Here is a 72089-nt window from a genome sequence, read left to right as displayed (position 1 = left end):
TCCGGAGGCTGACACGGAATTCCAAGACCTCAAGAGGTACCTCACCCGCCCGCCGGTGATGGTAGCGTCGTGTCCTCTTGAGCCCCTGGTGCTTTACCTGGCCGCCATGCCTCACTCTACCAGCGCAGCGCTAGTGGCTATCCGGGAGGAGCGCTAGGTCAGAGGCCTGTCAAGCGACGCTGCACCCCGCCAAGATGACGCAGCTTCACGATGGCGCCCCTGAGGCCTCGGTGGTGCTGACAGATGGTCAGGCTCCTTAGGACGGCGTTCCTGAGGCCCTACCTGCCCCGACAAACGGCCAAACTCCTGAGGTCCCCAGCCTTAGGAGGTACAAGACCTCATCAACACTTCCGCCCTCGTTGAGCACCCGGTGTACTTCGTCAGCACGATACTACGCAACGCGCGGTCACGCTACTCCATGCCACAAAAGCTCTTTCTCGCACTCCTTGTCGCCTCCCGCAAGCTGTGTCACTACTTCCAAGGCCACCCCATCAAGGTCGTCTCGGCTTACCCACTTGAGAGGGTGCTCCGGAGCCCCAATGCTGCAGGGAGAGTCACCGAATGGAACATCAAATTACAGGCATTCCAGCTGGAGTTCAGCACCACCAGGGTCATCAAGGGTGCTGCATTCGCCGACTTCATGGCGGAATGGACCGATGTTCCAAGCACCGAGGTACGCGTGGACCGAGCCCTCTCGCCAGGAAGCGATGCACCAGACGGCTGGGTCATGTATTTGGACGGCGCCTTCACACGTCAGGGCGTGGGGGCTAGAGCCGTGCTCATCTCGCCCACCCAGGACAAGCTCTACTACGCCGTGCAGCTCTGCTTCCAGCAGGGCGAGAAGGTCTCCAACAACATCGCAGAGTACGAAGGCTTGGCAGCCGGTCTCAAGGCTGTGGCAGCCTTAGGAGTGAAGCGCCTCACCATCAAGGGCGATTCCCAGCTCCTCGTCAACTTCTCCAACAAAGTATACGAGCCGAAGGATGAACACATGGAGGCATACCTGGTAGAGGTACAAAAAATCAAGAAACAATTCTTGGGTCGTGAACTGCAGCATGTGTCACGCGGCACGAACAAGGAAGCATACGACATCGCCAAGAGGGCGTCCCGGCGCCTGCCTCAGGAGCCTGGCGTCTTTGAGGAGCGGCTCTTCAAGCCATTAGCAGCCCCTCCTGCTGCGGAACCAACACCACCCCAGGAGGAGCTCCCCCCAGTGCCCCTCTCGGGAGCCCCCACTTGCGGCCCAACCTCGGGAGCGCGTCAACTCCTCTCGCTCGAGCTTCAGGAGGGGTGCTGGACCGAAGAGTTCAAGACGTACCTGCTTTAGGAGACCCTGCCGGAGAAGGAGGAAGACGCGGAACGCGTGGCCCGACAGGCCACTATCTATGCATTCAGGACGGTGAGCTCTATCGGCAACGGCCAAACGATGTTTCTCTGCGATGCATCTCCAGGGAGCAGGGATGTGAGCTGTTAACCGACATACATGACGGGGACTGCGGGCATCACTCGTCATCGTGCACCCTCATGGGCAAGGCGTTCCGCAACGGATTCTACTGGCCCACAACGCTCAATGATGCCACCGAGCTGGTGAGATCTTGTGAAGCATCCCAGTTCCATGCCAAGCAAATCCACCAGCCTGCTCAAGGTCTCCAAACCATCCCACTCTCATGGCCATTTGTGGTCTGGGTGCTGGACATCTTGGGCCCGTTCCCTCGAGCGCCCAGGGGCTACCGCTGCCTCTACGTCACCATCGACAAGTTTACCAAGTGAGCAGAGGTGGAGGCTGTCTGCACCATCCCGACCGGCTCGGCAGTCAAGTTCATCAAGGGCCTCATGAGCCGGTTCGGGGTCCCTAATCGCATCATCACCGACAATGTCTCGCAGTTCACTAGCAATCTCTTCAAAACATACTGTGCTAACCTTGGAACGCAGATATGCTATGCCTCAGTGCACACCCCAGGAGCAACGGCCAAGCCGAGCGCGCCAACACGGAGGTCCTGAGGGGCCTCAAGGCAAGAACTTTCAAGAAGAAGCTCGAGTCCTACGGCAGCGGCTTGCTGGACGAGCTCCAGTCCGTGCTGTGGTCCATCTGCACCACCGCAACCAAGCCAATCGGCGAGACTCCATTCTTCCTCATCTACGGAGCAGAAGCGGTTCTCCCACACGAGGTCAAGCATCGCTCCGCGCAGGTCTTGGTGTTTGACGAGGCACGCCATGTCGCCTCGCAGGCTATGAACATCGTGCTTGGGGAGGAACGCCGCCGCCAAGCCTCGCTCCGGGCGGCAAGGTACCAGCTGGCGCTGCGGCGGTACCACTGCTGCAGTGTCCGCTCTAGGACGCTCGAGGTGGGTGATCTCGTCCTGAGGCAGGTGCTCTCCAGGGAAGGGCTGCATAAGCTCTCACCCATGTGGGAGGGCCTGTTTAGGGTCGCCTGCGTCTCCAGGCCTGGCGCCGCGTGCCTGGAGACGCAGGACCGGATCCCCAACCAGAATGCTTGGAACATCCAGCACCTCCGGAAGTTCTACCCATGAAGCAAGGCCGAGTGCCTGTGAAGGTCTCCGCTCGTGACACTCTCACATAATAATGAGTGGGGATGTACACGCCCCGGAGTCTCCGGAGTGCCGCCCACAGGCCTTGGGGGCTCCCTCCCACGTCCTAGTGGCAGCACTTAGCTCCACGCTGGAGAGAAGACTAGTCTAGGTGCTGGACGCGGTTGTTCTTTTGCTTACTTTCTGTAGTTGGTTTGCAAACCTTTTTAATGAAATTTGGAGTTCTTGCGTTTTTCGATTGCCAAGTTGGATTCCCCCTCTTTTACTTCTCTTGCCTTTTGATCTTGGCCTAAGGAGAGCGGCAGTTGCCCATCGCTCTGCCTCGCGCGTCTCACGCGCAGGGGTGGGGCAGGTGTGTGCCTGCGTCGGGTTCGCCCGCGCCGCGAACACACTTCGCCAAAGCCCCGTTGCCCCAGAGCTTCGACATCTTTGATCCTCGCGAAACATTCTTAGATGAGCTCGTGGACATGCGCACACTCTTAACTCTGTGCCCCCCGGGCAGCGCGATGCGTTGTACCAAGCCACAGCTAACTCATGCCTGGGGGCTCACGCAAGGAAGAGGAAGGCACCCCGTCAAACTTTCTAACAACTCTGCAGATTTATGATGTCCCGTGAGGCCAATGGCTCCTGAGTCGGCAGCAAACGGGGCTTCACCAGATGCCGAGGGGCGTGCCCTCGTGAGATGGGAAACTACCACAAGCGTATCAAGCTAAGTTATCCTACCTCACTTACTCGGATGGGTATCACGGCATAACATCAGAACAATAAGCATAGAATAGTGGCATAAGTACCAAGGTTCATTACACGCCCCAGCAGGGCCCTCTACTTTTTTCAAACTGTAGGAGAAAGGAAAGGTTAAACAAAAGCGGTCTGCACGACCGCATCAGCTCCCGAGGCCTGGCTCCGGTGGCCCCTGGACTCAGTCTGAGCTTTCATCCCGCTTCACTGGAGCGCGGCGACGAGACGACCCGCCGCCTTCCTCGATGCAAGCCCGACGACATTGCGGCTGGTCGTAGCTGCCGCAGCTCGTGCTCTTGTAAGAGGAGGAGCTGCCGCTGCTGAAGAAAGCGCGGTCGTCGCCAAGGGCAAGCTCACCCTCGGTGTCATCGCGGCTGTCGTCAAGGCCAAGCTCATCGTCGCCGCTGCCGTCTTCAGGACAACACCCCGCACGACAGTCGTATTCCCTAAACACCCTCACATAGAGGGTCGCGAGGCCATCATACTTGAAGTGGAGGGTGCACCTCTTGCTCAGGCCGCGCGCACGGGCAAATGCCTACCAGCCGCGAGCCAGGGACATGTTACCGGCGGCGATAACTTCGACCCCAACCCACGAAGCCTTGCTGCAGTAGCCATCAGCCTGCAGCCAGAGGCCTTTAAGCCCTGCGACCGGCAGCTCGCCCGCGAAGACGCGAGCAAGCGGGAGCCAGTGCCGGTCGGCCTCTCCGACCACATGACGAACTCCGGGAGCACCTCCGCCGAGTGAAAGCGCGGCCGGGAAGGTCGGGCAACCATGGCACGCCTCCCCTCGTCGCAGGGGCTGCCTCGCCCTTGGCGGCTCCCGCCTCAAGAAGAAGCGCTGCCGCGGCCGCCCAAGGTGCGCCCGCGCCCTCGAGGAGCCACTGCAGGAGTTGCGGTGTGCTTGCGGGGGCGGCCTCGCCCTCTCTTGGGCAACGGCGAGCCGGGTCCCTACTTGGGGGCCTTCCCCTTCTCGGCGGCGGAGAACTTCCTCGTCGGTGCCATGATAACTACAGCAAGACGGCGAGGCAAGGGGGAAGAAGAAGGAGCGGGCGGCGAGAAGACAGAGATGAGCAAAAGGGGGTCTGCCCGTCCACTCATTTATAGCCAGAGGGAGGCCAACCGCCAGCCTCCACGATTGCACGCAATGATGATTTTCCCCGCATGCAGCAGGGTCTTGTCAAGTCGAAAGGTTGCAGAGGCAGCGTGGGGAAGCGGAGATGCCCACGTCCCATCAATCGCCATGCGTCGACCAAGGCCGCAGGCGATTGGGCTCGCCGTGCTCCGCACTGGCCCTTTGGCTTCGCCTCGAAGCCAAGTTCGATCACGCTTTGTGCCCGGGGGCTACTGTCAGCATTCTGGGAACGGGGGTACCCAGACTTGCCTACCTACGGCCCACGGCGTGGCTCCACCAACGGCCTGGTATGGTCCAGCTTCAACATCGAAGCTCAAGACCCTCGCGAGGCGGACGACACCAAGACCTCCACGGGGGGTGGCCTCCCCAGGCTGCCTCCCGAGGAGCGGAGATTTTTATGCAAGGATCACCTCGCGAGGTTCAGATGACGTGAGCCATGACGACCGTGGTCAGGCGGGCGCCAGCGGGTGTAGTGTACCAGTTTCCTCTTTGGTGCTAAGGAGGCAAGCGCAGGCGCGGGGTCCCAAAGAATCAACCAAAGCTTTCCATTCCTGTGCAACAAGACCAAGACCGCCAGGACGGCAAGACAGAGGTCATCGCCGAGCCCACCACGGCATCACCACCAAAGGCTTTTGCAGGCGAATGCCACTTTTGTCAGGATAGCATGTACTAGTTGTCGCCCTTCGAATTTGGCCGTTGTGGGATCCCTTCCCGCCTTCATTTGGGAAGAGGACCAAGGCCTCTATAAATAGAGCTGCACCACCACCGTAGTAGGGGACGGATCATTCAGGCCATCCTCACACCCACCAGCTCATCGAGCACAAGAACACTCCTCCTCCTGAGGTTGTTCTCCCACTATACTACTTCATCCTCAACCCCTCGAGGCCAATCGACCACGAAGCGCAAGGTGGCTCGAACCTAGGTAAACTGTTGCGTCTCTTTTCCATTCGGTTCGTCGAGCTAGGCCGTGAGATTAGCGAGCAGGCAGACTGGGGGGGACGAGTTATTCGCACGCACCCCAAAGTTCGAACCTCTTAAGGGTCTGCGGAACCCGAAGTCCGACAGTCGTCTTGAAGCTGGTAGATTGACTCCATTTCTCCAGTTGAGGAGTCTTCACCTGAGTAGATAAGAGTCTCTCCCCCGGATGCGGAATCTTCCGCAAGTTCCACCCCTTGCGTGAAGCCCACGGAAGCATGCCTCCGCCCAGCTTGGACCCAAGCGTGTTGCATGCGCCGAGCCAGCTCGACGATGTCGGTGCGGATGTCTGGCTCAGGTTCTGATCCGCCGATCTTGCCGATGAAGACGTGGATTCTACCGAAGGGCACCCGGTACCCATACTCGATTAAGTCGGCCTCAGGACCCTAGCCATCATCGTCGATGTAGAGTTTGCCACGACGAATCTTGGTCATCCTGCCAACGGCGTATCCCTCGATCCCTGGGAAAGAGCCCTTCAAGAACTTGAAACCACCGTGCGCTGGCCCCATGGTGGGCGCCAACTGTCGTGGTTTTGTCATGGTAGATGCCCTAGTCAAAGGACTTAGGTGCGAGGCCATCGCTACGGTGATTAGCTTGTCGGGGTTGATCGGGACGAGAGGCACGAGTTTACCCATGTTCGGCCCCTCTCGGTGGAGGTAAAAGCCTACTCCTGCTCTTGTTGCTTATTGCTTGGGTATCGATTACAAGGGAGCGGATTCGCTTGACCTAGCTAACGATTTGTTGTAACTTGCCCTATTTAGTGCTAGGGACTCGCCTTTATATACAGGTCGAGAACTCCAGCTTACAAGAGTCCGGGTCGGGTTACGATCCGTGTCCGAGCCCTACTCTAAGTTGCCTTGGCTTACAAGACAAGTCATCACATGGCGGCTTACACCTCCAGGCCGCCTTCTGAGTTTGGGTTCTAAGATGACCCATCTTGTGAGACGCCCTTCTTAATCCTGCATCTTTATCATCTTGTCCCATCTGAGGCCCAGCTCCCTAAGTCACCAATGATCTGACCCGACCCTATTAGGGCGGGTTATACCATGGGGTTATATCCCCAACAGCCAACGTGTCTACTCACTAAGATTGACTTCAACTGTAAGATTCCATGTAGAGCTTTCCAACACAAAAAAATTAATTTTGCCCTAGCACCTTTGTTTCCACAATATAGACCAAACTTGGTTAGAAGCCGACGGTCCCGCTGACAGGAGATTCTTGTTCATTAACTAATGTCGCCATTCACAGTGATTACTAGACTTCCCTGCGAAGTATCTAGAGTTTGTGCCATGCCACGCTACAAAGTCCTCAAAAGCACCATAGCTCAATAGGATTCCGAGATGTCTATTTACGTCAACTGGGTTGAAAATATCTTGGATTAATACTCCATGCCAAGTTTCCGTGACTGGATCAATAAGTTCATTAACTTTTGTGCTCACCACTCCAGCTCTTGGTGTAAGAATTTCCTATTGGGGCTAGATGGATCCAATGGTCTACCAAAATATTGACTTTATCTCCACTGCCAATTCTCCATATGTGGCCTCTTCTAAAAGATTGTATACCCACAACAAAACCCACGCTTGGTAAGGCAAGGTAATCTTAACGAGCAAAAATACTTTGTTTGTTTTGGTTTGTTTGAAGTTTTGTTAAGGCTTGGTTTGTTTGAAGTTTTGTTAAGTTCGAGAAAGAACATGCTTGGCTTAGTTTCTTTTAAGTTTGTTAAGCTCATGAGGGCTCGCTAACAAGTATTCAACTTTCATATTGATAATTAAGCAATGTCAGACAAGTACTTGGGGTTACTGCCTCTTGTTGGGGCAGATAGAAGTGATTACTTCTTGTTTGGGGCAGATATAGAAGTGATTGTTTTACACACTTTCTAGAGAGAATCATTGAAAGAATTAGTGGTTGGCTGAAGAAGTTACTTCCATTAGGAAAAAAAATCTTTTGAGAACCGGTGAAATTAGTGGCTGGATGGAGAAGTTACTTTCATGTCACATCCCAGATTTTTCCCAAATGGGAATTATTATTTTTCTAGGAATTGACCATGACTACCTAGGATTGTTTGTGATTGACTTTGATTTGCTTGTTAGTATGCCTAGGAGTATGTAAATCCAAATGCAACTAGATGAAACCCTAGAAAGCCTTGGTAGGAACCCAAGCCATTTTGAAAATATTATTTAGCAAAAGTATTTTCAGTAAGTACCAAGTAATATTCAAGTGATGATGATTCTCCCAAAAGAATTGAGTTGGATTCATTTGAGTCAATTTAGAACCAAAGGGAATTATTCAAAAATGGCTTCGCAAATTAGTTGGCAGGAAATTGAATTTCATAAGTCCAAATAATATTATTGATCCTCAACCATTTTTCTCAAATGAATTTGAAACACATTTGGTTTTGAAATCGAATTAAAATTCAAATGGAAAATGCAAGTGCAGAAAACATATGTCCATTTTGTCCAACCCTAAATGTTCCGTTTGGAATTTAGAATATGTTCTCTATTGTAGGAAACTTCAAATTCAAACTAGTTTTGAATACAAAGAAAACAAAAAAGAAAAAGGACTAAAACAGAAAACAGAAAAAATAGAAGAAAACCCGTGGCCGAGCTATGCCAGGCCGGCCGAGCAGCAGCAGCCAGCCCGTGAGCCCCCTCTCTCTTTATCGCTGATGCCCCAGCCCCACACGTCAACCCATCATTCCCAACCTCCCGCACGACCCCCACTCCCTCCCGCAACCGTCGGCCACGACCTCCACTCCCCGCGTACTCTCCAGCCACGCCTGAGCCCTACTTCATGTCCTATTTCAACCCCATGACCCCCTCATCCATTCGCACCAACCAATTCGACCCGAGGTCGTAAGGCTGCTCCGCCGCGACCCAATTGCCGTCGCTCTGCCCTAGCTCACTCCGGTGAGCACACCCATCCCCGAGACCACCCACTGCCACTACTTCATGACGAACCCTCTAGACATCGCCGATGAGTCTAAGATACCCTAGAAGCCCTTGATCACCGGTGACCCGACCCGTCCTTTGTCGCGAGCTCAACTCCGGCGAGGTGAGCTTGAGTCCAAGCCCCTTTCTTTGTCCATCGTAATCGCCACGAACTTGTACACCTCCCGATCCATTTAGTTCATCCTAAGGTGCTCCAAAACATTGTGTGCATAATCACTAGAAGCTTTGCCAGTGCGTCCAAACTTCGGCGAGCTCGCATCCGTCACCTCCGTCATCCCCAGCCCCGTCCAGCACCACCAGAGGACCCGCGACGCTGAGCCGCACCCGTCCTTGCACTCCGCGCAGGCCAAGACCCCCCCCCCCCCCCGAAACACCGTCTCTGGCGAGACTCGAAGCCAGTGCCGCCATCCGCTGCCGTGTACGGGTTCTTTAGCAAAGAACTCCAGTGAGGCCCAAACCCTAGCCCCCCTCTATTTAATATCCACCGTTGGATCACGATCGCATGCACCACGACCACTCACTTAACCAAAGTGGTACCGTCCAAACAGAAACTGCCACATGTCCCAACATTATCCAGAACATTATCCACCCATTTTTTGTTAAACTGAATTATCTAGCAATTTTGCAGAAAAGCCCCTAAAGTTAAAACCTTCATAACTTATTATCTACAAGTCCAAATAAGATGATTCTTTTTGAAAAATGACCCTCACGAGATATTTTCACCTTGTCCAGAAACATTTCATGTTTTAATAGTTTAAGATTCAAATTCAAACCGAATGAGTTCAAACTTATAATGGGCAGAAATTGCATTTTATTAATCCAAATTAATTGATTTTGTTTTTGCAAATTGAACCTAGTGAAATGTAGTTCAACTTAGAACACTTTGGTTTTAATATGAATAATTTAAAAATACATTTTAAAAAATACAATAGAGGCCAGAATTCAAATAGAGATTAAACCTAATTGGGTTTAATTTTGAAATAAAAATGTTTAATAAAGTAATTATGAAACCAATGAGTTCAGAAACTACAATATGAACTTTAGTAATTACTAGCAAAAGGCCCGTGCGTTGCAACGGAAGAAAACAAAAACTCATAATCTCCAATGGCAGACTAAGGCATAGCCTAGTGGTGGGAAGGGGCTGATGCCTTCCTACCCACCCAGGTTCAAGACATGGTACTTGCAATTTGGGTTTGTTGCACCAATTATACTGTAGGGGGTTCCCTTACAGTCTTTCTGTCAAAAAAAAACATTTTGTTGCATCACCGCACCGATAACATTTTGCCGAACATTGTCTTCAATTTCATTAACATTTCTTAATACATGAGTTTTAAAAAAATCATGAATATTTCTTTAGTTCCTCACACATTTATGTTCAAAATTGTGAACATTTTTTCAATATGCTAAATTTTAAAAAATACAAATAGTTTTTGAATCCACAAACATTTTATGGTTTATTGAACATTTATATTTTTTCAATATTGAAATGTAACTTTTTGGCATTATTTTGACTTGTCCAAACACAAGCATTTTGCATCTAAGGTATTCTCTAAAAAAGACACACATCTCGTACCCCACTCCATGCTCCGTGCAACACCTTCACATATTTATGCTTGTTGTAACAGCCCAAGACCAATTATCTAGTTTCTTTACATAATTCATCATATTATTATATTTTTTATTTTATTTTGCATTGCATCATGTCATGATGCTTTAATTTGTAATCTGGTTGTTTAAACCCTCAAGTTGAACTAAAAATTTCTAACCCAAATTAAATGCGAATTAACAAATTGCATTGATCTTTGATCTACTTTAATCAAGGGAATTGGTGGTTCTCTTTATAACTTATGAACATAGCCTCCCAATATTATTTGGAAATTACCCATCAACACACTTGCAATTTAAATCCCTTTCATTTCGAAATATTTTTAAATACATGCTCTATTTTCCATTCTCTATTACTCCAATTCAAGTTGTGGAGCTTTGATATATGTCAGAGTGGCCACATGCTCTTTTATCTTCCTTTTCCTTTTTTGAAAATTGTGAATTTGTTCAGCAACGCGCAGTGAGCCGGCCCAGTGAGGCCTAACTGGCCGAACCGGCCCAACTGCAACCCACCTCTCCTGGCTAACCCTAGCGCGAGTGGGTGAGCACCTGCTCGATCCCCACTCGATCCCACGCGCGTGCACCCCGCCGCCGCCAACCGCTGGCCCTTCCCTTCCTTCCATCTCTCCCCTCTTGCGCCCCTTCTCCTCTGTACCCTCCTTTCCTTCGGCCACCGGCGCCATGGCCACCACCGCATCATCCTCTGACCTCCACGGGGACCAGCGCCTCACCAGTGAGGGCTGCTGCTTCGATCCCACGCGCACGCACCCGCCACCGCCAGGGCAGCCCTTCCCTTCATTCCATCTCTCCCTCTTGCGCCACTTCTTCGCTGTACCTCCTCCGGCCACCAGCGCCCACGGCGATCACCGCCTGCTGGGGGCGACCAGCGCTGCTGGGCTCCTATTCCTCTCCGCCATATCAACATCCGCAGCGCCATGGGCTCCTATTCCTCTCCGCCATATCAACAACCGCGGCTCCGGCCACCGGCTCCCATGGCCATCACCGCCTGCTGGCGGCGACCCAGCGCTGCTGTGCTCCTATTCCTCTCCGCCATATCAATATCCGCGGCGCCCGTGTGCTCCCGTTCCTTGTTACTCTCCGCCATATCAACAACCACGGCGCCCGTGTCACGCAGTCACAGGCTCGTTCGCCTCCCCTGCGGTCAACGCCAGATTCAGGTCCAATCAGGTCGGATTTTGTTGTTCCTGTGGAGGCCCAGCCGGGCGACCAGAAGGCACAATCAGATCGTTTTTCTCACTTATTTTTGGACTCGGGTTTATTTTCATAAAAGTAGAGGGTTTTTGTGCAAAAAGGACGCGAAAGTGAGTCAATCCCTGCTTTATTATTAGGGAAAGATTTCCGGATTATTACTTAACTTTAGGGAACTTAAAATAACATTTGAATCAGTGAAACCCTAGGTTTAATCTGAATAAAACCAATGCAATGTGATTTAATGGAATGAAATAAACCTAGTAAATGTTTTGGAACTAATAATTAATTTTAGGGAAAGATGAGCTCAAATTAAACCAAATGTAGTTTGAGAACTATTTGCACATAACAAATCATTTGGTTCACATTTGACTTTAGTTAAACAAAAACCAAATGAATCAACTAAGGTAATTATATTGGATTTATAAATGACTTTAGTGTAAACTAAAATCAAATTAGTACCTTAGTAACCACATTGGACGGCTTGAAGGTGTGGCTGTGACGGTGGATCTTGAGCAGGTGCCATGGGACGACGTGTGTGTGGCCATGGCAACGGTCACGCAGCGATGTGACCTTCTCTACCTTTGGCTGCCTTCATCGTCAGTCCAAAGGGATCTGGTTGATGGGTGTTGCCTCGCAGTGGCTTCTCGGTGGCGGATCAACTGGAGGAGATGGTGGCCTAGCTGCTAAAGTGGGTGAAGATGCCACCGTCGTCGGCGGCGCCCATGGGTGTCATTTCCCTCGTTGGAGGCGATGGTGGGGCGTCGCTCGCTCCATTGTTTCCAGGGGAAACCTTAGATCTGCAGGAGGCTACCATTAACGGCGACGCCCGTGGATGTCGTAGCCCTCGTTGGAGGTGTTGAGGGGCCTCCTGGATCGGTGATAGCGATGTCTTTGTCATCACCCCCTGCGAGGGCATCATCTATGGACACATTCATCGGCTAGACAGACATGTGGACGGCTTGGTGGTTGGGCGTCGGTAGGTGGTGGAGCGGTGCTTCATTCTACACATCGATGGCGGCGGATCTCGGTGGCGTGGTGCAGTGGAGACTCGGTGTCCGATGGGTGGCGATGGACTTGCGTAGGAGGACGACGTTGTCTAACATCATGGTGGCATCGATGGCAGAGAGGCCAGACAAGGTCGATGCGTGTAGCGACCCGACCTCAAACGTTCAAAGCCTCTATGTATCTGGGCCATCTCTGGATCAGTATGGTGGCACACACAGTACACCAATGTATATATCAAAGTGCAATCACATGTATAAATAACGTAAAACTGATATATACGTCATAAGACTCAGCGGAAACAATCAATCGGGTGTTGAGTCCCATCAACGCCATCGGCAGGTCGAGTGTAGACCATAACCCTGTACCATACTCTTACTCGTCGGAAAAAATATCTGCAACATGAGATGTTGCAACCATGTAGGTCAGTACATTCAATGTACCGGCAAGATCACTGTAAGAAAAATAGATGATAAAACTATACTATATGCAATATGGATTTGTCGCTTTGTGTCTGAGTTTTGTTTGCGTAAAAGCTGAATTTCATTTCCCCTACAACAAAGGAATATCAAAAGTCTTCACCATAGAGTTCTCTACCATGACATGGTTCCGCCAACCGATGTCACAGAGACTAAATCATCATAAGTTGCCCACAATTAAGTTATCAGTCCGGTGTTGAGAGTTCCGAGATAGATCCTAGTCCAGAGGCTCAAATTGTCCGTAACCGGGGACACGGCTAACCGATTAGGTTAGAAACTACCACACTTAAAATGAATCACGTCCTCCAGATTTGAAGAGGCTAGAAAAAAAAAGGTTAGGTTTTGGGGGGTCTCCTGGCAAATTCCATTGATCGGAAAAGTCTAGTGTGCTACCACACTTAAAAGCAAGGTTATGGTTCCAACAAAACTCATGTACTCCATCTTTTGGGTAAGCAATGTCGGTCTTCTCACATTTCGGTATTGAGGGAGTCCTGGATTATGGGGTCCTCGGGTATCCGGGCTAGTGACGTGGGCCGGACAGATGGGCCGTGAAGATACAAGATAAAAGGCCTTCCCCCGTGTTTGGATGGGACTCTCCTTTGCGTGGATGGCAAGCTTGGCGTTCGGATATGAAGATTCCTTTCTCTGTAAACCGACTCTGTACAACCCTAGCCCCCTCCGGTGTCTATATAAACCGGAGGGTTTAGTCCGTAGAATAATCATAATCATACAGGCCAGACATCTAGGGTTTAGCCATTACGATCTCGAGGTAGATCAACTCTTGTAACCCTTATACTCATCAAAGTCAATCAAGCAGGAAGTAGGGTATTACCTCTATTAAGAGGGCCCGAACCTGGGTAAACATTGTGTCCCCTGCCTCCTGTTACCCTCGATCCTTAGACGCACAGTTCGGGACCCCCTACCCGAGATCTGCCGGTTTTGACACCGACATTGGTGCTTTCATTGAGAGTTCCACTGTGCCGTCATCGAAAGGCTCGATGGCTTCGTCAGTCATCTACAACAATGCTGCCGCGAAGGAGATCTTCCTCCCCGGCCAGATCTTTGTATTCGGCGACTTCGCAGTGCGTGCCAACTCGGTTGGCCACCTAGAGCAGATCGACAGCTACGCCCCTAGTCACCAGATCAGTTTTGGAAATCTGAACTATGTCGCCGATATCCGAGAAGACTTGATCTTCCAAGGGTTCGTGGCCCCAACCACCGCTCTGGCCTTAGATCCGGAGCGCGCCACCAGGTCCGAAGATGGGAGTCTAGAGCCCGCCGGACTCTCTGCGGCTATAGAGCTCAACACTGGAGAGCTGGAGAGAATAGTGTCTCCGGCAGTCATCACAAAGCCGGACTCTTCTCCGGATACTAGCTCTGAACCCTCAAAGTCCGCGTCATGCAAGCTCGGCCCGCAATCTGTCCCTATCCATACCTCGCTCTTAAACAAGGCATTGGACTTAATGCGATCCCTCGCCATCACAGACGAACCGCTCTCGAATCACGCCCAGCCCGTACTAGGGGCTGAAAATAGGGAATCTTACTTCCCACCCACCACCCAGCAGGACAACGAGAAGACCGAAAGGCGGCCGTCTCTGGCCAGTCGGCTCAAGTAGGAGCCGGCAGATGACCAGGCGGCCCTCCCCCTCCTCGGGACCGGTGCGCCATTAACCAGACGAGACGGGGAATGGCTATAGTAAACGCCCGCCAGGCGGCGGCACTATAGCCATGCATCCCCCAACAAAGCACGCATCATTAGCCGCATCGCTACAGTATCGAGCAGCCAGCAGGACCCGCAGGCGGCGGGTACGGCCTGTCGGCCAAGTACCGGACAGACGGCGGGACCCACTAGGCGGCGGACCCCACCAGCCAGCGGAGAAGCCGGCGACCAGAGACACTGACGGCTCGGGCCTACACCCGGCCGGATTACCATTGTACCCTTGGGGGTAAGCCTATATAAACCCCCCAAGGCACCCATGCAAAGGGTTCAGCCTCTTGTTCACCCACACATCCATATAGAGAGGGGAAGTTTGGGCTAGACTTGCTCTCCTCCCTCCTCTAGAGAAACAGCTCAAGGAGCAAGCTTGTAGCCACCATTGTTGCTTGAGTGATCATGCGGAGACCGCGCAGAGCAGGACTAGGGGTGTTATCTCCACGGAGAGCCCCAAACCTGGGTAAGATTCACCGGCGTGCATGTCTTTGCCTCGTCCCGCTTCCTCGCACCGGCGACGTCTTACTAGCCCCCATCATGATTAGCCATCCTTTGGCATATGTCGCACCAAACCCCCGACACCTCTCCTGAGGAGGCTGTTCATCCCTTGTACCTGTTCATCCTCAGCCAGCAAGGCAATCCACCACACCACACTGGAGTAGGGTATTACACCGCAACGGTGGCTCGAACCAGTATAAACTCTTGTGTCCCTTGTTCCTCGGGTTCGGCGAGCTAGGCTTTTAGATCGTGGCGAGAGTGTGAGCTAGGGGGAGAGAGATCTTCATGCGCACCCCAGAGTTCGAACCTCAAGGGTTTTTCCGGAACCCAGAATCCGATAGACAACACATGTCTATGGTCAAGAAATATAACCATCTTTGATTAACGAGCTAGTCAAGTAGAGGCATACTAGGGACACTCTATTTTGTCTATGTATTCACACATGTACTAAGTTTCCAGTTAATACAATTCTAGCATGAATAATAAACATTTATCATGATATAAGGAAATATAAATAACAACTTTATTATTGCCTCTATGGCATATTTCCTTCAGAAACTACACTCTTTATAAGAGTAGTGCGTCTCATAGTAACCCACGGGCATGACTGGCTCATCATAAGTGATAGATGCAGGATACACAAGAATAATAGTATGATGTAAGAACATGGTGTGATAGGCAGATGTAGTATGTACCAAAAACAGGAAGGCGTGTCATATTCACATGTATAATGTGTAAGCTAAGGAGATGCAATTTAGCAAATTAGGAGCAATACAAGCTAGGCACCATATGCAACAGGCAACCAGATATCACACTGCCATGTTAGAACAAACACCTGGGGTTGTGGAGTAGGGGAGATGAGATTTGGAACTTGCACTGCAGTAGGAGTAGCAGGAGAGTCTACAGAGATCATCTGTTTCGGTTGCTCCAGAGGACCACCATCATTCCGTGCGTTCATCCTTTTAGATTTTGCCTTGTCAAGTAAACACACAAGAAAAAGGAATGAAATTCGCTCTTCCAAATTCGTTGCTGCATGATACTGACGAACAGAACTTTTATGTAAGGCAACCACATTGTAGAAGGATGGAATATGTACGAAAAACGCTAAGCAGAAGGCATTTCAACAAATTGGAAGCAATGCAAGCTAGACACCATATGAAAGATCCAACCAAAATCACTCTACCAAGTTAGAAGTGTCTCATTATAAGTTGCATTTCAACAAATTAGAGGCAATACATGTTTGAAATGATATGCAAGATGCAACCAATATTACACAGTCAATTTGAAGGTGTCTCGTCAGAAGTGATTGATGAGGGATACACAAGAAAAATAGTTTGATGTAAGAACATGGTTAATAGAAAGACGTAGTATGTACCAAAAACAGGAAGGCATGTCATATTCACAGGTATAACATGTTAACTAAGCAGATGGAATTTACCCTAATTAGAAGCATTACAAGGTAGACACCATATGCAACATGCAACCACATATCACATTGCCAAGTAAGAGCAAGCACCTGCGATGGTGGTGTAGGGGAATTGCGGTCATCAACTGAGCTACGTTGACTATCTTCATTTAGCCTTGCTGTTTCTTGAGAATCATGTGGGGAGGATGACACTCCACTCTTTAAAAGAGTAGCTCGTCTCACAGTAACCCACTGGGGCGACTGTCTCATAATAAGTGATTGATGAGGGATACACAGGAGCATTAGTTTGATGTAAGAACATGGTTAATGGACATATGTAGTATGTATCAAAAACAGGAAGGGATGTCATTATCAAATGTATAATGTGTGAAGTAAGCAGATGCAATTTAACCAAATTGGAAGCAATAGAAGCTAGACACCATATGGAACATGCAAGCACATTTCACAGCGCGAAGTTAAAGCAATCACCTAGGCTGGTTGTGTGTGGCAATTGAGATCATCAACTGCAGAGCTACGTTTACTGTCTCCATCTGCTGACATTACACCCTTTAGAGCGCTGAAACGCTTAGTGCTTATCTTCGAATTACACTGGAGCAACTTCTATCTTTTCATTTGTGTTTTCATCAATAGTGCGTCAGAGTCTGAAATACCCATGCATAATTTTTTTTGTGTGAGTATGGGTGAAGTGTAGGCACAAGTAGGATAGTGTAAAAGTAGTACTCCCTCTGTCCCAAAATTATTATCTTAGATTTGTATAAATGCGGAAGTACCTAGTTAAGTTTTAGTGTTAGATACATCCGTATCTAGACAAATCTAAGACAATAATTTTGGGACGGAGGGAGTAGATAGCGGGTGGGTGAGAAATAAATGATGGGAGACATATGATAGCTCTACAACATGCATGGCACATGAAATTAGATTCTAGGATTTTGAAATATGAGCACATGGATGGCTGGGAAATGCAGATACTCCTCCGACACACCACAAAGTGTGGTCCTATGAAAATAACAGTTGACTGAAAACAAATAGGTCGGTCCATTTTTTCTGCACCGTCCGATGTACAAAGAACGGGCAGATCACCTTCATCTACCTCTAGCCAGTCAGTGTTGACGATCTTCCTCGAAACGCCAGCACTCACCGGCCCAGTCCCCTGCCTCTGCCCTCCCCTCGACCTCACCACACCGCTGTGCTTGGCACCGCCCCCCGGCCATCCCTTCAAGCCCCGCCGACCTCCAGATCGGGCGCAAGCAGCTCCTGCGCCCCACACCCCTATGATAGACACCGATGCACCGCTTTCCCGGTGAGCAGGCAGACTAGGTGCTCCGTGCGCCTAAGCGGGTGCTGCTTCTTTTAATTGCGGATCAACTGACCCTGAATTCAAATCCAGGAGGGCGACTGACCTCTAGCTGAGGTGAAATAGTAAATGGGAGGAAACCTTGTGCATTTAGTATCACGAAGAAGGTGCAGTAAGAAGCGCTCAACTAGTTTCTTTCGTGGGATGAATACGGTGTGAGCAGAGATGTAAGATTTGCACGAATAAGGGAAAAGGAGTACCTCTTTCTGTTGCAGTGTTGTGTCCTCCTTTTGTTTTTCCAACGATCTTCTTGTGGTTTGCTGGAAACGAGAAATTGTGGAGGACGGTGGAGCCTTGGACGAACCCATGGCCAAGTTGTTGAGTGTGGTGCGGTGGCCGTCTGTCGGCGGCGGGGAACAGATCCGAGGTGGCGAACGATGACGTAGCGGGAACAACTCCGGTGTGGTGGATGGTTGCGACAGTGGAGTAGCAGCAGTGAGGTGCAGGACGGCATGGTCAAAGTGGTTCTAATACGGCGCACGTCGGCGTCGGTGTCGTGGAGTCAGCTCTGCCTCGGCTTCAGCTGCTAAGTCCTTGAGGGCATTGCGGTTGCAGTTGCGTTGGATGACGACATCGGGGAACCGGCTCCGGCGTGATGGAGGAGGGCGGCGGTGGATTGGGCGTGATGGAGGAGGGCGGCGGTGGATTGGGCGTGATGGGTTGGAGGACGGAGGAGGCTGCGGTTTCACGGCTAGTGGAGAGGGCGTTTTGGTGCCCATGGAGTATGAATATGGAAATGGAGGGAGGGGGAACTAAGGGAGAACAATTTTTCGGTTTGGGACGCGCTTGTTTGAAATTTGGGGAAGTTACAAACTTTGCCCCCATCTAAAATTTCGAACATATTGCTGGCCGGGGGTAGGACAGTAATCTCAGGTGTCCCAAATACTGGGCAGGATATATTCGCCTGAATGCATGGGTGTTTAGGCGCCCACGGTGTATGAATGCTTCTCGGAGGCGGTTGAGACTGGCGTCTTGGTGAAGTTACAAACCTACCCCGGTTTAGACCTTTGGACATCGGGCCGATAGGCTACATGGGTCAGAGTCAGGATAGTAAATTCCTACCACCAAACATTAGTCTCGCGTGGTTTCGGGCTACTAGAGGCTTATTTGGCGCTTCGTTCAATATTTGGGAGCAGAAGCATTAACGTTTAGAGTTCTCTTGAATTGTACATTCAGGATTTGTCATACTTCACAAATCTTGACTCTTGAAAATCCTAAAATTATGATTATTTTGGAATGGAGGGGGTACATTTGAATATACATTGTACACGAGTCTATATTAAAAAATATGCAACTTACCTCAATTCATTCATTGTTCCAGATATAATCTCCTTGGTTGCCAAAAAATAGTTAGACATGCGTATGAATATATAGCATGTTCAAACGCACAACAAAGATTGATGCCCCCTTTTAGATCTGATTTACAAATGCCATTATCTCGAATTCAAATAGTTGAATGCACTTCCTATGAATTTTGAATCTTCGAAACCACCTTTATGTTGAATTCAACATGTATTCTATTTTGTAGCTAGCAATTTGGAATGTATCCATGTATGTGACAAATGTATAAAGTGCTTGACACTAACAACATGGAGTGCACTAATTAATGTTTATATATGAATTGCAAAAGCCATGCATTATCTGGATTTCAAACCACTCTCACTCTACGGACCGATAATATGAAATAAACCCATACACATACTCGAATTCAATAGAGTATGGGTGTCTGATAGACCAATGTTCGTTCATACGCAAATTGCAAAATTCATGATCTCATCCAAAAAATAATGCCATTTATATTTTAATTTAATGCGTAGAACGGCCTTTTACATGTAGATGCACTATGCCTCGGCCCGTTCTCACACATGCGCTATATTCTCTCTATCTGACGCATAAGTGCACACACTTTATATACATCGGCATTTCTCTCTCACACATGCTCACACTATCTCCCGGGGTGTCTCACGCACACAATCTCTATATATCTCCCTCTCTCTTTCTTACTACTATGTACCTCTCTTTTCACTAATCTCAATTGGAAAACACTATTTCTCTCACATGCATATATACACACGCACGGTCTCTACTGGCCCTCTATAGGCACATATATGTGCCTACGCACATTATCTTTAGGCCTCTCTCGCACACATTGCCCCCCACACCTCTCTCTTACTAGTTGGTAGATATGATTCCATCAGATCATTCGGTAGGATATCCTTGACTGTTAGGATGGACGGTAATACGAGGCAAAGGTTTACCCAAGTCTGGGCCCTTGCAGTTGAGGAAGAAGCATACTCCTGTTACTGTATATTTGTGATAGGGGTGTGTACAAAGTACACATGAATACCATGCATTGTGCGTGTGTGTATACTATTAGCAAACTAGCCCCCAGGCTTATATAACATACTCGGGGCCTAGGGTTACAAATCATATATAGTCGGTTTATTATCAGTGGGGATAGAGTCCTCCACGACTCTGGTAGCTTCTATGCCAAGTCCTCCACGTGGGTCTTTGTATAATGCGTCCCAGTCCAACCTATGTGGCGCAGGATGGAACCGACCCATGAGTCCTCATGTCGACCCACCACAACTAGAAATGATGTGCCCACCACACCCCACACACAATCGGCCACTATGAAAATAAGCATATACAAAAGTACAAAGTTATACATGAAAGTTAATTGCATGGTGCATCCAATAATATTTGTTTCGCATTGTGAATGTTAATATTTTCTCCTAAAATATTAGTCATGGGAAATATAAACGAAGGGCGTATCTCTCTTTATCTCCACCGCACACCCGCTCTCTCTACACCACTTTCACGTACGCACACAAACTATCTCTCGGCCCTCTAAAAGTATGCCCCTGACACATTCACGCGTGACGGTCACTGTATTTCAAGAGAAAGCACTAGACGGTCACTACGGTCACCGTATACATTCTCGTGGTGATCATACGGTATCTAGCTCACCATACGTCTCCGTATTTTGTTGATGGCACTGACGGACAATTTATTTGATGCATGCTCCGTATTTTGTTGACGACACTTACGGTCATTGTATTTGAACTAAAGCACGATATGGTCACTGGAATTTAGAATAATCTCATTACGGTCACCATATACATTTTGTGGTGCTAACCAACCTATGGTTGGATGGTTAGGAGGACAGTGGTTTCCCCAGCCCACCAGGGTTAAAGTCTTGGTGCTCGCATTTATCTTGTATTAATTTCAATATTTTTCGGCGATGTGCGTTCAGTGGGAGGAGACGTTCCCTCGACTACGAGGCGCCTATGGTGACTTCGTCAAATCTCAAGATCATATGCTGGCTCACTCTCTCGAAGGTGCTCATAGGGGTAGGGTGTGTGTGTGTGGGCTTACAGCGGTGAGTGTTTGCACTTATATATGAGCACTTGCATCTGTATTGTGTTAAAAATATACATGTCATGATTATACGGCTACTGGCTCACCGTACAACTCCATAATTTGTTGATGAGACGATCAATTGACCAGTCAAACATTCCACGTGGCGCAACTAGTGTTGCACCATCAGTGCACGTAACCATGGGGCCCACCTGTCAACGCGTATATGAAAGAAAGAAATGGTAGCTTGCGTCTGTACTGTGTTAATAAAATACATTTTATGGTGATCATACGGTCACTGGCTCACCATACAGCTCCATAATTTGTTGATGACACAATCAATGGACCAGTCAAACGGTCCACGTTCACCAACGCACAATACCGTAGGGCCCACTTGTTAGCGCGTATATGAAAGATAGAAATGGTAATGAATTAGTGGTCGATGGGGACTCGAAGTCGTGAGACCTCTGGTTGGCAACCCACGCGCCCTAACCAGAGCGGACAAGGTCACCTCGTGATGATATGCTGAGCTGGCCGTTTTAATTGCACGCACGCACGAGCCACTGTGGTGAATATAAACACATCACACATGCGCACAAACACGCCTGCAACACCCGCATGCATGCATGCACTACTCACACGTACACATGCACACATGCAACACTTGCACGAACACACGCACGCATGCAGGAGTGCGACACTGACAGGTACACATGCATGCACGAACACACGCACGCACGCACACATGCATGCAACACTGAAATGTACACATGCACGCACGTAACACTCGCACGCCTGCATGCACACAGCACACAACCCAAGACACACGCTCAACCTATATGTGCATGCACCCTTTGTTAAGGACATGTATTGTTACGTGTATTAATCAATCTTATCCGTGATAAGCAGATCATTGATGTTCGCAGCGGTCTTTATGAATCACAACGTATCAAACGGGCTATCAACGTATATATGAAAATTTTAAAATTCTCTTACATTATATAGTAGGCTTGTCAACCTACATGAATTAGATGACGTCACACTCAATGAACAATCATCGGTTTATGAAATGCCCGCTTCTCACCGCCCTAGCCCACCAAAAGCTCCTCTAGCATGCATTGCCTGCATTGGGTCACTGGCATGCAGGCCAGGTACCCAACGAGCCCACACGTTAGTGGAAGAATGGCGCGGTGTCGTACGTCAAAGTCGAGGGAGCCGCTCGCTGCACGCGCGGCTGAACATGCCTCCTTTTTCGCATTCAAACGCCTCCATGAAACCCGTGTGGAAGCCGAGAAACCCACTCCGGCCACACGTCCGTTCATGACCGGTCCGGCATTAAACGCAACACCGGCTGAGCTCCTCCCGTCCGCCTTCTATTTAATCTCCCATTTAAACGAGGCGAGACACCGGCCAAGAATCGCACACCTCCGCCGCTCCCCTATCTCTTCTCTCACCATTTTCTCCACTCTTAAAATGGCTTACGAAGAGTAGTTATCCGACATCCAAGCCGGCTGGGTGGTTCGCCGAGCCCGCCGAATACAAGCTATGCAGCTCGCTGATCCACCTCCCTCCCCTCGCCCGACGGAGCCAGTTGCCACCCCAAGCCTACGCGTGGTTCAGCATCTCGCCGCTCCAGGCCAGCTCGACGAGGAGTGGCGAGCTGCTCCACGCCGGCATGGCGGGAACACGAGCGTCGTCGCTGTCGTCCATGCCGTCGCCTCGTACCGTGCCTCCCATGTCTGCGACCGCGTCTCCCGTGTATGTGGCCGAGACTCCTATGCCTGCGGCCATGCCATGCAAGCAGAGACAAAAGCCGGGTGCGCGGAGAGTGACAAGTCGGTGGCCAGCGCCTCGGCGTCTGCCGCCATCATCGAGGAGAAGTAGAACACGGGAGGTCACCGCCGCTTGGGTCCCATGAAGGCCACCGCCGATGCGACGCTGATACACATCGGGTGTCTTGCCGGATCCTTCTGTTGCCGACAAATGGATCCGTAGGCGACCATTTAGGCTAGGTATCATTATACCTATGATGTTTAGGAATAGCACCGCTTTGTTGATTTAAATGTAATGAAATCCGTCATGTTTATATGAAAATCCGGTATTTTATATGAATTCCATCATTATTTATATGAAATATCGCCATGTTTGCATGAATTTCATCCGGTTGGTTGAGTTGCTAATGTGTGCGGCTACGGTTTGATGGCGTAATTTGCGGGTCGCCGGTCGGTTTGCAGCCGGCTCGGGCGGCGAGGTGGGATAAAAAACGCACAGCTCGTGCGAGCTTGTCTTCAATGTGCGCGCTGGAGGATGCATGAGCACCCGAGCTCTATCTCGTTCATCAGTGGCAAAGGCACGGGTGGGCAAAAGGGTCGCCAATATTTTGGCTACCCTGGGCAAGATCCAAACAGCCCCTTCTAGCCCCACCCTCCCAGCACATTCAAATCCCTCGTTCGTCATGAAATTTTGCCATGTGTTGTTTTCATAGATAATTTGCTGTGTGAAAACCTTTTAAATATGAACGAATAATCGGTGTCCGCGGTCTTCTGTCGGGACACAGTTGGATGGCCTCATAGTACTAGTATATAGAGTACTAGTACTACTAGATAGTGAGTGTTTACTACTGTATCACGTACGTACTAATTGCAACACATGCATGTGTTAGCAGTATAATGACCACGTATGAATTTGATGGTAAGATTTGTGTAAGTTGGATGTCATATTATTGCTCTAACATGTGGTTAAAGTTGGCCTCCAAAATGCATTTTAGACCCTATATGGATTGAGGGAGTACATGCATTGCTGAGGTTTCTCTTAATCCTTGCATGCAACTTTTTTTATTGAAGCTTAAAATGTGAAAATGTGAATGGGAGGGACTACTACAACCCTTCCAAAAGAACTGTAGTACTAATGGTATCATACTCCCTCCGTTCACCATCTCACATGCTTAGTACTTTTGCGAACTATGGAAGTAACAAATTTATTCCACCACTCAACATCTATTATGGATACATTGTGGATTTCAAATTGAGTCATATAGACCGGAAAGTAGGCACTTAGGGCATCCACAATGTATGCTTTTTTTGCCTCTAAGCCCTCTCTCTCCTCTTAGAGGTAGGCCTCTATACATTGCATGAACTGCCTCTAACAAAAAATTGGCTAGCATCGTGTCTAACCTTAGAGGTTGCCTCTAGCAATGTAACAATCCATCTGGTCCCACTTGTCAGCCTTAGAAAGCATAAGAAAGTACAAGAGAAATACTACTAATTGGACAAATGTGGTGCTAATTACTTTTTAAATTTCTGCAAGGGCCCACTGAGGGAGTCCTGCATAAGGGGGTCCCCGGGCGTCCAGGCTATGTGACATGGGCCGGACTGATGGGCCGTGAAGATACAAGATAGAAGGCCTTCCCCCGTGTCTATTTAGGCAACAGGACTGGGTAAGAAAGTTATAAGCAATCGGTGGATTCATAAGCACCGGGATTTTGTCACTTCTCATGACATTCGATTGAAGACAATAACGCTGGAACGATGTGTAGCCAACCATGCAAACACTAGATTTGTCACATTCTTTTTGCTGAATGCGAGGTTACTATTATCCATAAGGCTTAAGTCTATCAACAACATGGTTTTGACGGATGGGTATGTCGAAGAGCAAAAAAAAGTAGTTTTAGGTGGACAAAAGGGCTTCTAAACGTGCCGGGCTTCTGTTTACAACATCTTGTGGTCATAATCCAGTAAATTTTACGACCCAGGATGTTCATTCTATGGACCTGATTGATCTATTTGACTGTGACTGCTGAAAATAGTGTTCGAATTAGATGTTGTTACCCTTTTCAATCTGGGTTTTATCTAAACTTGATGAACAATTAACCCTTGTGCTTTTGTACAGTTTGTAATCTGGGTTTCAACTCGGCTGTGACTGTCATTTTTTTGAAACAAGGCAAATGGCTTTCCATTTGTTTAATTAAGAGAGAAATATTGTAACAAATCCCAACCAAGGGAAATAACATCACTCTCGCCAGCTGCTTGAGCTCACTGTGCATTATAGAACCCAAGTGATTAGCCCCCACCAGCACCCACAAAATTATTTTGAACTAGCAAACCAAATGGGCTGTAAATTTTCATAAGAAAGGCTGCATGGCCGTGACAGATTTGGATTCTGACATTTGGGACACACAAGGAAAAAGCCTATCCAAGGTGGTGTCGAGTTACTAGTCAACAAACGATTATGCCTACCAGCCGTTGGATTGACATCCAACATTTGTCGTGCATCTTCTATCTCTTGTCTTCTTCCTACAGCCGCCCAAACCAAACCACCATGTTGGTTCCGCCTGCTCCCGCCTTCCACGGCTGGTTGTGTCTCCGCCGACCTACAGTACCCTCAAACATTGGCGACGTTAGCCCCAACACGCACCCTCGTACTCCCTTCCACCTGCGACTAGACTGGCGCATCTTCCACGGCTCCTGTTCGTTCCGTCCGAGTCCTCGCCATCGTCCACCGCCTTGGTTCGCGCGCCTGGCGCGGTGCCCCGCCGTCTGGTGTTGTCAACATGGTCAATAACCGAGGAGAATAAGGAGATGACTGTACATGGAAAGGATGACAGTAGGGACCCACCAGGGCATTGCAGTACGCAAGCAAGTATCTCGTTATTACAAGCCCAAAAAAATGGTTCCTCCTAATGGTTGGACATCTGGGGCCCATGCCATTGTCAACATAGTCAATATACGAGAGAATTACACAACGAGCGGCTGACACCAGGGACCCAGCAGGTCGCGCTGTTGTTCTTTATTTTTTTGAGGAACAAGCAGTTGTTATTTACTAGTTTTAGAGATGGATCAGGGTAACAATGGGGCTGTGCGGGGGCTGTGGCCTGTCTAGCCAGGGTTTGATTTTATGTTTACCACATCATGAGCCAAGTTGTGTTTTTTCTTTCTGAAAATGGCTAGCCCAGTTTTACCTTTTCTAAAGAAACACCCAACGGAGGCCTACTTGCTTTCTCAGCCCTGCTAGGCTGCAAACTTTCAAGGCGAGAGTGATGTATTCGCTTGCCTAGAAAATGAGGTAGTAAAATGGGATGTAAATTTTAAAAATACAGCAAACTGACAATTAGTTTCAAATATCTTTTCTTAAGATTTCAAGATTTCGAATTTAATTTCTTTTCAGGGAAAATTATGTTGGATTTTAAATTGATATAAATTTCTTATTTTTAAATTAATTTGAACATGATTCGAAATTTCGGAATTAAAAATAGTTCGGACCGCACCAAAATATGTAAATTTCGTTGAATTTTTAACCATGGCTAGAATATGGGCTGTAATGGTAACAAAAAGAATATGGGCTTCAAAAAAATCCTTAAGAATTAGCCAATGGGCTGTACATTTATTAGCAATAATGGCAGATGTGTTGTATGCTGTTTTCCACAAATTTGAATCTGACTTGTGGGCGTACTAGGTTGACGCGTACGCTTTCCTAAAAAAAGGTTGACGCACACGCAAGGCCGTGTCAACTTAGTTAACACATAAGAACACCTCAAAAAAACTTAACACATAAGAGCAGTGACTGTTGGATGTCCATCCATTGGCCGTGGTGCTTCTTCAATCTATGCTCTTCCTGCTCCAGCCGCTCAAATCAGCGCCGGCGGGACTCCCTGCTCCCTCCTCCCGTGGTCGGCTGTGCTGCTGCGCAAGCCCCACTGCCCCACCCTACTCCCATCGCTGGCCTGGCCATCCCTCTACAAACCCAGACCTCCGGCTATTCTCCGGCGAAGGCAGCTTCACGCTGCAGCCAAACCAGTAAACCCTCCTACTCCCCTCAGCGCGGGAAACAACTGCCGAGTCTTCCCCGGCTCCGGGTCATTCCCTTCCTAGGCCTCGTCATCGTCCACCGCCTTGGTGCTCTCGGCATGGCATGGTCAACGTGGTCAAGGAACGACTTCCATCGGAAGAGGACTGTACGTGGAGAGGCTGACAGCTGGGTCCACGACCGCAGCAAGGAAGTGCCTCCTTATTAAACGTAAAATACTGATTCCTCCACCTGACAGCGCGGACCCACTTGAAGGGCCTCTGTATTTTGTGAAAAATAGGTTTCCCCCCTGATAGCTGGGACCCACCAGCTATATCTTCGGATGCAAGGAAGTGCCTCAACATTAGGCGCGAAAAAAATGATTCTTCCCCCTGACAGCTGGGACCCACCAGCTATATCTTCGCACGCAAGGGAGTGCGTCCTTATCCTCCCTGACAGTTGGGACCCACCAGATCGAAGCATACATAGCCTTGTCTACCGGGTCGCAAACGTGTACGTACATACTGGTCGATCGGTCTCTCTGCAATGATGAATCGTGGCCGAACAAGTAGCGTGACGTGTAGTAGTAGAGCCCCCGACATAGCAGTTCATGTCCAATCTAAACCGTGTACACGTACGAACAACCAGATGCCAAACAATACGACCACGTACGTACATACGGGCGCGGTCTCGAACGCCTACTCGCGCATACGTACGGCCAGGGCTCGGGTACATTGAGAGGAAACGGACGGCAACAACAGCCTCCTGTTGATCGCAAACCAACCGGCTAGGTCGGAACAGAGAAACTGCGTCGTGTTCATCGGGAGGCAATGGAATGCATCGTGTTCATCGGGAGCCAACCGGCTTGGACGGAACAGCCGAAACGAGGTCTGGCATACCGCAAAACGAAGGAAACAGACTTGTGTTCGAGCTCCTACGGTCAAAACGGGGTCTGGGGTACCGCAAAACAGAGGAAACGGCCTTGAGTTCGAGTGCCTACGATCGAAACGGCTGTTGATCGGGAGGGGTGTGGCATACCAAAAACGGAGGAAACAGACTTGTGTTGGGGCGCCTACGGTCGAAACAAGGTCCTGTTCATCGGGAGCGGTGTGGCGTACCGCAAAATGGGACTCCACGAGCTACTGTTCATCCACCGTCTACTGCCTCGCTCCAGCCTCCACGGGCTACTATTTATCCACCATCGACTTCCTCCAGTCTCCACCAGCTACTGTTCATCCACGGGCTACTGTTCATCCAGCATCCACCGGCTACTGTTCATGGAGCTTCCACGGGGTCCTGTTCATCCACCCCCAACTGGCTCGGGTGTGGCGACCTCCTCTCGATCGGGGTCTTGTTCTTCCAACGGCAATGACCTACTATTACCATGGGGTCCTATTCATCCAATCCCCACCAGGAACTATTCATCCAACCCCCAACAATGGTCACTATTCATCAAGAGGCAGTAGGTTCGATCGGCTTCAGTAGTAGCAGTAGCGAAGGAATCACTCGGGTTCAGTTAATAGCAAGATCGGTCGCTCCAATGGAACTTCGCGTGAGTAGGATAAGGAGGGGGTTCAGTAGTGCATAGCTAGTGTAATCGCTTGGGTTCAGTAAGCAAATGACTCGCTCGGGTTCAGTTAGAGCCCAACGCCCCGCACACACGCGCGTACATCTACGAGAGAAACACGCAAACCTCTGTGCATCGCTCGGTCCCGACCACCCACCGTAATCGGGAACTCCCCGATATTTTCCTCACCCTTGGTTCTACCATGATTGTTTTCGCCATGGACGGCCCAAAGAATGTCATGCAGGTGCGTCCCCGGCCCGCCCAGGACGAAAAGCGCATTTTCTGTCGTGATTTTTGGTCATAGAAGTAAGAGCCCACCACATCTATGACGATACGTGCTTTTGTCACAATTATCATCATAGAAGTGTCATAAGCATGAGATAATTTTTTTCGTTCGGCCCAAAATGTGACCGATATGTCTTTTTTTGTAGTGAACCCACTTGGTAAACTTATCAACTGCCACCAAAAGGTGGGTCTTCTTGTCTTTAGACCTATTGAATGGCTCAACCATATCAAGCTCCCATACTGCAAATGGCCAAGTGATTGGTATCATCCTCAATTCATGAGCCGGCACATGAGCTTGCCTTGCAACTTTCTAACATCCATCACACTTGCTGACAATGTCTTCTCCATCAGCATGAGCCGTCAGCCAGAAAAACCCATGATGAAAAGCTTTAGCCACCAAAGATCATGACCTGGCGTGATGACCACAATCGCCTGCATGAATTTCTTGTAGGATCTCACGTCCTTCTTAAGGAGAAACACAACGTTGGAATATACCGGTCACACTACATCTGTGTAACTCACCATTGACAATGGTCATTAACTTGGATCGCCTTGTGATCTGCCGTGCCAGATTTTCATCGTCTGGTATTTGGCCTCGGGTCAGGTAAGCCAGATAAGGCATCGTCCAGTCAGGGATGCACGAAGAGCCGCCACCAACTATCCCTCCAGGTCAGGAATAGCAAGATCTTCCTCTGAAGGTATTTTAATAGAAGGGTTATGCAGTACGTCAAGGAACACATTAGGGGGAACCAGCTTACACTGTGAACCGAGCCGTGATAATTTTTCCGCCGGTCTATGTGATCCACCTGGTAACCCTTAAAGTGACCAGCAATATTATCAACTGCCTGACGATAAGCCGCTATAAGCAGGTCTTTAGAATCCCACTTTCCTGAAACTTGCCGTGCCACTAAATCTGAGTCACCTAGACATCTAAATTGACTCAAATTCATCTCCTTGGCCATTCGAAGTCCATGGAGCAAAGCTTCATACTCAGCTGCATTGTTAGTACAAGGGAATATGAACCTTAAGACATAACAAAATTTATAACCTCGTGGAGATTCCAAGAAAACTCCAGCCCCTGAACCTTCCAACTGCCTAAACCCATAAAAGTGTATAGTCCAATATGTATTGTCAGGCTTCTCCTCAGGTGTTTTTAGCTCTGTCCAGTCATTTATAAAATCCACCAAAGCTTGAGACTTAATGGCTGTTCTAGGCACATACTTCAGATGGTGCGGTCCAAGTTCAATTGCCCACTTAGCAACCTGGCATGTAACCTCTCTGTTTTGAATTATGTCGCTGAGTGGAGCAGAACTGACCACTGTGATCGAATGTCCAAGGAAATAATGCTGAAGTTGGCTGGCCATGAACACCCCAAACACCAACTTCTGCCAATGTGGGTATCTTTGCTTGGACTCTGTAAGAACCTCACTGACATAATAAGCCGGCCGCTGGATTGGATACTCTTTACCCGCCTCCTTGCGTTCCACGACAACTGCCACACCGACGGCTTTATTATTAGCCGCCACGTATAGGAGCAAAGGCTCTTTGTCTATGGGAGCAGCCAAGATGGGTGGCTCAACCAACTACTTCTTGAGCGCCTCAAACGCTGCATTAGCTGCATCACTCCCGACAAAATGATCAGTCTTTTTCATCATGTGATACAAGGGCATCACCTTCTCCCCAAGGCGGCTTATGAACCCGCTTAGGGCTGCAATGCAACCCTCCAGGCGTTGAACTTCGTTGATACATGCCGGCTTAGAAAGGGAGGTGATAGACACAATCTTCTCCGGGTTAGCCTCGATGCCCCACTCTGAGACAAACAAACCTAGCAATTTGCATGCTGGCACGTCAAAAACACACTTGCCGGTTTAAGCATCATCTTGTACACCCTGAGATTATCAAAGGTCTCCTTCAGATCATCAAGTAAGGTTTCTTTCTTCCTTGACTTAAGCACAATGTCATCATCATAAGCATGAATGTTCCGACCAATATGCTTATGAAAGCAATTCTGCACACAACGCTGGTAAGTCGTCCGGGCACTCTTGATCCCAAAAGGCATAGACACATAAGAGAAGGCTTCGAAAGGTGTGATGAAGGTTGTTTTCTATTGGTCTTCAACTGCCATATTGATTTGATGATAACCAGAGTATGCATCCAAGAAGCACAAGATCTCACAACCCACTATTACATCAACAATTTGGTCAATGCGAGGGGAGCAAATGGATCAGCAAGACATGCCTTGTTCAGATCTGTGTAGTCAACACACGTACGCGAAGTGCCGTTCTTCTTAAGCATAAGCACTAGGTTAGCCAGCCACTAAGGGTGGAAAACCTCAACTATGAACCCGGTAGCTAGGATCCGGGCCACTTCTTATCCAATGGCCTTACGCCTCTCCTCATTAAAATGAGAAAGGAACTGACGAACATGTTTCATCTTAGGATCAATATTAAGTTGGTGCTCAACGAACTCTCTTGGTACACCTGGCATGTCAGAAGGCTTCCATGCAAAGATGTCCTGATTCTCACGGATGAATTTGATGAGCGCGCTTTCCTATTTGGGATCCATCCCTGTCCCAATGGTGAACTGTTGAGAAGAAGCACCAGGGACAAAATCAACTTGCTATGTATATTTTGCCGACTTAAACTTAAGTGGCGGGTCTGTCTCTGTAGTGGATTTCTTCAGAGGGGTCATATCAGCCGGGTCCGCATTGTCTTTATAATACTTGAGCTCCTTCGTGGCACAAGTTGACTCCGCGTAAGCCGTATCTCCTTCCTCGCACTCCAAGGCGAGTTTGTGATTCCCATGAACTTTGATTGTCCCCTCTGGCCCTGGCATCTTAAGTTGCAGATATACATAACAAGGGCGAGCCAGGAATTTGGCGTAAGCCGGCCGTCCAAATAAAGCATGATAAGGACTTTTAATCTTAACCACTTCAAACCACAGTGTCTTTGCTCTGTAGTTATACTCATCTCCAAAAGCCACTTCCAGAGCAATCTTTCCCACTTGATAAGCCGACTTGGTAGGCACCACTCCATGAAATACCGTGGAAGACGGCTTAAGATCCTTGTCCGTTAGGTTCATCTGACAGAAAGTATCATAATACAATATGTTGATGCTGCTACCACCATCCATAAGAACCTTAGTGAATTTATAACCGCCCACTTGAGGGGCTACCACCAATTCTAGATGACCCGGATCATCAACCCGGGGAGGGTGATCCATGTGACTCCATGTTATCATCTGTGCTGACCACCTTAAATACTGAGGCACTACCGGCTCAACCATGTTGACTGCTCGCTTATGGACCTTTCGGTCACGCTTGCACGTGTTGACTGACCCCCATTAAGCTGTTTTGGATTACTCTGATATCCCGACTGATTATTTTGCTGCTGATTACCATGACCAGACTGTTGATTATGACCACCATGGTTACGTTGACCCTGATAGCCAGAATTTGAGCCGCCACTACCAAAGCTGGAACCCTGAAAACCAGATCCTGACCCGCTGCATAGACCATTATTATTGCCATGATGCTGGTGAAGGCTCCGATTCCTGAACTCCCGCATGATATAACAATCCTTCCAAGCATGAGTAGATGGCTTGTTAGGATAAGTGTGTTTCGGGCAGGGGTCGTTGAGCATTTCCTCAAGATTGAAAGGCTTTCCACCACTGAAAGGCGGCTTGCCATTACCATCGCAATGTTGGTTTTTAAACCCGACGTTGGTGTTAGCCACAAAATCTGACCCACCGTCAGAATACTTACGCTCCCCCATTGCCTTGGTTATGCTGATTGCCATGCTGCGCTGAGGCGTATTGCTGCTGGCCCATGCCACCGCTGTTTTTCTTGCTTTTACCATATTTATCGTCATCAGAATTCAGATCTTTAGTAGTATCAGAGTCACCATACCTGGTAAGCACATCCATAAGCTTGCCCATATATGTGCACTTATGCTTAAGCCGCCCTAGCTTCTGCTTAAGGGCGTCAAAGTGACAGTTCTGCTCCAAGAGCAGCACAGCCTGAGCTGCCCCAATACTATCCAAAGAATGAATGATGGTTGCCACCCGGCGAGCCCAATGATGAGCCGACTCGTCTTCCCGCTGCACACAATGCTCCAAATCAACAATCGTCAAAGGTTGCTTACAAGTACCTGGAAAGTTCTTGATAAAGCCGTCCTTCAACTCCGCCCAAGTATTGATGGAGTTAGGGGGCAAACTCTTTAGCCATGTGAGAGCCGGTCCTTCCAACATCATGGTGAAGTATTTGGCACAAACTACATCGCTGACGTCTAACATCTCCATGGCCAGCTCGTAACTTTCAATCCAGGCCTATGGTGGGAGGTCTGACATGTAATTAGGCACCTTATGAGGGCCTTTGAAATCCTTGGGAAAACACTCATTCCGTAGAGCCGGAACTAGAAACGGCACCCCAATGGTCCTGGAATTTGTCCCGGCTCCCACCAGGGATGAAGGGGTCACCGGAGACTGCTGATAAGCCCCCTGGTTAGCCACCGCCACCGCCTCACAGCGGGTTATGGCCTCATCCACAATTTCCTGAGCATCATCCCTCGGGTTAAGGGGCGGGTTATCACGGGGCGGATTACGACGTTGCTCACTGCTGGAGACCGCAGGCTACTCAACATGCCGACTATGACTTGGGAGGGGAGTTGAGTGCACATGATCATGACTGTATGAGTACTTTTCCTGCTGTACAATCCCTGTTTGAAGAAGGTCAATAATGTTCCGTGCTTCACTACAATGGGCGACTCGCCCGTAATAGGGAGCGCATTGTGCCGGGTCGCCGCTGCTACCATGTTATCCACCGGGTTAGAATAGTGACCCGACATGCAAAATGTTGAGGTGGGGTCTGACCCCTACGGCCCGCTCTGACTGATGAGGCTGAGCCACCGCCCTATTCCCAGGCGCCTCCGCTATCGGGGGTATGACCGGCGGAGTACTTGGTCCTGCCCCCGGCGTGTTAAGAATATCCATGGGTTCATAACTTAAAGGCAAACGGGTCTGGTGCCTCCTCTGAAGGACTGCGTTGGAGGCGTTCTGATCTAGACTTAAATGCCAAGCCTCTGCTTTCAAGTGCTCCAACTCAGCATTGTTCTGAGCCTGTACCGTTGCCATCCGAGTGTTCTCGGCATTGATATCCTCCTGGGCCTTGGTCATCTGTTCCCTAAGCTTCGCGATCTCTGTGTTACGCTCCGCTTGGTTCTCCATCGTGAGCTCGGTCGCCAGCAGGGTCGTTAAAGTTCCCATTAGATTAGACAAAACAAGAGCTGGCGGCCTGACCGAGCCGGATGCGCCAGCCACCGCAGCCGCCGGGTCAACTATTGCAGTTGCACCAGCCATCGAAGAATTAAGAGCCGGTGCCGTGCCTGCCATGAAGATGGCGGTTTGGCTCGGCGGCTCATAGGGGTCCGGAATACTATTACCATCGGAACAACCCCCAAGCTCATCGTTGTCGGTGTTCTGGGAATGGGGGTACCCAGACTTGCCTGCCTGGAGCCCATAGTGTGGCTCCACCAACGGCCTGGTATGGCCCAGCTTCAACATCGACAGCTCAAGACCCTCGTGAGGGGCCAAGTCTCGCGAGGCGGACGGCACTAAGACCTCCACGGGTGGTGGCCTCCCCAGGCTTCCTCTCGAGGAGCGGAGATTTCTATGCAAGGATCACCTCGGTTGGTTCAGATGACGTGAGCCATGACGACCGCGGCCAGGCAGGCGCCAGCGGGTGTAGTGTACCAGTTTCCTCTTTGGTGCTAAGGAGGCAAGTGCAGGCGTAGGGTCCCGAGGAATCAGCTAAAGGTTTCCATTCCCGTGCAACATGACCAATACCGCCAGGACGTCAAGACAGAGGTCATCGCCGAGCCCACCGTGGCATCACCCCAGAGGCTTTTTCAGGCGAAGACCACATTTCTCAGGATAGCATGTACTAGTTGTCTCCCTTCGAATTTGGCCATTGTGGGATCCCTTCCTACCTTCATTTGGGAAGAGGACCAACGCCTCTATAAATAGAGCTGCACCACCACCGTAGTAGGGGATGGATCATTCAGGTCATCCTCACACCCACCAGCTCATCGAGCACAAGAACCCTCCTCCTGAGGTTGTTCTCCCATTGTACTAGTTCATCCTCAGCCCCTCAAGGCCAATCCACCACGAAGCAGGAGTAGGGTTTTACACCGCAAGTTGGCCCGAACCTAGGTAAACTGCTACGTCTCTTTTCCATTCGGTTCATCGAGCTAGGCCGTGAGATTAGAGAGCAGGTAGACTGGGGAGGACGAGTTCTTCGCACGCACCCCAGAGTTCGAACCTCTCAAGGGTATGCGGAACCTGAAATCCGACATTTGGTGCGCCAGGTAGGGGTGCGTCGGAGATCCGCCACTCTATCCACTGCGCTCTGCTGTTCGACTCTCATGGCGGACGCTTCTCCATCGACTGGGCCAATGCGCGCTCTCGGAGGAGCCGAGGGCCTACGAGCCTTCAACCCCGCCCTGCGGCGGGTGCAGTGGCCACCCAAGTTCAGGCTGGACATGCCGCCCCGATACGATAGCGCGGCGGACTCGGCAGGCTTTCTCCAAGCATAGGAGGAGGCTGTTTTGGCGGCCGGCGGCGACGACAAGGTCATGGCGAACTGGCTCCCCATGGCCTTGGCGGGCGCGCCGCGTGCCTGGCTTCTCAACTTGCCAGGGTCATCTGTTGCGTCTTGGGAGGAGCTGCGCGGCCTCTTCATCGCGCGCTTCACGGCACCAGCACCCCATGCTGTTGCAGCCCTCCTCGGTGGCTCGCAGGCACCGCCCTCGGACCGCCATGTCAAGCAGTTCTTCCGCCAGGTGGGTGTCCCCCACGTGCAGTAGGGAGCTCCTCCGGGATGGCCGGCGCCCAAGGCCGACCTCACCTTCGACTCGAGAGACCACCCCGTGACCACCGTGGGCGCCGGCGTGCTCCCGATGCTCTGCACCCCCACAATCTGCAACGTGGCGGTCACCAAGACCCTCATCGATGGCGGAGCTGGCCTCAATGTGCTCTCTGTGGAAGCTTTCGGCTTGCTTCACGTGCCACATGGCCGGCTCCGCCCCACCAAGCCCTTCTCCGGGGTCATGGACGATTCCACATGCCCCCTGGGGCAGATCTGCCTCCCCGTCACCTTGGGCACCTGCAACAACTACCACACCGAGCTTATCGACTTCGACATGCATTGGCCTCCCGTACAACACCATCCTCGGGTACCTGGCCCTGGCCAAGTTCATGGCAGAAACTCAATCCCGCCTACAACCTCATGAAGAGCCGGGGAGCAGCGGCGTCCTCACTGTAGCTGGGGACACCAAGGAGGCCTTGTTGGCCCTCAAGCTCGCCTTCAGGGCTGCGGCTGCCGCGCGGCCAAGGGAGGAAGGAGCCCTAGAGGCTCCGGGGGTCGCGCTAGCAAAGAAGAAGAAGCTGTTCTCCCAAGACCACGCCGAGACGAAGCAGGTATCGGGCGACGAGGACGAGCGTCCGGCGCCACCTTCACCGTAGGTGTTGGCCTCCTTCGGATCAAGAGGAGGCATTGGTTAGCTTCCTGCGCAAGAACAAGGATGTGTTCGCATGGTAACCCCAGGATCTGGTCGGGATCCCGAGGGGGATAATCGAGCACCACCTGAGGGTGTGCCCCAATGTGCACCCGGTGAAGCAGAAGGCACGGTGGCAGTCTGCGGAGAAGCAGTCGTTCATCGTCTAGGAGACACATAAATTGCAAGAAGCTGGCATCATTCGGGAGGTGCGGTACCCGGAGTGGTTGGCGAACCCGGTCATTGCCCCCAAGAAAGGCGGGAAGGAACGCATGTGCGTCGACTTCACCAACCTCAATAAGGCTTGCCCTCAAGATCCTTCCCTGCTCCCGTGCATTGATCAGATCGTCGACTCCACCGCCGAGTGCGACCTGCTGTGCTTTTTGGACGCCTTCTCAGGCTACCACCAAATCAAGATGGTAGTGCAGGACGTCGAGAAGACAACCTTCTTAACTCCATGCGGGGTGTATTGCTACACATGCATGTCGTTTGGGCTGCGTAACACCGGAGCGACTTTCCAGCGGCTGATGCACATCACTCTGGGTCGGCAGCTCAGGAGGAACGCCGAGGCCTACGTCGACGACATAGTGGTGAAGTCTCGGGAGGCCTGAACCATCATCGAGGACCTGGAAGAAACATTCGCTAGTCTGCGCAAGGTGGATTTATGACTCAACCCGGAGAAATGTGTGTTTGGCGTTCCCTCCGGCAAGCTGCTATGCTTTCTCGTGTCACACTGGGGAATCGAGGCAAACCCCGAGAAGGTCAAGGCAATAGAAAGGATGAGCCCGCCGCAGACTCTCAAGGAAATGCAAAAGCTGGCTGGTTGTGTGACCTCGCTGGGGCGCTTCATCTCCAAGCTGGGGGAACGTGCCCTCCTGTTCTTCAAATTGATGAAAAAGAAGGGGTCGTTCGAGTGGACTCCGGAGGCTGACACGGAATTCCAAGACCTCAAGAGGTACCTCACCCGCCCGCCGGTGATGGTAGCGTCGTGTCCTCTTGAGCCCCTTGTGCTTTACCTGGCCGCCACGCCTCACTCTGCCAGCGCAGCGCTAGTGGCTGTCCGGGAGGAGCGCCAGGTCAGAGGCCTGTCAAGCAACGCCGCACCCCGCCAAGATGACGCAGCTTCACGACGGCGCCCCAGGCCTCGGTGGTGCTGACAGATGATCAGGCTCCTTAGGACGGCGCTCCTGAGGCCCTGCCTGCCCCGACAAATGGCCAAACTCCTGAGGTCCCCAGCCTTAGGAGGTACAAGACCTCATCAACACTTCCGCCCTCGTTGAGCACCCGGTGTACTTCGTCAGCACGATACTACGCGACGCGCGGTCACGCTACCCCATGCCACAAAAGCTCTTTCTCGCACTCCTTGTCGCCTCCCGCAAGCCGTGTCACTACTTCCAAGGCCACCCCATCAAGGTCGTCTCGGCTTACCCACTTGAGAGGGTGCGCCGGAGCCCCAATGCTGCAGGGAGAGTCACCGAATGGAACATCAAATTACAGGCATTCCAGCTGGAGTTCAGCACCACCAGGGTCATCAAGGGTGCTGCATTCGCCGACTTCATGGCGGAATGGACCGATGTTCCAAGCACCGAGGTACGCGTGGACCGACCCCTCTCGCCAGGAAGCGATGCACCAGACGGCTGGGTCATGTATTTGGACGGCGCCTTCACACGTCAGGGCGTGGGGGCTAGATCCGTGCTCATCTCGCCCACCCAGGACAAGCTCTACTACGCCGTGCAGCTCTGCTTCCAGCAGGGCGAGAAGGTCTCCAACAACATCGCAGAGTACGAAGGCTTGGCAGCCGGTCTCAAGGCTGTGGCAGCCTTAGGAGTGAAGCGCCTCACCATCAAGGGCGATTCCCAGCTCCTCGTCAACTTCTCCAACAAAGTATACGAGCCGAAGGATGAACACATGGAGGCATACCTGGTAGAGGTACAAAAAATCAAGAAACAATTCTTGGGTCTGGAACTGCAGCATGTGTCGCGCGGCACGAACAAGGAAGCAGACGACATCGCCAAGAGGGCGTCCCGGCGCCTGCCTCAGGAGCCTGGCGTCTTTGAGGAGCGGCTCTTCAAGCCATTAGCAGCCCCTCCTGCTGCGGAACCAATACCACCCCAGGAGGAGCTCCCCCCAGTGCCCCTCTCGGGAGCCCCCACTTGCGGCCCAACCTCGGGAGCGCGTCAACTCCTCTCGCTCGAGCTTCAGGAGGGGTGCTGGACCGAAGAGTTCAAGACGTACCTGCTTTAGGAGACCCTGCCGGAGAAGGAGGAAGACGCGGAACGCGTGGCCCGACAAGCCACTATCTATGCATTCAGGACGGTGAGCTCTATCGGCAACGGCCAAACGATGTTTCTCTGCGATGCATCTCCAGGGAGCAGGGATGTGAGCTGTTAACCGACATACATGACGGGGACTGCGGGCATCACTCGTCATCGTGCACCCTCATGGGCAAGGCGTTCCGCAACGGATTCTACTGGCCCACAACGCTCAATGACGCCACCGAGCTGGTGAGATCTTGTGAAGCATCCCAGTTCCATGCCAAGAAAATCCACCAGCCTGCTCAAGGTCTCCAAACCATCCCACTCTCATGGCCATTTGTGGTCTGGGTGCTGGACATCTTGGGACCGTTCCCTCGAGCGCCCAGGGGCTACCGCTACCTCTACGTCACCATCGACAAGTTCACCAAGTGAGCAGAGGTGGAGGCTGTCCGCACCATCCCGACCGGCTTGGCAGTCAAGTTCATCAAGGGCCTCGTGAGCCGGTTCAGGGTCCCTAATCGCATCATCACCAACAATGGCTCGCAGTTCACTAGCAATCTCTTCAAAACATACTGTGCTAACCTTGGAACGCAGATATGCTATGCCTCAGTGCACACCCTAGGAGCAACGGCCAAGCCGAGCGCGCCAACGCGGAGGTCCTGAGGGGCCTCAAGGCAAGAACTTTCAAGAAGAAGCTTGAGTCCTACGGCAACGGCTGGCTGGACGAGCTCCAGTCCGTGCTGTGGTCCATCTGCACCACCGCAACCAAGCCAATCGGCAAGACTCCATGCTTCCTCATCTACGGAGCTGAAGCGGTTCTCCCACACGAGGTCAAGCATCGCTCCGCGCGGGTCTTGGCGTTTGACGAGGCACGCCAGGACGCCTCGCAGGCTATGGACATCGTGCTGGGGGAGGACCGCCGCTGCCAAGCCTCGCTCCGGGCGGCAAGGTACCAGCAGGCGCTGCGGCGGTACCACTGCCGCAGTGTCCGCTCCAGGACGCTCGAGGTGGGTGATCTCGTCCTGAGGCGGGTGCTCTCCAGGGAAGGGCTGCATAAGCTCTCACCCATGTGGGAGGGCCTGTTTAGGGTCGCCTGCGTCTCCAGGCCTGGCGTCGCGTGCCTGGAGACGCAGGACCGGATCCCCAACCAGAATGCTTGGAACATCCAGCACCTCCGGAAGTTCTACCCATGAAGCAAGGCCGAGTGCCTGTGAAGGTCTCCGCTCGTGACACTCTCACATAATAATGAGTGGGGATGTACACGCCCCGGAGTCTCCGGAGTGCCGCCCACAGGCCTTGGGGGTTCCCTCCCACGCCCTAGTTGCAGCACTTAGCTCCACGCTGGTGAGAAGACTAGTCTAGGTGTCGGACGCGCCTGTTCTTTTGCTTACTTTCTGTAGCTGGTTTGCAAACCTTTTTAATGAAATTTGGAGTTCTTGCGTTTTTCGATTGCCAAGTTGGATTCCCCCTCTTTTACTTCTCTCGCCTTTTGATCTTGGCCTAAGGAGAGCGGCAGTTGCCCGTCGCTCCGCCTCGCGCGCAGGGGCGGGGCAGGTGTGTGCCTGCGTCGGGTTCGCCCGTGCCGCGAACACACTTCACCAAAGCCCCGTTGCCCCAGAGCTTCGGCATCTTTGATCCTCGCGAGACATTCTTAGATGAGCTCATGGACATGCGCACACTCTTAACTCCGTGCCCCCCGGGCAGCGCGACGCGTTGCACCAAGCCACAACTAACTCATGCCTGGGGGCTCACGCAAGGAAGAGGAAGGCACCCCGTCAAACTTTCTAACAACTCTGCAGATTTATGATGTCGCCAGAGGCCAATGACTCCCGAGTCGGCAGCAAATGGGGCTTCACCAGATGCCGAGGGGCGTGCCCTCGTGAGATGGGAAACTACCACAAGCGTATCAAGCTAAGTTATCCTACCTCACTTACTCGGATGGGTATCACGGCATAACATCAAAACAATAAGCATAGAATAGTGGCATAAGTACCAAGGTTCATTACACACCCCAGCAGAGCCCTCTACTTTTTTCAAACTGTAGGAGAAAGGAAAGGTTAAACAAAAGCGGTCCGCATGACCGCATCAGCTCCCGAGGCCTGGCTCCGGTGGCCCCTGGACTCAGTCTGAGCTTTCCTCCCGCTTCACTGGAGTGCGGCGACGAGACGACCCGCCGCCTTCCTCGATGCAAGCCCGGCGACATGGCGGCTGGTCGTAGCCGCCGCTGCTCGTGCTCTCGCCCGAGGAGGAGCTGCCACTGCTGAAGGAAGCGCGGTCGTCGCCAAGGGCAAGCTCACCCTCGGTGTCATCGCGCCTGTCGTCAAGGGCAAGCTCATCGTCGCCGCTACCGTCTTCAGGGCAGCACCCCGCACGACGGTCGTCTTCCCTAAACACCCTCACGTAGAGGGTCGCAAGGCCATCGTACTTGAAGTGGAGGGTGCACCTCTTGCTCAGGCCGCGCGCACGGGCAAATGAGAGCGGTGATAACTTCGACCCCAACCCACGAAGCCTTGCTGCAGTAGCCATCAGCCTGCAGCCAGAGGCCTTTAAGCCCTGCGGCCGGCAGATCGCCCATGAAGACGCGAGGAAGCGGGAGCCAGGTGCCAGTCGGCCTCTCCGACCACACGACGAACTCCGGGAGCACCTCCGCCGAGTGAAAGCGTGGCCGGGGAGGTCGGGCAACCATGGCACGCCCCCCCTCGTCGCAGGGGCTATCTCGCCCTTGGCGGCTCCCGCCTCAAGAAGAAGCGCCGCCGCGGCCGCCCAAGGCACGGCCGCGCCCTCGAGGAGCCACTGCAGGAGTCGCGGCGTGCTTGCGGGGGCGGCCTCGCCCTCTCTTGGGCAGCGGCGAGCCGGGTCCCTACTTGGGGGCCTTCCCCTTCTCGGCGGCAGAGAACTTCCTCGTCGGTGCCATGATAACTACAGCAAGACGGCGAGGCAAGGGGGAAGAAGAAGGAGCGGGCGGCGAGAAGACATAGATGAGCAAAAGGGGGGTCTGCCCTCCACTCATTTATAGCCAGAGGGAGGCCAACCGCCAGCCTCCACGATTGCATGCAATGATGATTTCCCCCGCATGTAGCAGGGTCTCGTCAAGTCGAAAGGTTGCAGAGGCAGCGTGGGGAAGCGGAGACGCCCACGTCCCATCAATCACCATGCGTCGACCAAGGCCGCAGGCGGTTGGGCTCGCGGTGCTCCACACTGGACCTTTGGCTTCGCCTCGTAGCCAACTTCGAGCGCGCCTTATGCCCGGGGGCTACTGTCAGCATTCTGGGAACGGGGGTACCCAGACTTGCCTACCTACGGCCCACGACGTGGCTCCACCAACGGCCTGGTATGGCCCAGCTTCAACATCGAAGCTCAAGACCCTCGCGAGGGGCCATGCCTCGCGAGGCGGACGACACCAAGACCTCCACGGGGGGTGGCCTCCCCAGGCTGCCTCCCGAGGAGCGGAGATTTCTATGCAAGGATCACCTCGCGAGGTTCAGATGACGTGAGCCATGACGACCCTGGTCAGGCGGGCGCCAACGGGCGTAGTGTACTAGTTTCCTCTTAGGTGCTAAGGAGGCAAGCGCAGGCGCGGGGTCCCAAAGAATCAGCCAAAGGTTTCCATTCCCGTGCAACAGGACCAAGACCGCCAGGACGGCAAGACAGAGGTCATCGCTGAGCCCACCGCGGCGTCACCACCGAAGGCTTTTGTAGGCGAAGGCCACTTTTGTCAGGATAGCATGTACTAGTTGCCTCCCTTCGAATTTGGCCGTTGTGGGATCCTTTCCCGCCTTCATTTGGGAAGAGGACCAAGGCCTCTATAAATAGAGCTGCACCACCACCGTAGTAGGGGACGGATCATTCAGGTCATCCTCACACCCACCAGCTCATCGAGCACAAGAACACTCCTCCTCCTGAGGTTGTTCTCCCACTATACTAGTTCATCCTCAGCCCCTCGAGGCCAATCCACCACGAAGCGCAAGGTGGCTCGAACCTAGGTAAACTGCTGCGTCTCTTTTCCATTCGGTTCGTCGAGCTAGGCCGTGAGATTAGCGAGCAGGCAGACCGGGGGGGGGGGGGCGAGTTCTTCGCACGCACCCCAGAGTTCGAACCTCTTTAGGGTCTGCGGAACCCGAAGTCCGACAGTCGTCTTGAAGCTGGTAGATTGACTCCATTTCTCTAGTTGAGGACTATTCACCTGAGTCGATAAGAGTCTCTCCCCAGATGCGGAATCTTCCGCAAGTTCCACCGCTTGCGTGAAGCCCACGAAAGCATGCCTCCGCCCGGCTTGGACCCAGGCGTGTTGCATGCGCTGAGCCAGCTCGACGATGTCGGCGCAGATGTCTGGCTCAGGTTCTGATCCGCCGATCTTGCCGATGAAGACGTGGATTCTACCGAAGGGCACCCAGTATCCATACTTGATTAAGTCGGCCTCAGGACCCTAGCTAGCATCGTCGATGTAGAGTTTGCCACGGCGAATCTTGGTCATCCTGCCAACGGGGTATCCCTCGATCCCTGGGAAAGAGCCCTTCAAGAACTTGAAACCACCGTGCGCAGGCCCCATGGTGGGCGCCAACTGTCGTGGTTTTGTCACGGTAGATGCCCTAGTCAAAGGACTTAGGTGCAAGGCCATCGCTACGGTGATTAGCTTGTCGGGGTTGATCGGGGACGAGAGGCACGAGTTTACCCATGTTCGCCCCCTCTCGGTGGAGGTAAAAGCCTACTCCTGCTCTTGTTGCTTATTGCTTGGGTATCGATTACAAGGGAGTGGATTCGCTTGACCTAGCTAACGATTTGTTGTAACTTTCCCTATTCTGTGCTAGGGACTCGCCTTTATATACAGGTCGAGAACTCCAGCTTACAAGAGTCTGGGTCGGGTTACGATCCGTGTCCGAGCCCTACTCTAAGTCGCCTTGGCTTACAAGACAAGTCATCACATGGCGGCTTACACCTCCGGGCCGCCTTCTGAGTTTGGGTTCTAAGATGACCCATCTTGTGAGATGCCCTTCTAAATCCTGCATCTTGATCATCTTGTCCCATCTAAGGCCCAGCTCCCTAAGTCACCAATGATCTGACCCGACCCTATCAGGGCGGGTTATACCATGGGGTTATATCCCCAACAGCCAACGTGTCTACTCACTAAGTTGACTTCAACTGTAAGATTCCATGTAGAGCTTTCCGACACAAAAAATTAATTTTGCCCCGCCACCTTTGTTTCCACAATATGGACCAAACTTGGTTAGAAGCCGACGGTCCCGCTGACAGGAGATTCTTGTTCATTAACTAATGTTGCCATTCACAGTGATTACTAGACTTCCCTGTGAAGTATCTAGAGTTTGTGCCATGCCACGCTACAAAGTCCTCAAAAAGCACCATAGCTCAATAGGATTCGGAGATGTCTAGTTACATCAACTGGGTTGAAAATATCTTGGATTAATTCTCCATGCCAAGTTTCCATGAATGGATCAATAAGTTCATTAACTTTTGTGCTCACCACTCCAGCTCTTGGTGTAAGAATTTCCTATTGGGGCTAGATGGATCCAATGGTCTACCAAAATATTGACTTTATCTCCACTGCCAATTCTCCATATGTGGCCTCTACTAAAAGATTGTATAGCCACAACAAAACCCAAGCTTGGTAAGGCAAGGTAATCTTAACGAGCAAAAATACTTTGTTTGTTTCAGTTTGTTTGAAGTTTTGTTAAGGCTTGGTTTGTTTGAAGTTTTGTTAAGTTCGAGAAAGAACATGCTTGGCTTAGTTTCTTTTAAGTTTGTTAAGCTCATGAGGGCTCGCTAACAAGTATTCAACTTTCATATTGATAATGAAGCAATGTCAGACAAGTACTTGGGGTTACTGCCTCTTGTTGGGGCAGATAGAAGTGATTACTTCTTGTTGGGGGCAGATATAGAAGTGATTGTTTTACACACTTTCTAGAGAGAATCCTTGAAAGAATTAGTGGTTGGCTGGAGAAGTTACTTCCATTAGGAAAAAAAATCTTTTGAGAACCGGTGAAATTAGTGGCTGGATGGAGAGGTTACTTTCATGTCACATCCCAGATTTTTCCCAAATGGGAATTATTATTTTCTAGGAACTGACCATGACTACCTAGGATTGTTTGTGATTGACTTTGATTTGCTTGTTTGTATGCATAGGAGTATGTAAATCCAAATGCAACCAGATGAAACCCTAGAAAGCCTTGGTAGGAACCCAAGCCATTTTGAAAATATTATTTAGCAAAAGTATTTTCAGTAAGTACCAAGTAATATTCAAGTGATGATGATTCTCCCAAAAGAATTGAGTTGGATTCATTTGAGTCAATTTAGAACCATAGGGAATTATTCAAAAATGGCTTCGCAAATTAGTTGGCAGGAAATTGAATTTCATAAGTCCAAATAATATTATTGACCCTCAACCATTTTTCTCAAATGAATTTGAAACACATTTGGTTTTGAAATCGAATTAAAATTCAAATGGAAAATGCAAGTGCAGAAAACATATGTCCATTTTGTCCAACCCTAAATGTTCCGTTTGGAATTTAGAATATGTTCTCTATTGTAGGAAACTTCAAATTCAAACTAGTTTTGAATACAAAGAAAATAGAAAAGAAAATGGACTAAAATAGAAAACAGAAAAAAGAGAAGAAAACACGTGGCCGGGCTATGCCAGGCCGGCCGAGCAGCAGCAGCCAGCCCGTGAGCCCCCCTCTCTTTATCGCTGACGCCCCAGCCCCACCCATCAACCTGTCATTCCCAACCTCCCGCACGACCCCCACTCCCTCCCGCAACCGTCGGCCACGACCACCACTCCCCGCGTACTCTCCGGCCACGCCTGAGCCCTACTCCATGTCCTATTTCAACCCCATGACCCCCTCATCCATTCGCACCAACCAATTCGACCCGAGGTCGTAAGGCTGCTCCGCCGCGACCCAATTGCCATCGCTCTACCCTAGCTCACTCCGGTGAGCACACCCATCCCTGAGACCACCCACTGCCACTACTTCATGACGAACCCTCTAGACATCGGCGATGAGTCTAAGATCCCCGGAAGCCCTTGATCACTGGTGACCCGAGCCGTCCTCCGTCGCGAGCTCAACTCCGGCGAGGTGAGCTTGAGTCCAAGCCCCTTTCTTTGTCCATCGTAATCGCCACGAACTTGTACACCTCCCGATCCATTTAGTTCATCCTCAGGTGCTCCAAAACATTGCGTGCATAATCACTGGAAGCTTTGCCAGTGCGTCCAAACTTCGGCGAGCTCGCAGCCGTCACCTCCGTCATCCCCAGCCCCATCCAGCACCACCAGAGGACCCGCGACGCTGAGCCGCACCCGTCCTTGCACTCCGCGCAGGCCAAGACCCACCGAAACACCGTCTCTGGCGAGACTCGAAGCCAGCGCCGCTGTAACGCCCATGATGCGGCTATATCTCCCACGTGTCGAGGCACGACTTAGAGGCATAACCGCATAGTGGTTTTGTCGCAAGAAGGGTCATCTTCACACAATCCCATGTAATGAACAAGAATGGGATAAAGAGTTGGCTTACAATCGCCACTTCACACAATACATAAATATCATTATACATCATCCAAAATACAATCATATAGACCGACAACGGTCAAAATCCAGATGAAAATAAGACAACCCCAAATGCTAGATCCCCGATCGTCCCAACTGGGCTCCACTACTGATCATCAGGAAAAGACACATAGTAACGACCACGTTCCTCGTCGAACTCCCACTTGAGATCGACGCCATCATCTGCACTGGCATCATCGGCACCTGCAACTATTTTGGTAGAATCTGTGAGTCACGAGGACTCAGCAATCTCACACCCGCGAGATCAAGACTATTTAAGCTTGTAGGAAAGGATGGCGCAAAGAGGTGGAGCTGCAGCGGCAAAAGCATATATGGTGGCTAACTTGCGCAAATGAGAGCGAGAAGAGAAGCAACGGAACAGACGTCATCTAGCATTGACCAAGAAGTGATCCTGAACACCTACTTACGTCATTCATAACACAGACCGTGTTCACTTCCCGGACCCCGCCGAGAAGAGACCATCACGGCTACACACGCAGTTGATGTATTTTAATTGGGTCAAGTGACAAGTTATCTACAACCGGACATTAACAAATTCCCATCTGCCTCATAACCGCGGGCACGGCTTTCGAAATATATTACCCTGCAGGGGTGTCCCAACTTAGCCCATCATAAGCTCTCACGGTCAACGAAGGATAAACCTTCTCCCGGAAAGACCCGATCAGTCTCGGAATCCCGGTTTACAAGACATTTCGACAATGGTAAAACAAGACCAGCAAAGCCGCCCGAATGTGCCGACAAATCCCGATAGGAGCTGCACATATCTCGTTCTCAGGGCACACCGGATAAGTCAAGCTACGAGTAAAACCAGACCTCGAGTTTCCCCGAGGTGGCCCCGCAGGCTGCGATTAACAGCATGATAGCACTTAAAATGCAACAAGCAACAATGCTACAGCACCCCACCATAGCAACAAAGCACATGGCAGTAAACTACATGAGATGCTTGACAAAAGATGAACACTGAGCTACGGCTAGTTCACAACATATCAAGCTCAAACAAGCATGGCAAAAGTGCAAAAGATTACAGGTTCACAGACTTGGTGAAAAACTGGACATGGCAGAAAACAGCATCAGGTAGCAATGTTCAGAGCACGAAATCAACATGCTACAGGAACTTAACATAGCAAAACAAGGCATGGTAGTGTTCCACTAAATGCACATGACAAAAGTCCCTTACTGACCATAAGCCAAGAAGGACCAGAAGATATGATGGCAAGCATGTAAACATAGCAAGTTTCGTTATCAGGTTTCAGACTTTGCAGAAAAACAGAGCATGGCAGAAATAATAATATGTAGGCCTCTTTGTGAGCTTGATGCACTCACTACAGAGAAATGCACTATAAACCAAGCACACCTACAGCAAGATGGCATGTTTATGAAGCTAACCATGGCAAGAACAATTGCATAGCATGTATGGATCAACTACAATAAGCTTGGCAAAATTGCATATCATGTTAAGAATCTTCCAGAAATATTTTATAGCAAAAGTAGAGCAAGATTGAGTCATGCTATCGCACTCCATAATTGCAAACAGTTGCAGAAGTGGATCAATTACAACCATAGCTACAAAACATCCTCACTGAACATCTCCAAAATATGCATGGATCTCTCTGTAGCGTCAAGTTTACATGGCAACAAAATATTACGGGGCCTACTTTGCATGCTTGTGCTAGTCACCACAGAGATCTCAAAAATACATGGACTACACCACTGGAAAGATGGCATGGCATACTTCAAAACACATGTAGAGCTCATGCTCATAAGATGCACATATTAAATGATACAAAAATGACAAATCTCCAAGTTCTGTCAAGAACCAGAGAATAACAGCAACTAGCCCTATTCCAACAGAGATTTGGGCATCAAGATGACCTCTAATGAACATGGTGCAATTGAAAAACATGTAGAGCATCACGAGGCGAACAATTTGACATATTACACGCGCGAATCGGAGCTACATGCGAGGAGTTATGCACTGTTGAACAAGGCAATATACTGTAAAATGCAAACACTTGGAATGATCGGGAAAAGTCAACCTTGTTGACCCAGATCGGATCGAGGCTGGCTCGCACGGGCTCGGGCTCGGCCGGAGCTGGGAGAGGAAGGCGACGGCGGCGGGCGTTGGGTCGGCGGCGGACGAGGCCGGAGGGGAGGTCGGCGGCAGGGGCCGGAGGGTAGGCCGGCGGCGGGCGAGGCGGTGAGTGCGGCGGCGGGGCACTGGTACGGCGACGCTGTACGCGGTCGGCGACGGGCGGCGGAGGCAAGGCGGCAGGCGACCGCGACGGGGCGGCGCCGGCCGGCGGGGAGGCCGCGGCGGCGCGGGAAGGAGGCGACCGAGCGCTCGGGCGGTGGCGACGCGGGCTCGCGCGGCGCGGGAGGCGGGCGGCGTACGGGCCCGCGGCGGGCTTGCGGGCCGGTGCGGCGGCGGGGGCGGCGGTGACAGGTGGCGGGCGCTGGTTCGCCGGGCGCGGCGGCGGGGAGATGTCCGGGGGGCGCCGGACACGTCCGGTGACGGCGGGGGAAGTTAGGGTTTCGGGGACTGCGTTTGTTTTTCGGGAGGGTCACATATAAATAGGTAGAGGGAGCTTGGAGAGTCCAAATGAGGTGCGGTTTTCGCCCACACGATCGTGATCGAACGGCCTAGAGCATGGAAGAGAGTTTGGTGGGTTTTGGACTGGTTTTTGAGGGGGTTTTTGCTGGACACTCAAATGGACTTTGCGGATGCCCGGTTAACCGTTGGAGTACCAAACGACCTCCAAATGGAACGAAACTTGACCGGTAGTTTCCGGGTGGTATATTAGGGCCACATGACAAGCCTCGGTCCATTCCGAGAAAGTTTGACACCCGCACACGAAAAAAAACGAAAGGGGTGCACCGGAGGAGATAGGAGCGCCGGATTGCAAAACGGACAACGGGGAAAATGCTCGGATGCAAGAGACGAACACGTATGCGAATGCAATGCACATGATGACATGATATGAAAATGCATGACATGACAAAATACAAAACGAAAGACAAAACCCGACAACGGAGGGAAAATCATAACACATAGCCGGAAATGGCAAGAGTCGGAGTTACAAATATGGCAAGTTACATGCGGGGTGTTACAACAATCCACCACTACGAGAGGATCTCCTCCCGAGATCTAGGACTGAAAGAACTCCGGATATTCGGAACGGAGATGGTCCTCACGTTCCCAGGTGGCTTCCCGGTCGGAATGGTGCGACCACTTCACTTTCAGGAATTTGATTGACTTGTTGCGAGTCTTGCGCTCAGTTTCTTCAAGAATAGCAATGGGGTGCTCATGATAAGACAAATCTTCTTGGAGGTCAATCTCTTCGAAGTTGATAGTGCGCTCAGGCGTCTTGAAGCACTTGCGGAGCTGTGACATGTGGAACACATCGTGCACGTTCGCGAAGTTGGAAGGAAGCTCGAGTTGATAGGCGAGTTCGCCTCTTTTGCCAATGATCTTGAAGGGACCCACGTATCTAGGGCAAGCTTCCATTTGATACCGAAGCGATGAGTGCCTTTCATTGGAGAGACACGGAGGTAGACATGGTTTTCGATCTCGAAAGCCAAATCACGATGCTTACTATCATAGTAACTCTTCTGGCGCAATTGCGCGGCTTTGAGATTATCACGGATGACTTTACACATTTCTTCAGCTTCAGTGATTAAGTCATTGCCAAGAAGTTGGCGTTCACCAGTCTCTGACCAATTGAGAGGAGTATGGCACTTTCTGCCATAGAGAATCTCGAATGGGGCCTTGCCCGAACTCGCTTGGAAGCTGTTGTTGTAGGAGAATTCAGCATATGAAAGACAATCTTCCCATTTCATGCCAAAGGAAATGACACAAGCCCTGAGCATATCTTCAAGAATTTGATTGACTCGCTCGACTTGGCCACTAGTTTGAGGATGGAAAGCTGTGCTGAAGCGAATGTTTGTGCCCAGGGCCTTCTGGAAGGAGTCCCAGAACTTAGAGGTGAAGATGCTGCCACGATCAGAAGAAATCAATTGTGGAATGCCGTGCAAGGAGACAATTCTGGAGGTGTATAGCTCTGCCAGCTGAGCTGCTGTGATGGATTCCTTGATTGGAAGGAAATGAGCCACTTTAGAGAGCTTGTCAATGACAACGAAGATAGCATCATTTCCGCGCTTGGACTTTGGAAAACCAGTCACGAAGTCCATTTCGATATGATCAAACTTCCATTCTGGGATAGCAAGAGGTTGGAGGAGACCAGCTGGTCGTTGGTGTTCTGCTTTCACTCTTCGGCAGACATCACATTCATTCACGAATTGAGCAATTTCTCGCTTCATTCGAGTCCACCAATACGACTGCTTGAGGTCATGATACATCTTCGTACTTCCAGGATGAATGGAAAGGAGAGAATTGTGCGCCTCGTTCATTATGACTTTTCGTAGATCACCTTTAGGAACCACAATCCGGTCCTCGAAGAACAAAGTGTCTCTGTCATCAATGCGATAGCACTTGTATTTGGAAAGACCCTTGCCGATACCACGTTTCACCTTCTTCACCATGGCATCAAGGAGTTGTGTCTCACGAATTTGATCATCCAAAGTAGGAGATACTATGAGGTTGGCAAGAAAGCCTTGAGGAACAACTTGGAGATTCAGCTTGCGGAAAGCTTCACAAAGATCCGGTTGGAAAGGCTTGAGAATTAAGCTGTTACAATAAGCCTTCCTGCTTAAAGCATCTGCAATGACATTTGCTTTGCCTGGAGTATATTCGATACTCGGATTGTACTCTTGAATCATTTCGACCCATCGAGTCTGCCTGAGGTTGAGGTTGGGTTGAGTGAAGATATACTTGAGACTCTTGTGATCGGTGAATATGTCCACTTGTCTTCCCAACAAGAGATGTCTCCACGTTATTAATGCATGGACAACTGCCGCCAACTCAAGATCGTGAGTGGGGTAGTTCTTCTCGTTGGGCTTCAACTGAAGAGAGGTATAGGCCACAACTTTCTTCTCTTGCATTAACACAGCACCGAGACCTTGGAGAGAAGCATCACAGAAAACTTCATATGGCTTGGATTCATCAGGAGGAGTCAAGACAGGAGCTGTGACAAGTTTCTCTTTGAGAGTGTTGAAAGCAAGGTCACACTCAGGAGACCAGACATATTTCACGTGCTTCTGAAGGAGGTTGGAAAGAGGCTTTGCAATCTTGGAGAAATTCTCAACGAATCTTCGGCAATAGCTTGCAAGACCCAGAAAACTGCGAAGCTGCTTGACATTTTGAGGAGGTTCCCAATTCACAATTGCGGACACCTTCTCGGGGTTAACAGCGATGCCATTGGCAGAAATGATGTGACCAAGGAAAAGAACTTCATCGAGCCAAAACTCACATTTAGAGAACTTCGCATAGAATTGATACTCTCTGAGCTTGTCGAGCACCAATCGCAAATGTTTGGCATGATCCTGCTTGTTCTTGGAGAAGACCAAGATATCATCGAGATACACCAAAACGAAATCATTGGTATAGGGGTTGAAGATGAAATTCATCATCCGAGAGAACACTGGAGGAGCATTGACAAGGCCGAAAGACACGACAGTATATTCATAAGAACCAAAGCTCGTTCTGAATGCTGTCTTGGGAATATCTTCTTCACGAATGCGAATCTGATGATAACCCATACGAAGGTCAAGCTTCGAGAATACTTTAGCCCCTTTGAGTTGCTCAAATAGCTCATTGATGTCGGGAAGTGGATACTTGTTCTTGATTGTCTTCTTGTTCAATGGACGGTAGTCGACACAAAGTCGGTCCGTGCCATCCTTCTTCTTCACAAAAAGAACACCACAACCCCATGGAGAAGAACTCGGTCTGATCAAACCCAGACGCTCTTGTTCATCGAGCTGTTTCTTCAATTCCTTCAGCTCGTTAGGTCCAAGCTTGTATGGACGCTTGCAAACGGGTTCAGTGCCAGGCTCTAGTTCGATAACGAACTCAACTGGCCGATGAGGAGGCATACCCGGAAGCTCTTCTGGAAAGACATCTTGATACTCACAAACGACTGGAATTTGAGAGATGGCATTCAATTCGCCCTTCTCATTGAGAGAGAAAAACCGAATGGTTTCATCACGAGCGGCATAAATAATCACATCCTCAGACGAGTGTGTCAATTGAATTTCCCTGGCAGCACAATCAAGTTGAGCCTTGTGCTTAGAAAGCCAGTCCATCCCGAGAATAAGATCAATATCCGAGTCACCACGAACAATTGGAGAAGACTGAAATCTATAGTCGCCCATCTTGATGGTAACATTCGGAACCATCATACTAGAACTCAAACGTTTACCCGGAGAAACGACATCCATGGGTTTACTCAGATGAGAACAAGTGAATTCGTGCTTGGCAAAAAACGGTCTTGACATGAAACAAAGCGATGCACCAGTATCAAAAAGAACTTTTGCGGGAATATCATTAACAGGAAGATTACCCATTATCACATCAGTAGATTCCTCCGCTTGAGCTACATTCATCATGTTCACCTTTGCAGACTTTGGATTATGCTTGACCACTGCATTGCTGGAAGATCTGACAGGAGGAGGAGGAGGAAGGCGCCTCTGGTTGAAGCACTTGTTAGCATAGTGACCTTTCTGCTGACATTAGTTCCAAGTCACCTCTGAGAGTGGACGGTGATAGGGAGCATTGGACTTTGGAGCTTGATTCTGAGACTTCTTCTGATAGCCAGAGTTGGAAGAGTTGGAAGAACCATGGCCACCTTTGTTCTTCTGCTGGTAAGGCTGACGAAACGGAGGAGGAGGAGGCAACCAGAACTTCTGTTGCTTAGCTGACACAAGTGAGGAAGAAGAAGACTGAACTGCGTCTCTGACTCTCTTCGTAGAAGCCTCACACTTGAGCTGAGCAGCCTCTTGCTTGAGTGCCATATTGTAGAATTGATCAAACTGAGTAGGCTCAACAAGAACGAGAGCTAACTGCATATCCTCTTTAAGGCCACCTCTGAAGTGATAGATCATGCTCTTTTCATCAGGAACGTCTTGTTTAGCGAAGCGAGCAAGTTTCTGAAACTCAATGTTGTATTGATACACAGACATGTTGACTTGCTTGAGATTGCGGAACTCCTCACGCTTGCTGTCAACAACACTTTGTGGAATGTGGTGCCCTTTGAAGTCCCGACAGAAGTCAGTCCAAGTGATCACACGACCTCCTCTGGAATCTTTGTATTGTTGATACCAATCAGCAGCTTGGTCCTTGAGCTGGAAAGAAGCGAACTTGACATAGTCCTCAGGCCTGACATTGCTACATTCAAAATGCTTGTTGATGTCCACGAGCCAATCATCGGCATCCGTGGCCTCGGCACAGTAGCTGAAAGACTTGGGCTGATTTGCGAGAAACTGGTTGAGAGTGGCAAAGTGAAACTGATTGTTGCCTTGACCTTGATTGCCTTGATTGCCTTGCCCTTGAGTACGTTCTTGCAAGAGTTGCAGAATCATCTGAGCATTGGCGTTGGTGGCTGCCATGATAGCCTGCCATGCCTCCAGAGGCGGAGGTGGTGGCGGAGGGTTTGCTTGACTCCCTTCATTGCGATCCGGATTCTGACGCGTTGGCGGAGCCATCCTGAAGAGGGTGACATCCGTTAGCATCTTGATAGACAAATAGGTAAGTAGAATCAACGGATAGAAATTGCAACATATAGTCTTCACAATAAACATTCGAACGAAGATGAACGAATGAATTCCGTAGTAAATCATCACACTTCCATAAGTTGAGAAGCCACTTGAAAAAGATATGGAATGAACATATGAATTCGAAGCAACTCGAATACCACAATACAAAACAAAACAAGTATTGGCTTGCAGAATAAGCCGGAACAAACATATGATAGATATTTCGTCCGAAGTTTTCGTGGTGGGGCCCACACGGGCTCAATCGTACATCACCATCATGTGCAAGGCTGTGCACATGACATACGAAGCGTCCCCGAGTCGGCATAGCCATGGACTCTTTAAGACACTACGAGACCACTGTAAAATCAACCGTATACAGGCGGACCACTAGACGTCGAACCCCAATCTCATATCATGCGTCTGTCGGAAAGATATCCTAAGGCTACTTGAATTCCCACTTATAAACTCCCGAAACTTTCTGGTTATGCAATCTGGTGTAAGGGATACAGGGGACACAAAATATATCACCCAAACTAGCAATCCCTAGATCCAGCTGTATCCATCCGTCAACACATAACCAAGAAACCTTCAGAAATCGTTTAACTCAACCTTCGAAAAACATCCGTTATACAAGTTATGGCAATACTCCCGAACTCCCGCCCCAGTACTGGGTGGCGTCGAGGTGATCTCACCAACAACTGCATAAAAGAGATTTCGATGTCGGCGAAACTCAGGTATTCCAGAACTGCAACGATAAAATTGTGACGACAACACCTCGGAGCTCAATTCCCCGGGACACTGCCACAACCCCTAAATGTCAGGAGGCACCAAGAACAATGTTCTCGTCACAAAACCATCGGAACGATTCCAAGATACCCGCGTGATCCTAAAATTTTTTTTTAGTGAAATTTGAGGAGAGAATAGTCAAAACTTCTACGTCAGGAGACCTCACCAGAGCGACGAAGGGACTGAGGAGTAAAAAGAATCCTACTCTCTGATATATATAATCCTAAGACTCAAAACATTTTTGTTCTAGACTCAACAACGCCAGCGATTCGATCAAGCAGGGTGCTCCTAAGTCGGGGATGGCTCTGATTACCAACTTGTAACGCCCACGATGCAGCTATATATCCCACGTGTCGAGGCACGACTTAGAGGCATAACCGCATAGTGGTTTTGTCGCGAGAAGGGTCATCTTCACACAATCCCACGTAATGAACAAGAATGGGATAAAGAGTTGGCTTACAATCGCCACTTCACACAATACATAAATATCATCATACATCATCCAAAATACAATCATATAGACCGACTACGGTCAAAATCCAGATGAAAATAAGACAACCCCAAATGCTAGATCCCCGATCGTCCCAACTGGGCTCCACTACTGATCATCAGGAAAAGACACATAGTAACGACCACGTTCCTCGTCGAACTCCCACTTGAGATCGACGCCATCATCTGCACTGGCATCGTCGGCACCTGCAACTGTTTTGGTAGAATCTGTGAGTCACGAGGACTCAGCAATCTCACACCCGCGAGATCAAGACTATTTAAGCTTGTAGGAAAGGATGGCGCAAAGAGGTGGAGCTGCAGCGGCAAAAGCATATATGGTGGCGAACTTGCGCAAATGAGAGCGAGAAGAGAAGCAACGGAACGGACGTCATCTAGCATTGACCAAGAAGTGATCCTGAACACCTACTTACGTCATTCATAACACAGACCGTGTTCACTTCCTGGACCCCGCCGAGAAGAAACCGTCACGGCTACACACGCAGTTGATGTATTTTAATTGGGTCAAGTGACAAGTTATCTACAACCGGACATTAACAAATTCCCATCTGCCTCATAACCGCGGGCACGGCTTTCGAAAGATATTACCCTGCAGGGGTGTCCCAACATAGCCCATCATAAGCTCTCACGGTCAACGAAGGATAAACCTTCTCCCGGAAAGACCCGATCAGTCTCGGAATCCCGATTTACAAGATATTTCGACAATGGTAAAACAAGACCAGCAAAGCCGCCCGAATGTGCCGACAAATCCCGATAGGAGCTGCACATATCTCGTTCTCAGGGCACACCGGATAAGTCAAGCTACGAGTAAAACCAGACCTCGAGTTTCCCCGAGGTGGCCTCGCAGGCTGCTCGGTTCGGACCAACACTCGAAGGAGCACAGGCCCGGGGGGGTTAAAATAAGATGACCCTCGGGCTGGCGAAAACCCGGGGGAAAAGGCTTAGGCGGCAAATGGTAAAACCAAAGTTGGGCCTTGCTGGAGGTGTTTTATTCAAGGCGAACTGTCAAGGGGGTCCCATAAATCACCCGACCGCGTAAGGAACGCAAACTCAAGGAACATAATCCCGGTATATCAGTAACTAGGGCGGCAAGAGTGGAACAAAACACCAGGCATAAGGCCGAGCCTTCCACCCTTTACCAAAATATATAGATGCATTAATTAGATAAGAGATATTGTGATATCCCCAAGACATCCATGTTCCAACATGGAACAAACTTCAACTTCACCTGCAACTAGCAACGCTATAAGAGGGGCTAAGCAAAAGCGGTAACATAGCCAAACAACGGTTTGCTAGGAGAGGATGGTTAGGGGCTGACATGGCAAAAATGGGAGACATGATATAGAAAGTGATAGGTAGCGGAGCATGGCAATAGAGCGAACAACTAGCAAAGCAAAGATAGAAGTGATTTCGAGGGGTGGTCATCTTGCCTGCAAGGTTCTCAGAGTTGTCGACAGCTTGATCCTCGTAAGCGTACTCAACAGGTTCCTCGTTCACGAACTCGTCTCCCGGATCTACCCAAGACAAGAACACAAACAAACGGAACCACAATCAACAACGAGAAATGCGCAAGCAACATGATGCAAAACATGTATGATATGCAAGATATGATATGCGATGCATATGCGTGCTCCGGAAGGAAAATGATGAACATGGCAGTAACTTGGCAAACCAAGCATGCCACTGGAAAGGTGAGATGATTTCGGTCGAAATCGATATAAAGATCACCGGAATCGGATGCACGGTTTGCAAATGGCAAGCAAAACAAGAATGACGCGAAACTGCGATTAACAGCATGATAGCACTTAAAATGCAACAAGCAACAATGCTACAGCACCCCAACATAGCAACAAAGCACATGGCAGTAAACTACAGGAGATGCTTGACAAAAGATGAACACTGAGCTACGGCTAGTTCACAACATATCAAGCTCAAACAAGCATGGCAAAAGTGCAAAAGATTACAGGTTCACAGACTTAGTGAAAAACTGGACATGGCAGAAAACAGCATCAGGTAGAATGTTCAGAGCATGAAATCAACATGCTACAGGAACTTAACATAGCAAAACAAGGCATGATAGTGTTCTACTAAATGCACATGACAAAAGTCCCTTACTGACCATAAGCCAAGAAGGACCAGAAGATATGATGGCAAGCATGTAAACATAGCAAGTTTTGTTATCAGGTTTCAGACAGCAGAAAAACAAAGCATGGCAGAAATAATAAAATGTAGGCCTCTTTGTGAGTTTGATGCACTCACTACAGAGCAATGCACTACAAACCAAGCATACCTACAGCAAGATGGCATGTTTATGAAGCTAACCATGGTAAGAACAATTGCATAGCATGTATGGATCAACTACAATAAGTTGGCAAAATTGCATATCATGTTAAGAATCTGGCAGAAATATTTTATAGCAAAAGTAGAGCAACATTGAGTCATGCTACGGCACTCCATAATTGCAAACAATTCAGGAATGGATCAATTACAACTATAGCTACAAAACATCCTTAATGAACATCTCCAAAATATGCATGGATCTCTCTGTAGCGTCAAGTTTACATGGTAACAAAATTACAGCAGACAAGGACTTTGAGAAATCACTAAGTCCCTGAAATCAGAAATATTACGGGGCCTACTTTGCATGCTCGTGCTAGTCACCACAGAGATCACAAAAATACATGGACTACACCACTGGAAAGATGGCATGGCATGCTTCAAAATACATGTAGAGCTTATGCTCATAAGATGCACAGATTAAATGATACAAAAATGACAAATCTCCAAGTTCTGTCAAGAACCAGAAAATAACAGCAACTAGCCCTCTTCCAACAGAGATTTGGGCATCAAGATTACCTCTAATGAACATGGTGCAATTGAACAAAATGTAGAGCATCACGAGGCGAACAATTTGACATATTACACGCGCGAATCGGAGCTACATACAAGGAGTTATGCACTGTTGAACAAGGCAATATACTGTAAAATACAAACACTTAGAATATTTTCAGGATCGGGAAAAGTCAACCTTGTTGACCCAGATGGGATCGAGGCTGGCTCGCACGGGCTCGGGCTCGGCTGGAGCTGGGAGAGGATGGCGATGGCGGCGGGCGTTGGGTCAGCGGCGGACGAGGTCGGAGGGGAGGCCGGCGGCGGGGGCCGGAGGGGAGGCCGGCGGCGGGCGAGGCGGCGAGTGCGGCGGCGGGGCACTGGTACGGCGACGGCGAACGCGGTCGGCGACGGGCGGCGGAGGCAAGGCGGCGGGCGACCGCGACGGGGCGGCGCCGGCCGGCGGGGAGGCCGCGGCGGCGCGGGGAGGAGGCGACCGAGCGCTCGGGCGTCGGCGACGCGGGCTCGCGCGACGCGGGAGGCGGGCGGCGTATGGGCCGGCGGGCCCGCGGCGGGCGTGCGGGCCGGCGCGGCGGCGGGGGCGGCGGTGACAGGTGGCGGGCGCTGGTTCGCCGGGCGCGGCGGCGGGGAGATGTCCGGAGGGCGCCGGACACGTCCGGTGACGGCGGGGGAAGTTAGGGTTTCGGGGACTGCGTTTGTTTTACGGGAGGGTCACATATAAATAGGTAGAGGGAGCTAGGAGAGTCCAAATGAGGTGCGGTTTTCGCCCACACGATCGTGATCGAATGACCTAGAGCATGGAAGAGAGTTTGGTGGGTTTTGGGCTGGTTTTTGAGGGGTTTTTTGCTGGACACTCAAATGGACTTTGCGGATGCCCGGTTAACCGTTGGAGTACCAAACGACCTCCAAATGGAACGAAACTTGACCGGTAGTTTCCGGGTGGTATATTAGGGCCACATGACAAGCCTCGGTCCATTCCGAGAAAGTTTGACACCCGCACACGAAAGAAAACGAAAGGGGTGCACCGGAGGAGATAGGAGCGCCGGATTGCAAAACGGACAACGGGGAAAATGCTCGGATGCAAGAGACGAACACGTATGCGAATGCAATGCACATGATGACATGATATGAAAATGCATGACATGACAAAATACAAAACGAAAGACAAAACCCGACAACGGAGGGAAAATCATAACACATAGCCAGAAATGGCAAGAGTCGGAGTTACAAATATGGCAAGTTACATGCGGGGTGTTACAGCCGCCATCCGCTGCCGTGTACGGGTTCTCTAGCAAAGAACTCTAGTGAGGCCCAAACCCTAGCCCCCACTCTATTTAATATCCACCGCTGGATGACGATCGCACGCACCACGACCACTCACTTAACCAAAGTGGTACCGTCCAAACAGACACTGCCACATGTCCCAACATTATCCAGAACATTATCCACCCATTTTTCTGTTGAACTGAATTATCTAGCAATTTTGCAGAAAAGCCCCTAAAGTTAAAACCTTCATAACTTATTATCTACAAGTCCAAATAAGATGATTCTTTTTGAAAAATGACCCTCACGAGATATTTTCACCTTCTCTAGAAACATTTCATGTTTGAATAGTATAAGATTCAAATTCAAACAGAATGAATTCAAACTTATAATGGGCAGAAATTGCATTTGATAAATCCAAATTAATTGATTTTGTTTTTGCAAATTGAACCTGGTGAAATGTAGTTTCAACTTAGAACACTTTGGTTTGAATATTAATAATTTGAAAATACATTAAAAAAATACAATAGAGGCCAGACTTCAAATAGAATTAAACCTAATTGGGGTTAATTTTGAAATAAAAATGTTTAATAAAGTAATTATGAAACCAATGAGTTCAGAAACTACAGTATGAACTTTAGTAATTACTAGCAAAAGGCCCGTGCGTTGCAAGGGAAGAAAACAAAAACTCATAATCTCCAATGGCAGACTAAGGCATAACCTAGTGGTGGGAAGGGGCTGATGCCTTCCTACCCACCCAGGTTCAAGACATGGTACTTGCAATTTGGGTTTGTTGCACACATTATACTGTAGGGGGTTCCCTTACAGTCTTTCTGTCAAAAAAACATTTTGTTGCATCACCGCACCGATAACATTTTGCCGAACATTGTCTTCAATTTCATTAACATTTCTTAATACATGAGTTTTAAAAAAATCATGAATATTTCTTTAGTTCCTCACACATTTATGTTCAAAATTGTGAACATTTTTTCAATATGCTAAATTAAAAAAAACAAATAATTTTTTAATCCACAAACATTTTATGGTTTATTGAACATTTTTTTTTCAATATTGAAATGTAACTTTTTGGCATTATTTTGACTTGGTCCAAACACAAGCATTTTGCATCTAAGGTATTCTCTAAAAAAGACACACATCTCGTATCCCACTCCATGCTCCGTGCAACACCTTCACATATTTATGCTTGTTGTAACAACCCAAGACCAATTATCTAGTTTCTTTACATAATTCATCATATTATTATATTTTTTAATTTATTTTGCATTGCATCATGTCATGATGCTTTAATTTGTAATCTGGTTGTTGAAACCCTCAAGTTGAACTAAAAATTGCTAACCCAAATTAAATGCGAATTAAAAAATTGCATGGATCTTTGATCTACTTAAATCAAGGGAATTAGTGGTTCTCTTTATAACTTATGAACATAGCCTCCCAATATGATTTGGAAATTACCCATCTACACACTTGCAATTTAAATCCCTTTCGTTTCAAAATATTTTTAAATACATGCTCTATTTTCCATTCTCTATTACTCCAATTCAAGTTGTGGAGCTATGATATATGTCAGAGTGGCCACATGCTCTTTTATCTTCCTTTTCCTTTTTTGAAAATTGTGAATTTGTTCAGCAACGCGCAGTGGGCCGGCCCAGTGAGGCCTAACTGGCCGAACCGGCACAACTGCAACCCACCTCTCCTGGCTAACCCTAGAGCGAGTGGGTGAGCACCTGCTCGATCCCCACTCGATCCCACGCGCGTGCACCCCGCCGCCGCCAACCCCCTTCCCTTCCTTACATCTCTCCCCTCTTGCGCCCCTTCTCCTCTGTACCCTCCTTCCTTCGGCCACCGGCGCCATGGCCACCACCGCATCATCCTCTGACCTCCACGGGGACCAGCGCCTCACCAGTGAGGGCTGCTGCTTCGATCCCACGCGCACGCACCCGCCACCGCCAGGGCAGCCCTTCCCTTCATTCCATCTCTCCCTCTTGCGCCACTTCTTTGCTGTACCTCCTCCGGCCACCAGCGCCCACGGCGATCACCGCCTGCTGGGGGCGACCAGCGCTGCTGGGATCCTATTCCTCTCCGCCATATCAAATGGTAAAACCAAGGTTGGGCCTTGCTGGAGGAGTTTTATTCAAAGCGAACTGTCAAGGGGGTCCCATAAATCACCCAACCGCGTAAGGAACGCAAAATCAAGGAACATAACACCGGTATGACGGAAACTAGGGCGGCAAGAGTGGAACAAAACACCAGGCATAAGGCCGAGCCTTCCACCCTTTACCAAGTATATAGATGCATTAATTAAATAAGAGGTATTGTGATATCCCAACATAAACATAATCCAACATGGAGCAATCTTCATCTTCACCTGCACCTAGCAACGCTATAAGAGGGGCTGAGCAAAAGCGGTAACATAGCCAAACAACGGTTTGCTAGGAAGGGTGACAAAGGTTAGAGGTTCATGGCAATTTGGGAGGCTTGATAAGCAAGTGGTAGGTAGCGCGACATAGCTATAGAGCGAAACAACTAGCAAGCAAAGATAGAAGTGATTTCGAGGGTATGGTCATCTTGCCTGAAATCCCGCAAGGAAGAAGAACGAGTCCATGAAGAAGACAAGCGGACGTAGTCGAACGAATCCTCACAACTCCGGAACGAAACCGAAGGTAACGAGAGAAGCAACCTGGAAAGAAACAAACAACATAGTAAACAACCACCACATACACATGGCATGATGCAAAAACAAATATGATGCATGTCCGGTTAATTGAGGCATGGCATGGCAAAGTGCAACAAACAACACTACAAATTAAGTGGAGCTCAATATGCAACGAGTTGCATATTGACGAAACACCACATCAATTATTTAGTTCTCTCTCATTTATGTACCCAACAATATTAAATGTTGATTAACATGGCAAGAGGTCAGACATAAGTAAACTACACATTATAGGCAATTTAAATGAGGCCGGAACAACAAACAACAATTCCAGAAAATCCTCATATGCATATTTTGAATTTGGTACTGTTCTGCCATAAACGCAAATTTTAATGTTGTTAAACAGCAAAATAAAGTGCAGCAAGTTAATCTATGCATTTTTCTACCCCATTTACATATAAAGTTGATTAAATTTGGAGCTACGGTTATTTTGTTATGAATTAAATCATTTTAACATGGCATTTGAGCAAATTTAATCAAACAGCAATTTAAACATTTTAAACATGGACGAAAGTGGCATATTATGAAACTAGATGACAATCTAAGCATTTTACATATATAAAACATTTTAATATGATGCACGGTTCGTGAGTTATTATACGCATGAAGTTCAAGGGTTTTACTGTAAAACAGTAAAACTCTGGATAATTAGCAAATCGTCCAGAACTGAAAAAAACGTCCACGGGCTGAAACTGGCTGGCCCATTTGTGCAAGGCGGGGCGCTGGATCTGGGCTTCTCACCAGAGGGCTTGGGGCGCTGCTGGGCAGCGGCCTGGCGCGCTGGAGGCGCGGTCAATGCGAGCGAGGCAGGGTCAAGGCGCTCGTGCGGGACGAGCGAAGCTACTCTGCTCGAAGCAGAGCGAGCAGAGGCCGGCGACGGTGGACTTGGCAAAGGGCGGCGCGCCGGCGTGCAGTAGCGGAAGCAGACGTGAAAGCTGGCGGCATGGGAGACACGGATCCGGGCGGTGGAGGTCGTCGGGGTCCCGTTCCCTGCCGAATCGAAGCGGAGGCGGCTCCATGGCTGCTATTGAAGCCTGAAGAAAAGAAGGTCAGGGAGAGGATTCAGAGAGGGAACAGGGAAGGAAAGCTAGGAGCGACGGCGGGATAGAGAGGCAGCAGAGGCACGGCACTCTCCGGTGACCTCACCGGACGTGCGACGGGGAACCGAGCCGATCTGGCCGGAGTTGAGGCGGAGGTGTGGGGCGAAGGAGAGGTTCGGGATAACGAACGCGGGCGGCTGCTAGCTGGTCTTGGCGCGGACGACGAGGCACCTGATTCGGCGGGGTTCAAGTCGGCAGGGTCGACGGGGAAGAACAAGTGTCCATGGCCGGGGTTGGAGCTCCTGTGCGAAGAAAAACACGAGGAAGCGATGGCGCTTAGAGAAAAGGGAAGGAAGAGAAGGGGTGCAGGGAGGAAGGAGACGGTACGGGCCTGCGGGAGGTGGTCGCCGGTGGCGAGGTTCGCCGGAGCTGCGGGTCACGAGGAGGAGGAGCGCTCGGGCACCTATGCTTCTTGGGGTGGAGCGCCGGGCATCTCCCGTGCGGTGGCTTGGGCGGAGGAGACAAAGGGGAGCAAGGCCGTGGCCTCGATCCAACCTGGATCAAGCGCCGGCTGGCTGCGGGAGAGCTCGAGGTCGGGCATGCGGCTGCGCGCGGGAGGCTGGGAATGGAGCGGCGCGGAGAACAAGCGAGGTGGTCGGAGGCTGCGATTGGTGGGCTGGATCGGGAGGGGATCCCGAGGAAGAAGGGACTGGAGGAGTGGCGGCGGCGCGATGGGATCCATGGGACAAGGCACCTAGGATCTAGGGTTGGACCTATATAGATAGCAGGGGATTAGGTTAGGGGCCACCTAGTCCCTCCGATCGAAAACAGACGGTCGAGAAACATAGGCTATGGCGTCCAACAAAGAAAACGGTGATGTTTTATAGATGTTTGGGGATGACCCGAATCCAACGGTAATAACAACCCGGGTCGGGTTCGGGGAAGTTTTCGGACGCACGCCAGAGGGGGGGTCGGTGGTTGTGCAGAGTGAAGGAAATATGCCCTAGAGGCAATAATAAAGTTATTATTTATTTCCTTATATCATGATAAATGTTTATTATTCATGCTAGAATTGTATTAACCGGAAACATAATACATGTGTGAATACATAGACAAACAGAGTGTCACTAGTATGCCTCTACTTGACTAGCTCGTTAATCAAACATGGTTATGTTTCCTAGCCATAGACATAAGTTGTCATTTGATTAACGAGATCACCTCATTAGGAGAATGACGTGATTAACTTGACCCATTCCGTTAGCTTAGCACCCGATCGTTTAGTATGTTGCTATTGCTTTCTTCATGACTTATACATGTTCCTCTGACTATGAGATTATGCAACTCCCGTTTACCGGAGGAACACTTTGTGTGCTACCAAACGTCACAACGTAAATGAGTGATTATAAAGGTGCTCTACAGGTGTCTCCAAAGGTACTTGTTGGGTTGGCGTATTTCGAGATTAGGATTTGTCACTCCGATTGTCGGAGAGGTATCTCTGGGCCCACTCGGTAATGCACATCACTATAAGCCTTGCAAGCATTGTGACTAATAAGTTAGTTGCGGGATGATGTGTTACGGAACGAGTAAAGAGACTTGCCGGTAACGAGATTGAACTAGGTATCGAGATACCGACGATCGAATCTCGGGCAAGTAACATACTGATGACAAAGGGAACAACGTATGTTGTTATGCGGTCTGACCGATAAAGATCTTCGTAGAATATGTGGGAGCGAATATGGGCATCCAGGTCCCGCTATTGGTTATTGACCGGAGACGTGTCTCGGTCATGTCTACATAGTTCTCGAACCCGTAGGGTCCGCACGCTTAAAGTTACGATGACAGTTTTATTATGAGTTTATGTATGTTGATGTACCGAAGGAGTTCGGAGTCCCGGATGAGATCGGGGACATGACGAGGAGTCTCGAAATGGTCGAGACGTAAAGATCGATATATTGGACGACTATATTCGGACTTCGGAAAGGTTCCGAGTGATTCGGGTATTTTTCGGAGTACTGGAGAGTTATGGGAATACGTATTGGGCCTTATTGGGCCATACGGGAAAGAAGAAAAAGGGCCTCAAGGGTGGCCACACCCCTCCCCTTGGTCTGGCCTGAATTGGACTAGGGAAGGGGGGGCGCCCCCTTCCTTCCTTCTCTTTTTCTCTTCCTCTTTTCCTATTCCATATGGGAGGTGGAATCCTACTAGGACTAGGGAGTCCTAGTAGGACTCCACACTTGGTGCGCCCCCTCCTAGGGCCGGCCTCCTCCTCCCTTGCTCCTTTATATACGGGGGCAGGGGGGCACCCCAGAGACACAACAATTGATACTTGAGATCTTTTAGCCGTGTGCGGTGCCCCCCTCCACCAAATTACACCTCGATAATATCATTGCGGAGCTTAGGCGAAGCCCTGCGTCGGTAGAACATCATCATCGTCACCACGCCGGCGTGTTGACGAAACTCTCCCTCAACACTCGGCTAGATCGGAGTTCGAGGGACGTCATCGAGCTGAACGTGTGTAGAACTCGGAGGTGCCGTGCGTTCGGTACTTGATCGGTCGGATCGTGAAGACGTACGACTACATCAACCGCGTTGTGATAATGCTTCCGCTGTCGGTCTACGAGGGTACGTGGACAACACTCTCCCCTCTCGTTGCTATGCATCACCATGATCTTGCGTGTGCGTAGGAATTTTTTTGAAATTACCACGTTCCCCAACACAAAGAGGGTCAAACGGTCAGACAAGAGAGAATCGAAAATCCGGTTAGACTCAGAACGGTCAACGAACGCAAGGGGGGACGCGACAACTACGAGCGGATGCAAGTTTTATGAAAACATGCGGATGCAATGCGATGACGAATGCAACAAACAAATAAATAACAGAGCTGACACGCAAAACAATGGAGGCATCTGGAGCGTCGGTCTCGGGGCGTTACACCTTTATCGTGTAGCCATACGTTAGGTCACACCCGACACATCATATTGCCATGTTATGCTTTGTGATGCTTTGATTGCTTTGTTATTTATTGTGTTCCCCCTTCGTTACTTCTTTCCGGTAGACCCCGAGACCGATGCCGGTACCCCTGTGATCGACTACATCGACGATGAACCCTTCTTGCCAGAGCAACCAGGCAAGCCCCCCCCTTGATCACCAGATATCGCCTATTCTTCTCTATACTACTTGCATTAGAGTAGTGTAGCATGTTACTAATTTCGGTTAATCCTATTCTATTGCATAGCCTGTCATTGTTGCTACAGTTATTACCCTTACCTGCTATCCTACTGCTTAGTATAGGATGCTAGTGTTCCATCAGTGGCCCTACACTCTTGTCCGTCTGCCATGCTATACTACTGGGCCGTGATCACTTCGGGAGGTGATCACGGGTATATACTATATACTTTATATACATTACACATGTGGTGACTAGTCGGGTCGGCTCGTTGAGTACCCGCAAGTGATTCTGATGAGGGGGCTGAAAGGACAGGTGGCTCCATCCCGGTAGAGGTGGGCCTGGGTTCCTGACGGCCCCCGACTGTTACTTTGTGGCGGAGCGACATGGCAGGTTGAGACCACCTAGGAGAGAGGTGGGCCTGGCCCTGGTCGGCGTTCGCGGATACTTAACACGCTTAACGAGATCTTGGTATTTGATCTTAGTCTGGCCATTTGGTCTATACGCACTAACCAACTACGCGGGAACAGTTATGGGCACTCAGCGTCGTGGTATCAGCCGAAGCTCTTTTTGACGTCAGCGACTGGGTGGCGCGCGCCGCATTGGACCGTAAGCTCGCGCTTGTATTAAGGGGGCTAGGTCTGCTTCCGGCCGCGTACGCAACGTGCAGGTGTGCAATAGGCGATGGGCCCAGACCCCTACGCGCATAGGATTTAGACCGCGTCCTGACTCTGTTGAGCCTAGGTGGGGCTGCGACGTGTTGATCTTCCGAGGCTGGGCATGACCCAGGAAAGTGTGTCCTGCCAAATGGGATCGAGCGTGTTGAGTTATGTGGTGCACCCCTGCAGGAAAGTTTATCTATTCGAATAGCCGTGTCCCTCGGTAAAAGGACGACCCGGAGTTGTACCTTGACCTTATGACAACTAGAACCGGATACTTGATAAAACACACCCTTCCAAGTGCCAGATATAACCCGGTGATCGCTCTCTAACAGGGCGACGAGGAGGGGATCGTTGGGTAGGATTATGCTATACGATACTACTTGGAGGACTTCAATCTACTCTCTTCTACATGCTGCAAGATGGAGGCTGCCAGAAGCGTAGTCTTCGGCAGGATTAGCTATCCCCCTCTTATTCTGGCATTCTACAGTTCAGTCCACTGATATGGTCCTTTACACATATACCCATGCATATGTAGTGTAGCTCCTTGCTTGCGAGTACTTTGGATGAGTACTCACGGTTGCTTTTCTCCCTCTTTTCCCCCTTTCCTTTCTACCTGGTTGTCGCAACCAGATGTTGGAGCCCAGGAGCCAGACGCCACCGTCGACGACGACTCCTACGACACCGGAGGTGCCTACTACTACGTGCAACCCGCTGACGACGACCAGGAGTAGTTAGGAGGATCCCAGGCAGGAGGCATGCGCCCGTTTCGATCTGTATCCCAGTTTGTGCTAGCCTTCTTAAGGCAAACTTGTTTAAGTTATGTCTGTACTTAGATATTGTTGCTTCCGCTGACTCGTCTATGATCGAGCACTTGTATTCGAGCCCTTGAGGCCCCTGGCTTGTATTATGATGCTTGTATGACTTATTTATGTTTTAGAGTTGTGTTGTGACATCTTCCCGTGAGTCCCTGATCTTGATCGTACACGTTTGCGTGCATGATTAGTGTAAGGTCAAATCGGGGGCGTCACAAGTTGGTATCAGAGCCGACTTCCTGTAGGAATCCCCCTTACCAACTCCTTGGCCGAAGTTGAGTCTAGTCGTTGCAAAACTTTTACTAACATGGTTGTGCGGCTTACGGTCCCACGTGCCATTGGGTGGTAGTAGGATATTTTATTCCTCGACCTTTACTCTGGGACTCTGAACTCTCTCCTATTCGGGTTAAATGATTTTGCTAAAAAGACTAACTATAGGTTCTCGTAAATACTTGCTCCCGGAGAGCCCCTTCCGGCCAAATGATCGCGTGCTGCACCAGAAGATTCTGAAGACACTCTCTGATGCTTTCCCGAGACCCTTGTGCCCTTCGCCATTGCGATCCCTACCACCGATAAATCTTTATGGATAACTACATACTTTTATCGTTCATACCTTCATCCCCAGTTGCCCTTGTTATTACAAGGTGCCCTCAAATATTCTCCGATGTTCTCGAGACTTTGTGCTCGTTGCTTTTGCAATTCCCTACCACTGATCTATGGATAAATACTTACACCCGTCGTTCTTAATTTTATTCCAAGTTGATCTTGTTAATACAAGATGCCCCGAACCACTCTCCGTTGTTCCAAGAATCCTTTGAGCTTACTGCTATACAGTTCTTGCCTCATGAATACCCTTACGGATAATTCCTCGCGCTTATCGAGTATCCGCTCTTTCCAAGTTGTTCATGTGTTTCACAAAAGTTTTCGAAATACCATTCGATCTTCCAAAAATCCTGAGCATCCTCTTGCTCTTGGAATTCTTGCTTGCTTGCATTATGGTTAATCCCATAAGTCTGGCAATCTTATTGGCATCCTTTGTCAAATGTCATTTTGAGTCCATTGATTCAATATGTTGCGAATGCTCGCAATCCTCAATCATATCCTAGAATTCATCCTTCCGGCTCAGACGTCATTTTTAACATGAGCTGGATCTCGACCAATCAAATTGTCGTCATTTGTACCTCTAAGCTTACTCAAGTTATCCATCCTTAATCAGAGCATTTGCTTCTGATCCTTTGATTTGGAAACTATAATTCCTTTACATGTGAGCTTTGAATTAGGTAGTTGCTTCTATAATCCAATGCCTTCACATTGTTTCTTCCTCTGGTTGTGTACCAATACTCACATCAGCTCCGCTATGGACCGTCGGATCCTTTGTTGGAATATCATCCGACAGAATCTTTCGTATGCAAAAACCTCGAGAAGTTCTTTCCTTGATACACAATGCCTTCAGTAAATTGTATCCTCTCGTTTTGTCACCCATGCTCTACTATCGAGCTTGAGTTATTTACCCCCGAAGTCTGTGATATATGTTTCCACAATGCCCCGATGGGTTGAACCTAGGCCTTCCTTAATATGTGTGACCTCGAAAGTTTTCACGAGTCATACTCTTCTGGTATTTTGCTAGATAAAATTTCAACATTACAACTTCTTCGAAAATGAGAAGTGAATGAAAGGTTATGCATTAGAGAAGTGGGAGTCGACCTTGAACTTTGTGTTCATGCCCATGGACATGATGTAGATCTTATCATTAACAGCTTCTCTTAAATTAATTATTCCCTTGGTATAAGTTCATCTTATATCTGGGATCTGGCCTTTTGCAATCATGGTTCCGACCATGTTCTCCTTTAAATACCATTTCTCGTACAAGTTTAAGCACTTGTCTTCTGTAGAGCAATACCCCAGTCCATCCTTTACTTTGGTTTGTCGTCGAGTGTTACCCCCCTGGTATCTCGAGATTATCACGGAACTGCATAACTTCTTATGAGTTCTCCATCAAGTATTACATTCTCTTTGATTCCAATTTTTTACGGGCTCCGAGTTATTAAACACTCAAGGACATCGATAACTGAATCGAGTCCGCATCACGATTAAACAACTCTTAGTAATCTCCTTTTGTCATGGAATTGTCACGGCGGATGTCCTCGTGCAAGGACTTAGTCGTGGAGTCATCGCAGCTAGGAAGCTTAAAGGGGTTAAACGGGACAAGGAACACGAGGTTTATACTGGTTCGGCCCCTTACGGTGAAGGTAAAAGCCTACGTCCAGTTGAGGTGGTATTGATTAGGGTTTCGATGACCGGGGAGCTTAATTGCTATGCCTGGCTCTCGACGAGATCTTACTTCTCCCTAAACCGCCACCGGGTCGTCCCTTTATATAGAGAGGTTGACGCCCGGCAGCTCTCAGAGTCCCGGCTGGCTCATAAGAGTGTCCGGCTCGGTCTCTCAACTACTCTTGCCTTACACTACAAGTCTTGCCATGCGGTGGTTTATCACTACGGGCCTTAAGCCATCTCCGGGTCGTAGGCCCATCATTGACCCGCCGTCTTCAAGCTAGGTACTGGGCTTCGCGTGATGACCATTATGAGTAACCCGGTCCCTCCTGGCGGGTGACTCTAAGGGTTATATCCTCAACATTAGGCCCCAGATTGATTTGAACCGGTTCATGTCAATCTTCAATTCTTTTGAGAGGAAAGATCTTCCGGCTTATGGTCGTGCGAAGGTTATAACCCGCCGTGACGTCATCTTCTGGATTCCCGGTAACCTGCCATGACGTTATCTTCCATTAAGTCCATTTTTTATCCCACCATATCCTCAACGGATCTTATCTTTAAAGGCCATCCCGAAAATCGAGGCGTTTTTGTGGTGAGATAATCACGCCGTGACCTCCTCATTTCTCGCGCCCACTTATGAGCCTCACCTTATAAATAGCCCGGCCCATGAGGCTCTAGTTACTTGTCGCCTCCATCGTCTTCCTCCTCTCGCCACTGTACTGTCGCTCGAGCTCCACCGCCGCCGCCACCGCGGGTCTCCTCGTCTTCACCGACTCAGGCCGCTGCATCAACCTGACGTGACCAGAGAAACGGCGGCGACCTCCGCAACTCTCCAGCACCCGTAAGCCCTTGCCACTCCATAAAGTAGATCCGCATTAGGGTTCTTTGCTGTTCTTCCCGTGTTCGTCGCCATTCATCGCGAGCTCTTGATAGATTCCATTATTACCACCTTTTCTTGATCTTTAAACTGTACAGAACTGCTGCGGTAGCTGTTTCACGCCCGTTCCCAATGTACATAGATCCCCTTTCATTGCATAAAGGCTCCGTTCAAACCCTTGAACTTTTTCTGTGTCTGTTCTAGGTCTAGAAATTTTTCCTTTCAGCCAACCGTTAGATCCAAAATAATTACTGGGATCTGTGAAACTTGTTTTCACCACACTTAGTCAAAAATTGCATCTGCTGAGCTATGGCGGCTCACATTTCTGGCTTAAAAGAAGCCACACGCTGTAAAATTTCCGGCTCATTTATGATAAAGCTGTAGAAAATTTGAATTACTCACGATACCTTCAGCGGCTTAGATAACCCGATGCACTTAACCATATGTCATTAGGCCCCTCTCATAAGCCGCCATTTGAGTATTAAACTGCAGACGTCTGCCGGCTTATAATTGAACCGGACATTTTCCTTTTGTCATAGGCTTCATCTTTCACAATGCCTCCCAAAGCTCCCAAGGCACCCATCATGTGCAACTGGATGAGATCCAATGTCACCGACGACACTCTAGCTGATTTCGTAAAGACGGGTTACTTGCCCAAGAAGGAAATCATGTCTTATCGTGCCCCTGACCCGTCGGAGGAAAGACCTGAACCAAGAGATGGTGAGGTGGTGATATTTGCTGATCACATGAGCCGGGGCTTCGCACCGCCTGGCTCAAAATTCTTTAGAGAGGTTGTGAACTTCTTTGATCTGCGGCGGCAAGACATAGGACCCAATTCCGTGTCAAATATATGCAACTTCCAAGTATTCTGCGAAGTCTATCTTGGAGAAGAGCCCAGCCTGCTGCTCTTTAGAGAGCTATTTTATCTGAACCGCCAGAATGAGTGCGCCAACGGGCCGAGCCTGGAACTTGGTGGAATCTCCATTCAACGCCGGAGAGACTGCCTCTTTCCTTATGCTGAGCCGCCAAGCCATCCAAAGGACTGGAACCAGACGTGGTTTTATTGCCAGGACACTTCTCCGGCTGACGAGAGCCCTCTGCCCGGCTTTCATGCCCTGCGTCTGGAGCCAAATCACCCTTTGCCAGACAAACTCTCTCAAGCTGAGCGCCAACCTCTGATCCCCACCATCAATAAGATCAAGGCTCTCCTGGGAAACGGCCTCAACGACATTGATCTGGTCCGGGTTTGGATCTCTTGGCGGGTGATCCCCTTGAGCCGCCGCCCCGGCTTAATGTGTGCTTACACGGGCCGGAAGGATGACCCTCTGCGACACAGCCCCAACGATCTTCCTGAGGACGTTGCGGACGACATGACCAAGTCTCTCCTGAATGAGAGCTTAACCGACTGTGGGAGAACCGGCCTGAACCCCTTCTGCCAAGCTAACCCGGCTCCAGCGGTAAGCCACTAACT

Source organism: Aegilops tauschii, chromosome 4 (assembly GCF_002575655.3).
Source record: "Aegilops tauschii subsp. strangulata cultivar AL8/78 chromosome 4, Aet v6.0, whole genome shotgun sequence".
In the NCBI taxonomy this organism is placed as follows: Eukaryota; Viridiplantae; Streptophyta; class Magnoliopsida; order Poales; family Poaceae; genus Aegilops; species Aegilops tauschii.
The sequence above is the reverse complement of the archived record's forward strand: the minus strand, read 5'-3'. Positions refer to the sequence as shown.